This window comes from Coturnix japonica, chromosome 1 (genome assembly GCF_001577835.2).
Source record: "Coturnix japonica isolate 7356 chromosome 1, Coturnix japonica 2.1, whole genome shotgun sequence".
NCBI classification, from domain to species: Eukaryota; Metazoa; Chordata; class Aves; order Galliformes; family Phasianidae; genus Coturnix; species Coturnix japonica.
Genome location: NC_029516.1, coordinates 98,797,397 through 98,856,749, shown reverse-complemented (window position 1 = coordinate 98,856,749; position 59,353 = coordinate 98,797,397). Strand labels below are relative to the sequence as shown.

At 46.2% G+C, this 59,353-nt stretch overlaps 3 protein-coding genes across 6 annotated transcripts; all 3 read left to right on the top strand.

Moving 5' to 3' along the window:
- The first annotated feature begins 4,717 nt into the window (after positions 1 to 4,717).
- LOC107323918 (cystathionine beta-synthase-like protein) lies at positions 4,718 to 25,969 on the top strand. Of its 3 annotated transcripts, none has more exons than XM_015883464.2 (18): positions 4,718 to 4,845; positions 9,269 to 9,402; positions 10,032 to 10,216; positions 10,764 to 10,870; positions 11,447 to 11,581; positions 13,154 to 13,233; positions 13,986 to 14,120; positions 14,669 to 14,738; positions 15,897 to 15,988; positions 17,076 to 17,201; positions 17,641 to 17,725; positions 17,928 to 18,033; positions 18,889 to 18,963; positions 19,673 to 19,807; positions 20,144 to 20,252; positions 20,994 to 21,023; positions 22,716 to 22,800; positions 23,599 to 25,969. In XM_015883464.2, the coding sequence occupies exons 2-18, from the start codon at positions 9,361 to 9,363 to the stop codon at positions 23,706 to 23,708; spliced, it is 1,707 nt and encodes a 568-aa protein (XP_015738950.1). In that variant the 5' UTR covers positions 4,718 to 4,845; positions 9,269 to 9,360; the 3' UTR covers positions 23,709 to 25,969. The 3 variants fall into 3 exon arrangements, with proteins under 3 accessions (XP_015738950.1, XP_015738939.1, XP_015738961.1); XM_015883453.2 differs by having other exon boundaries at positions 10,005 to 10,216; XM_015883475.2 differs by lacking the exon at positions 20,994 to 21,023 and having other exon boundaries at positions 10,005 to 10,216.
- A 3,470-nt stretch (positions 25,970 to 29,439) lies between these two features.
- Positions 29,440 to 52,965, top strand: LOC107323903 (cystathionine beta-synthase-like). 2 transcript variants are annotated; one of them, XM_015883416.2, is made up of 17 exons: positions 29,440 to 30,922; positions 34,305 to 34,454; positions 34,908 to 35,062; positions 38,394 to 38,500; positions 39,289 to 39,423; positions 40,355 to 40,434; positions 41,853 to 41,984; positions 42,948 to 43,017; positions 44,241 to 44,332; positions 45,337 to 45,462; positions 45,757 to 45,841; positions 47,181 to 47,286; positions 47,668 to 47,739; positions 48,186 to 48,320; positions 48,805 to 48,913; positions 49,473 to 49,557; positions 51,632 to 52,965. In XM_015883416.2, exons 2-17 carry the CDS (start codon positions 34,443 to 34,445, stop codon positions 51,727 to 51,729), a joined length of 1,599 nt encoding a protein of 532 aa, XP_015738902.1. In that variant the 5' UTR covers positions 29,440 to 30,922; positions 34,305 to 34,442; the 3' UTR covers positions 51,730 to 52,965. The 2 variants fall into 2 exon arrangements, with proteins under 2 accessions (XP_015738902.1, XP_015738910.1); XM_015883424.1 differs by lacking the exons at positions 29,440 to 30,922; positions 34,305 to 34,454 and having other exon boundaries at positions 34,949 to 35,062; positions 38,394 to 38,540.
- Positions 52,966 to 53,768: 803 nt separating this feature from the next.
- LOC107323914 (fibulin-2-like) lies at positions 53,769 to 55,354 on the top strand. Its single transcript, XM_015883437.2, has 2 exons — positions 53,769 to 53,921; positions 54,353 to 55,354. Exon 2 carries the CDS (start codon positions 54,356 to 54,358, stop codon positions 54,833 to 54,835), a length of 480 nt encoding a protein of 159 aa, XP_015738923.1. The 5' UTR covers positions 53,769 to 53,921; positions 54,353 to 54,355; the 3' UTR covers positions 54,836 to 55,354.
- Positions 55,355 to 59,353: the final 3,999 nt, after the last annotated feature.

Genomic DNA, 59,353 nt, shown 5'->3' with positions numbered 1-59,353 from the left:
GCAATGGACACAACCAGCAGTTCCCACTGTCTTACTTACACAGTTGCAGCTTGTACTTGGCCTCAAGTTGCACCAGGGCAAGTTTAGGTTGGATATTAGGAAGAGCTTCTTTACAGAAAGGGTAGTTAAGTACTGGAATAGGCTCCCCAAGGAGGTGGTTGAATCGCCATCCCTGGTTGTGTTTAAGAGCCGTTTGGATGTGGTGCTCAGGGATATGATTTAGTGTAGGGTTTTTAGAGTTAGGGTACTGGTTAGGCTGCGGTTGGACTTGATGATCTTCAAGGTCTTTTCCAACCTGGGTAACTCTATGATTCTAAGTATGCTGCCTTTAACATAGCAGAACGTGAACTGCTTTTGTAACATATAGGGAAAGTATTCATCACTATGTTCCCCAAGCACTAACTTAAGGCTGCTCTGAAAGTCAGTCCTACTTCAGGAAGTATCACAGCTGGGAAAAAAAATGATATTGAGTTGGTGTGTGCTCACATCAGCTGGTAAGGAAGTAATACCTAATAGGTAAGATTGTCATAGAAGAGAATACTTAAAGCTGAGCTTGAGGTGTATACAACTGAGCATAACTTTACATAGGAATGTGTCAATTTCCATTTGAAAGAATCAGAATTGCAGCCAAAAGTCTGTCGAACAAATCAGCCTGTCTTCACATTGAAGAGATACATGATGCATTCTAAAACAATGCACAAGTATTTCTGAATTTATCCAGTCAACCAATTTTATTTATCATATTCACAAATGTCTCCTGGTTCTTTTTGCAGTTATCAAATTACTAATTACACGTATATAGAAAGTGGAGCTTGTCTCTTTAACTACGTGAGTGATCCATCCTCATCAGCAGTGTGCTCAGAAGTCAAACTATCATGCTTAATTTCCAATATAGCTAAACTCCAGCAAGAAGAAAGAATAGCAAAAGGACAGTGCTATCCACAGCTGCACCAGAGCTATTTTAAAAGGTCCCCATCTTGTGAAGATGAAAGTCATTTCAGCACATGCGAAGTGGGAGAGGGAAAGGTGATGGTTATCAGATGTGTACATTCCTTATTGTATTCCAGTGGTTGTTAGCTCAGTACTTTTCTCGTTCCTTGAGTTTTGGTGGTTGCTTTCTAACCAGATTGTTTTGACAGGACTAAAGGCGAATAGAAGTTACATGCATTCATACATCAGCAGAGCAGCACTGTAATAGCTGCTGATGACATGGTGGCATTCAAGTGAGGCTTTGGGCAGCGATTTCTCAGGCGAGCTGTGACCCTATGGAACAGTTTGTGTGAGTACAGTTTTCCCTTCAGTTGTCAGTTTCCAAAGCTGCTCTTTTGGTTGAGTCTGGAAGAATTAAAAATGAATAAATAAATAACATTCCTGCCCTGGTTTTACTGGGCTATGAGACAAACTGTGGATACAGGCTGTGCATAGCAAATGAGCCGATCTCCCTGCCCCTCTGTTTTTCACGGAAGGCCCTGTAGTCTGCCAGCTTTAGGCCTGCTGTGTTTGTGCTGCCACCTGGCTCAGTTTCAAGCGTTGCCACCTATGCAGATAAATTTTGGCTGTATTTCCAACCCGTTTGCACTTGATTCTTGAAGCCATCTGAGATTCCAAATAAGAGAAAGAAAGGACAAGTTGCTTCCATTGCAGTACATGTTCTGGGCCTGAGGCCTACGGGAAGAGCCAAAGGAGCAACTGCTCTCCTTTTCCTGCTATCTCATTTCCCCTTCAGAGCTAATACTTGTGTTTAAGAGAAAGCTGAGAAGGCTGCACAGCTCAGAACAGTCCTGTGACTTTTATTACTGTCTCTTTCTTCTTTCTCCTTAGTGAATGTGGAAGAGGCTTCATCTCTTCTTCCTTCTGTGCTGATGAAGGGGAAAAAAATTGCCCAGCAGCTTTAAGAGGAAGGCTTGATAAAAGAACAGTGAGGCAGTACGTGGAAAAGTGATTTGTGGACAAAGCGTAAGTATAAAGTGAGTAGACTGCACTACTGGTCTTAAAGTTGTTGTATGGCTGGGCTAGGAATGGGCAAGGGAAATTCCAAAATGGAAGACAGGCCAAAATCTGACCAAGGAATAGCCTCAATTAAGGCCTGGAGCAGTCTTTTCATAGCCTCATTAAGGCCTGGAGCAGTCTTTTCATTCTGGAGGGCTTTGACTCATGATTTTTGACTCTTTCACATGACCATGTTAACCACAACAGAGAGAAATGCCCTTCTTTGCTTAGCCTCCAAGGAAGGAATACTTTGGTCTTTAGCCAGCTACATGAGTTTCAAATACACACGTGGTAGCAACTTTAACACTGTATAGGAAAAAAACATCTTCAGCAGAAGGAACAGGTTTGTAGATGAGGGGAGAGTAATGGATGATGTCCTTCATGTGGGACTATAGGTTACTTAAGCAAGGTTTCAGGCAGCCTCTCGCTCCATCCAAACTGTGTTTTTGCAGTTTGAATGGGTAACTCACTGGAGAAGCAAAAACTGGCTGGGTCATTGGGCTTAGAGGGCAGTAATAATCCTTACTGCTGCAACTTTGACCCACTCCACTTCCTCCTGAAGGAACTTGGAAAAACTGTATATCCCCTTCCTTATTGCCCTGTAGCTAATTTAAGACAGTTCTGCCCATCTTCTGTTTTCTGTTCTTCAGTGTTTCCTCTCAAGTCACATACCTCTCTGCACATTCTTGTTGCAACGTCTTGTTTCTATGTTGGCCATGTTGTGCCTCTTTTGAAACGCAGCTCACCAGATCGGATATGGTACCTCATCTAAGAGCACCAGTGCCAAGTGCCATGTCTCCTGCAGCCTATATTCCTATTTGCGTAACCCTGTATGATGTTTGTTTTTTTCACAACAGTGGGGCACTGCTGACTTACAACAATTTTGCGTGACACTATAATCGTGCATTCCATTCCACGCAATTACTGTCCAGATAGTGGTTACACGAGTGGTCACATTGCTCCTGCCTGGCCGTAAAATTTTGCATTTGTCCTTATTGGCCTTATCCTACTCTGCCATCTCATTGCTACAGTCTGTTAAAGATCACTTCAAACTATGATTCTGCCCTCTAAATTGTTTGCAGCCTCTCCCACATGGTTAAAATAAAATCTGGTGTGGCTCCACTTGAGCTGCTTTTTCCTCCCTTTGTGTAAAAGCATTTTATGTGTTCATAGCTTCTGTGATAGCCATGAGTTCTCCCTTCCCAAACAGGCTCTGGGTACCACCAATGTACCATTAGTTCTCTGGATGACTTCATTAAGTTCTCACAACAAACTTCCTTTACCTGATGTTCCGAGTTCCCACTCAATACTGTTTGTCCTTTAGTCACTGACTGCAAATGTTCAAGGGGTCTCTCCTTTACCTTTCAGTCCTCAGTGAATCTGTTCAACACTAACACAAGAAACAGCAATTTCTGCTTGCCGTTCCTAAACAAGATGTTTATTTCTATATTAATGTAGAAATACCTGTTATGCAGATCAAGCAATAGCGTCAGTTGTATACTAGGCCTTCCTCCAATTCCTCTTGTTCCTTAGGAGAAAAATAATGCAAAGTAATGGCAGATGATCGTCAATCTCAGGAAATGGCTTAAGTGCTCCATGGCACCGGTAGTGAATTGCTGATGTATAGAAGTTACTCACAAGGGCAGGTTAAGGATTAATCTAAGCGTCCCACAGATTGGGCTCAGTTATGGTGGTCTAATTAGGGTGCAGTCACAAAAAGCTTTGTATATTCACTTCTTGCCACCATGACTTGCTACTAACATCAGCAGCAGAGTGTGGGTCTGTGTGACTACAGATAAGTTTCAAGTCTTTTTCTTTAGACAAAGCTCCCTCTTCTTGTAAGTGTATCCAGTTTACCTGAGAGATGAAATGCTGAGCGCAGAGCTGTGGTGCAATTACAGATACCTCTAATTAGCCTGGCACATTATGTTCAGATAGTTTGCAGCACGCCTAGCGCTGTCACTTGCTCTATACGAGTCGTCTTTGAGGTGCTGTCTGTTTCACAGTTTGTAAGATGCATCGAGTCCATCTGTGCTGCCAGCTTCATATCTCAGCACCCATCTGCCTGAGTTTGCAGTGGCTGCTGCAAGGCTGACGCTTCAGAAGCAGAACAGCTGACTCTGTGCCTCTTCCCTCAGTCTGAAAGGCATCAAAGATAAAAAAGGTATGGCTTCACCACCCCCCCTCCCCCATTTGGGCTCTGTAGATACGCTGTCAGTTTGCAAACATTTGCATGCATTTTCTTGAAGTTATGACAGCGTTCCAGACACAAATATTCACGGGCTTATGTTCCATAGATCTCAGCCCACATTTTGTCTTCATTTCCTCACTAGAGAGCCCTCTGTGCCCCCAGGACCAGCCTCAGATTGGCCCCATCCAGTCATCACCTCCCTTCTGCCATTTTTACCACCCTGCTCCTTACTCCTTATTTTTATACAGCGTGCAATTACGATGTCATACGGCTATCTGTGGAGCAGCTATGCATACAGACGGAAGTGCAACTCCTTCCATTACCTAAAACACGTGAACACTGAAGGGTAAGCCACATTCAAAGCTACCTCAAATTGCCTTTGTACCCCAGGGCGGGTTGCGGCCCACCGCCATCGCTCCCCATGCGCAGGGGGGCGGACATTTTCCACCTCAGCTGCTCACCCCGCGCCATCTTGCGATTGGTTGCCATTATATCGCCGACGCCCCCGTGGAAACCAATTGTAGAGAGTATCGTCGCCTCCTCCTTCATCGAGGGGGCGGGTTAAGGGGAGAGGCGGAGCCGAGGCTCGCCGGGCTCTTCTTAATGCGGCGGACTGCCCCACGCTTCTCGCCTGCAGCGGCATCGCCGGAGCGCCCGCCCCGCCGGTGAGGTGGCGGATCTCGGTGGGGGATGGGGGAGGAGGGGTCGATGCCCGTCGTTGCATCAGCCCCGGGACGGCCCGCGTGGGTGGAGGGCGGGTGGGCTTTTGGTTTGGGTGTTAATCGGGATGGATGGACATGGGGGAGGCGGAGGAATGGGGATGCTCCCTGCAGGCTGGGCTTGGGGTGGAGGAGGAGGAAGGCTGCTCTCAGGATGGCTTCCACTATGGCATGCTGCTCCTTACTCTCGCTCTAGGGCTTCTCCCTGCTACCGTCGGAGTCTCTTACGGGTCGGTGTTGTGTTAGGGGCTGAAAATCTCGTTTTGTTTGCTTCTTGTTTCGTGCATTCCTTCTGCCATGCTGGGCGATATCTAACGCTCGCAGCAACCTTAATGATCCCGATGGTGATATGGCTGAGCCAGAGCTGCTTGGCTGTTAGGTGACCCTCACCCTGTCCTCGGGTGGCTGCTCTCCTGTTCAACTTCCTCACCCCAAAGCCTATGACCGTGGAGGTTTGGAAGCGTGCTGGCCTTGTTCCGGCTGAGCTGCTCAGCGTGTACGTATTTACCTTTCCAACAAGGCTGTTTGCTGAGCCCAGACGCCAGCCCTGCCTTCTGACAAACTCCTCCTGGTCAGAGGAGGGAAAGCCTGGGCTGCGGAGATGGGCAAACCTGGGCCATCAGGTCTTCTGTGAGATCTCAGAGCATTGCTGTTCTGTGGCTGGGGTACATCTGCAGTGGGGTGGCTGCTAATAGAGTAAAGCAGAGATGCTCTGTAAGGCCTATTGTTTTGGCACACCCTCCTTTTTGGCAACTTCTTGTTACCATGTGGCATCCCCTGGGCACAGCCAAACGTGCTTCCCGCAAGCCAGGGTAGTCCTAAAAGCCGTGGTGGTAGCAAGGTCACTGGGGCCCTGCTGCAGGCCTGCCAACTCAGGTACATAATTAATCTGCTGCTGGCAGCCAGCTGCTGGGAGGGCCTGGGCCAGCCCTGGTTGTTGGCAGCTGCCTGCTGCCCACCTAGGGCTGCTCACACTGTTCCTCTGAGGAACTGAACGCTTCATGTTTTCCCTGGCTGGTTGTATGCACGACAGTTACCAGAGTGATGTGAGGTGCTTTGCAGTTGAAGCTGTGATGTCCTTAGGGAGGCAGGGGTGTGGTGTATTGGCTGCTACTGAACAAGTAGCAAAGTACCATAAGAAAAACTCAGCTGTCTGATAATCTCCTGAATCACAGAATTGTTAAGCTTAGAAAGACCACTAAGATCACCTAGTCCAACTGCCAGCTCTTTCCCACCGCATCCTCTAACAACGTCTCTCAGCGCCCCATCCTTGAACACCTCCAGGGATGGTGACTTTACCACCTCCCTGGGCAGCCTGTGCCACTGCATCACCAAAATATAGCTGTGGTGCTTTCAAACAGCTTCCAAAGGCAGTGTATATACTGCTACTTATGGTAACCTTTAGAGATCCTCCAGCTCTCTAAGACCCTGTGGCACCACAGAGCAAGCAGAACAACTGCTTTTAGCTGGTTTACTCATTCGCAGACCTGCTTAGCATCAAAGCTTACCATTTTCAGGCTGCAACGTGGTAGAATCCTTTATCTCATCTTTGGTTGAGCAGTCAGCCCTTAGGGCATCTCCCTGTGATGCATCTTGTACACCTGCCTTTAGACAGCTTAATTTTGGCTTCAGACAAGACTGGAGTTAATTAGGTTCTCGCACACATGATACTCTGTACATGTCTGTATTAGTGCTGACATGGTATGCTGTAAACAGCCTTAGAAACTGTAGCTCCTATCATCTGTGGAGTGAGTTCAACCTAGGTTGTCCAGGGATTAATTTCACCCACTGGCCTTCAATGCTATTCCTTGCAAATTCTTTGCGTAGGAATTGAGGAGTACTTCAGCTCTTGGGTTCCCTGTGGAGATTGATGCTGAGGTGTGGCTTTGTCCACGAGGCTCTCTGGATCTCTTACATCTGTCTGTGCCCCAGTCCGCTCCATGCTTTAGGTTTAAGTGACTGTGTGTAATTTGGCTTTCTAATTTTTCCGCCTTGCGTGTTCTGCAAGATATAAGGGCAGAAGTTAGTCAGGTTTTTCTAGCCAGGCTCTGCCCACATCCCCAGCAGTTTCTGGGAGCGTTTACTTTTATGGCAAACCTCTGTTCAAGCTCTCAGAAGTTCCCTACTGAGGATGGGCAACCCTTTCTGCAGCCCACCACCCTCTGGGTATGCCAAGCAGTGTTCATTCACTGTTCTCTCCCCTGTCTGTCCGTCTGAGAAGGCAGTCAGGATAGTGAAGAAGTTGCTGTCTTTTGTTTTGGTAATTTCTGCTCGTTCCTTTTTCCCCCAAGGATGACCCCACTAGGAAGGTTCACGAGCTTCCTGTGTCCTGATGTATACATCTTTGTGTGAATCTGGTTGTCCTATGCGGACACTTGACCCATTTTGTTAGAGTTGCCTTAGATTGGGCTGGAAGTGGCAGGAGGATGTTTGGGGTAGTGTCTAAGGAAGCTCGTTGATAGGACTGCAGGAGTTTGGAGGTCTTCCTGTTGGTTCTGAGCACAGCCAGCCACTGGGCTCTTGTCTTGTTCTGGATGAAGAGCAACAAGTCATTGCTGCTGCTCATAAGTCTTCACCAGGTACTGTGGTAAAAATTCACTTTGAATTCCTGAGTTTGCGGTGGGATTTTGTCCTTGTTCAGCATCTAAGACATGAAATTGGCCATAGCTGTGACTGGTTCTCTACTACCATGATTAGAATTTGACTTTATAAATGTATACGCACATTCCTATATACTTTGAAGTGCATGAATGTGAGGTTATTTAAAATCATGCCTAATAAAGCATTTCAAAGGGAACTGCTGAATGGGGGCTTGTGTAGTTCATCTAATCCAGCTCCACTGCAATGAACAGGGAAGAACAAAATCTGCTTCCTTTATAAGCTGTTGCTGTTACCTTCCCATGTGTTGAAGTGGTGTGATCCTTTCACAGCAAGGTACCTTTATTAGATGGGCTTTATAACTGTTGCCAGCATCTATGCCCAATATGGTATCCACCATCTTGAGCTCCTACATGTGGTTTGGGGAGAGTTTGATATTTCCTCAATACTTCTGCTTTACTAAATAAAGTGCTGTTGTTTTGAACCGTGAGCCTGGCACCTCCTAGAAATAGAACTGAGACTCGCTGTGGAGCTAGAAATAAACACTTTTAGCAACAAAGACTGATAGTGTTAAATTGTGTATGTTTACGGTATACGAGCTCTCTTGGACTGGCGTTTCTCAATGTAGTCTAATAGAGGCTGCATCCTATCTTGGCACTCAAGCATATATCAACCCAGATAAAGTAAAATGGTGTTATTTTGGTAGCATGGGAGTTCTTACATCCAGATGTTGAATTATGTTAAGCTTTTGTCTTGAAAGCTGGCACTTCCAGAGGCTTCTTTCCTAAATGGAGGCGATTTAAGTGCCATGAGCGTTTTCTTCTAACCAGCACGTGAGAAAGGAATGGGTATGTATAAAGCAGTAGTGGTTAGTGGTGCACGTTAACTTGCAGGATCAAATGCTAAAGTTCACTGATCCTGTGATGTTTTCCAGTCTGCCAGCAGACCATCAACACTGCCTGTCTGAGCTATGTCTGTTTTGCAAGCATTTGGCAGAAGTATGGGGATGAGAACCTTTCCAGGTCTGGTACAATTCAGTAACACAAAGAGCCATGAATCCTGCTGCAAAGAAAGTGATGAGTAAAACCACGTTTTGTACTGTTTCAGCCAGACTTTTGCCTTCAATGATAGTAAGGGAGATGGCTGGGGTAGGGGAAATCAGTTTCTTTCCACTAATTTCTTTCTACATATTTCTTGACCACCCAGCAGCTTACTGTGCTGCCTCATAGCTGAAGTGTTTGTGTGCTACATCCCTGTATCTGCACATTCAGCGTTAATTTGGTGTTAGGAGGAACTTCTGAGTTTGGTTTCCTTCTCAAGGGTGAAGGGAAATCTACAAACATTCCTGTTCAGAGCCTCTTTCTATATTGTGTACAGGATCTTTGGGTGTTTGCCCTGTACAGCTCTTTCACCCCTGGTGTCCCCACAAGAGTATATCCTGCAGACTGAAGTATTTTCTATTCCTCTTTCTGTCTGCCGAGCTTACAGAAGTGCAGACAATCCCAAAGATCTATAGCTTTCATGAAGGTGGGATGTGGGGGCAGGGCAGGGGGTAGAATAGGAAATGCAGGAAGAACAGGGGTCAGATGGCCGTCAGTTGCTTTTGCTCAGTACCTCTGCTGTGTGGCTCTCTTTATCCTGCCCATAGAACTCAGCTTTGCTTTGTTTGGCAGCTTTCCCCTCCTTCCACCGTAGAAGTGGGATGAGTATTTTTTTCCTAAGAGAGACTGTTTCCTGATAGTGTTTTGGTGTTGTTTTATTTAATTTGCAGGATCTGCATCTTTGAAGAAGATTCCAGTTGCGTGACCCACTGTATTCTTTCTCCCAAAGAAAGTCCAGTCTACTGTGCCTTTGCCTAAGAAAATGGAGAAGCTGATGTCAGAGAAGCCTGTTCCAGTATCTAAGGTACACATTGGTCTTTGGGAATGACTGCTTATCTTTCTCACGAGAATTCAGGGACACTGTCTGCTTTCTGAGGGTTTTCTAGTTTTGGGGGGGTTGGAATTCTCTTGAGGCAGATACTATTGAGACCAGTGGCCTTTGTGCAAGAGTTTTCAAGATTACAAGTAGCTGTGGAGCCTCTTGGCACCGCTTTGCAATTAGCCATGGAGTAGTCTTCCTCTCTTTCTCTTGGACAGGAGAGTCATTATTTCTGGGGGGTAGCTTTTTGTATAGGAAATGTGTCTCCCACAAGATCACTCTGCTCTTTTGGAAACCAGCACCATGATAATTTCTGTTTGGGTAGGCTGCCCTCAGAAAAACTGCATACTGAAAGACTGGAGAAGAAAGATCAGTTGATAAAGAGGCAGAACCAAGAATAAAAAAACTCTTTATGAGTAACGCAATTTTTAGCTATTGTTGTTGTAGGCAGTTGCAGGGCAATTACTTGAGTGAGGGGCTGCCTGTGCTGCTGAACTTGAACAAGTTTGACAGTCTCAAGAGATACTCTAGCCTCATTACATCAGGACATATGCATCACAGTAGATTCTAATCTTTTTCTCTTCAAGGATGAAATGCATTCCCTTCCTTCCCAGGCCAAGCCAGATACGAACTCATGCCCTCATGCTTCTGGCAAATACTTCCTCCCTAGTGGGACAGACCTTGAGGACTGTAAGACTAATGAGAAGGAAAGGAAGTGGATTCGTCCAGATACACCCAGCAAATGCACATGGAAGCTTGGGAAACCCATCTCTGCTTCCCCCCATCGTCATATGTCTCTGTAAGTCTTACTTTTCTTTGCTTGCTAGCTTTCAGCACAGGACTTATCCTGGTCACCTAAGTGCTATATGGATTTAACAAAAGGTGGCTGATTTAAACTGGTGCTTCTTAAGTTCAGTGCATAAACAAAACTAAGAACCCACATTAAGCATGCAAAGGGCCTTACACCAAAGAAGTTAAGTGATGTGAAACTGCATGCACTGGAACTAGATTACATGAAGTAACCTGGCAAGCAATTCTCTGACTAGATGAACAATTGCACTATAATAGCTTGTAAAACAGCTGACTGTGAGCAGTCTTCCTGACTTGTGCCAGGAAGAAGTTCAGAGCACATAGTTCTTGCTTCAGTACTTGGCTTGATGTATGATTAATCCTAGAGTTCTGGATCAGGCACTTATCTTACAAATGTATATCTAATAGATAGTTTGGTTTAAGAGAATGTTGGAGTCTGATAGGAAGGGGAGAAAGCTGGGTGTAATAAAACATCAGAAACACTTTGTGTTGCTACTCCATGAGCTGCCTTCTGACTTTGTTTGTCTGTGTGTCAGGCCAGAGCCTCCAAACATTCTGCCCAACATCCTGAATAAAGTTGGCAACACACCGTTGGTGCGGATCAACAAGATTGGAAAGCACTTTGGGCTGAAGTGTGAACTCTGTGAGTACTTCTGTGGACAGGAGAAAGGAATGAGAAACACTGCTTTGGAAACACAGGCAGTTCTGCTTCGTAGTGTTGTGGAACTCAGGCGTAAGAGGAATGCAGGGACTGTAGAAAATGGAATTAAAACTCCTTTAATTCAGCAGGTTTTCAGGTTCTTAAGTTATGATAATCTGATGTGCCTTCCAATTAGCATTATATACAAGGATTCTCCCTCTCTTTGGGTGAGGATGATTTGTATGTATTGTATGAAGCTTTTAACTGTTTCTAGTATCTGTGGTTTTCACTAGTGCACAAAGTGCACGATCTGCAAGTTGTCACTGAAGATCAAAGAAAACGATAAAAGGGTTGAAAGTGCCTCAACGAAACCTTTCTTTAAACTGGGGATATCTGGAGCCAAAACCCACTGGTGATGTGAATAGAACAGAGCTCTTCATGCAAAGGGAATCTGAAATCTCTGCTTCTGTATATGGAGTGGTGAATTGTGCCAGATATGTTAACAGCTACTCTTGCAGATGTGTTAGGCTCAGCAGCAAACTGCTGTTTAAGAACACTGCCTGGTTTCTTTGCTTCCAGTGGCAAAATGCGAGTACTTCAATGCTGGGGGCAGTGTGAAGGACCGCATCAGCCTGAGGATGGTAGAGGATGCTGAGAGAGCTGGGATCTTGAAGCCTGGAGACACAATCATAGAGCCAACCTCTGGAAACACAGGTAGGGGATGTAGAGGTCATAGCAAAAAGTGGGGAAGGTGTTCTTGTGGGTTTCCAGGAGGAGGCAGACCTGAGACGTGTGGGTGGAGGCTGCCTGTGCAGAGGGGAGCAGTGTTTCTTCCCTTTAATATTAAACAAACAAAATAAAAACCAGAAAAAACCCCCACAATTCTTCAATGTGCTATGCTGACCAGAACAGCAAGGAAGAAAGTTTGTTTGCAGGGGCTCTTAGCTTTATTATTATTATTAAAGAAAGTATTAGGCCAGATTCACTAGGGTCTCTAAGTTCTATTCAGGAGCTCAACTGAAACTGTTGGAAATCAAGCCCCAAAAGACCAGTGTAATGCTGATCTTCTGTTTGGAAAGTCCCATAGTCCTTGGACACACAGTCTCTCAGATGAGGTTGGCCTGGCCTGAGAATTGGCCTTTCCCTTAGTGGTGCAGTTGAGCTGGGAGACGAGCTGCGTCCCTACAGCACTGTTTGTTGACACAGCCCTTGCACTCCTAGATCTTCAACAGGTTTCCCTTGGACCAGCATTTCCTTGGAGGGCTGGTGGAAGGAGCAGTCCCACCAGTCCAGGGCCAGGGAAGAGCTTTAGTACTATTAAGTTCAGTGCTGTCTTGTTTTACTTAGTTCTAGTGCCTGTAACGCACTGGAAAAGGATTTGTTTCCACCTCCTTGAAAAATTAAATAGAATTTAAAGGTATTTGAATTACATGACATTTTTTTATATGGGTCTTTAACCTCTATACAATTCTGAACCAGGCAGAAACAGAGGCAGCTTTGGACAAGCAAGTTTCTCTGTAGAATATGTCATGGGCATATGTTGATACTGTGCCTGGTACCCAAAACAGAAGGGGAGGTGCCATGCAGCCCTACCTCAGATTGCTCATTGGCCAACCTCCACTGCTGTTTTGGGTACCAGGCGCAGTTTCTTCATCTTGCAGAGAAGTAATATGATAGCAGGTGTAAGTGTCTTGATTGGGAAGATATTCTGAGCTTAACTGCTCAAGCAGGCAGTTGAAGATCTGTTGAAAAGGCTGAAATCAGACCAGAAGTGCAGACTTATAAACTAGAAATGAGGTGTCTCTAATAATCTAGGCGTTTCACTGTTGTAACAAGTTGATGTAATACATTACAGCCACTATCACGCCAGGCATCTATATTTTGTTGTTTTAGAAAGGAATTAGTTTAGGAACATTGCAAACTGGGGATTTAATGCTGAGTGAGTAATGCAGAATAATAAGGGAGAGATGGCAAACAGACAAGAGGGAGGTGAAATGTAGACCACTGGCTTTCCCATGTGCATGCATTGATAAATATATATAAATATACATTTCCCCCACCCTTGGCTAAGCTTTCTTTGGTCTGTAGTCCTCAAAGAACCAGCGTCTGTAACTCCTCCTCTCTTCAGAAGTCAGAAACTTTGTCACTCCCCTCTAAAGACATTGTACTCAATGTACTCTCTCTTTGAGAATCTGATTAAAGCAAAGGCATGCCTAAGCTGGAGTTGTGGGTTTTGGTTTTTGTTGCTTCTCACTTAATGCTCTTCATGTCTCTGCGTGTTTCCAGGAATTGGGCTGGCCTTGGCTGCAGCAGTGAAGGGTTACCGCTGTATCATCGTGATGCCGGAGAAAATGAGTATGGAGAAGGTCAGATCTGCTTTTTGTTTCTTATTTTAAAGTAAGCTTGCTTGCACTCATGGAGTTCATCATGCAAATGGGTGCTGTGGCTTTAGCAGTGATGTAGGCTCTTGGGTTCCAAACTGCTGGCCAGATGGACTTACTGCTGAAGGGCACTTGCGAAGTGCTAGTAGAGATCCTGACTGGACAGCCATGGACAGAATTGTGTTTAAGTCCTGTGCCTGCAGCATTGTCAGTTGGGAAACTCTCATCACAGATATCAAGGGAACCTGAGATCTACACAGCAGATTGAAGTGACAACCTGTCCATAGGTTAGCTGTCCCCCAGTGAGCGAAGGAGCAAAGGGGAGGCAGTGGCTGAAGCTTCAAATGTTCTTTGGTTTTGCCCTAGGCTGAGCCTTGGGGAAGTCTGCTTTCAAGTTAACATGCTGAGAGATGCTGGCAAGGTTCTGAATTGTGTCACCACAACTCAGGAAGGAGAATGCCCACTTACCTTGGGAGTAGAAAGGAGAAAACTTCTAGCTCTAGAGCGAGCCTTTGTCAGGCTTCCACCTAGGGTGACACTGTGCCTGAGGACAAGAGAGTGGAGAAGAGATCTGGTTCTTCACGATGGAAGCAGCAAATCAGTATCAGGAAAACCACTTATCTCAATGGAGTAATAGTCCCTACAGACTCAAATGTCCAGAATGGCAGCAGGAATTTGACTTTGACCTCCCAGGTAAAGCTTCTGGTTTTTTTTCTGATAGTCTTTGTTTGCTACAGGTGGATGTCCTGAGAGCTCTGGGTGCTGAGATTGTGAGGACCCCAACTACTGCCAGATTTGATTCTCCTGAATCTCACGTGGGTGTAGCATGGAGACTGAAGAATGAAATCCCCAACGCACATATCTTAGACCAGGTAAGAACAAAGCATCAGAGCTGTAGGTGTGTCACAACAGGAGGTATTGCTGCGTTGGTCCTTATGTCCATGGCTGAAAGTTCCTACAATGTAGGGGGGGTCTGTGAGGGGAAAAATATCCCACTAAGTGGTCACTGTGCCGCAGGGTAATGAGCTGTTATATTCACTAGTGAGCTGTTATATTCACTAGAGGGCAGCAGTAAGCCTATGCTTACAGAAAGTGGAAAAGAAAAATGTGGCTTTCTCTACTGAATTGATGGTACCTTGTGGAAGAATTGGTACAAGGGTCATCTTTTTAAAAGAAACTGTCCCACAGCCAGGTCTGATTTTACTGGTAGCTTAGAAATACCCTTATGCCAGTTCATTTAGGGAGGATGCACCTCTCTGCAGTCATTCTGTGTAGGTCCAGATAATAGATAAAGAAACAGCCTGGAAAATGTATGTAGTAGTTGAGGAGCTTGAAGAACATTTGTAACGTTCTTGAAATGTCTAATGGTGTCGATATTTTTTTCTGGTCTACTGAATGGTCTTTTTGTCTGTCAATGCAGTACCGTAATGCCAGCAATCCCCTGACACACTATGACACCACAGCTGAAGAGATCCTGCAGCAGTGCGAAGGTAAGACTGCTCTGCTGCTGGTTTCTTCTTTAATGAGTCTTTCATATTCTTTGTTGTTACAGTCTTGGAGAATGGGACCCACGACGGTTAATTCTGTACATATGCCTTTGTGTCATTAGAGAACTGCTTTACTCCAGTTCTCTTACTAATAAACTGTTTTCCATTAAAGATGGATGCTTTGTTTTTAAGGTTCTCCAGGTGGAGAAAGTAGTGATACTGAAATCATGTATGAGGGGAAAAAAAATAATCCAGAACTATACCTAGAGTAGCAAGAAAGAACAGGATTGGGTTTTTCTTTCAGCTCACATCACAGAATTAGGTATTTTTACATTCTCAGACTGAACGCTCCATTGTACTGAAAGCTCCTTAAAACAGAAGACCTTGAGAGTACAAAGTGTTCTACATAGCAGCTGTCACCAGTAAGACCAGTTTTCTCTTGGAGTAATTTACATTTAGCTGTGGGCAGCCCAGCTGAAGTACCAGAAATGACTGAGGTGTGGCAGCAGAGAGCTTTAGCTGGGCTAACTCACTCTGGTGAGGAACCCAAGAGCTATTGGAGGCAGCACTCAGTGTGATTCTGCAGGAGGAGGCCATATAGGAGTCTACTGTCCTGCCCTGTAAAACAGTGCAGTTAAACTTCTTTGATGGGACCTTGATCGTTGGAATAAGAAATTCAGTTATTACGTTTCTTCTCATGAGAGTGAGGACTGTGTGAAGGGTTCTTTTACATCTCCCTGCCCCCCAGAAAAACAGTGAACATCTATCCTTTGCTCTTGCCTCTCATTCAGTAAATTGGCTTATATAATGAGCTACTCATTCTCTGTTCAGTAATGAATTCTTCTCTATCAACAAATACAGTAATAGGAAAAGTATAGGTGTTATCAACACAGTGGACCACCTCTTAGCTCTGCTTGAAACCTGACAAATTGTTGCCTTGCTGGGCCACTGAAGGACACTTCAAAGCTATTTGTAAAGTAAATGGGGATGAAGTGAGATGATCTCATAATACAGTTCTTGGGAAACTAAAAGCCTTATCTTGCCCCTTTTCTGCTGCTTTCTGTGGTTTTGCTATATCAAGTCCACACTTGACTGTGCATTTTTAATCCATCATCCTCAGGAAATGTCATGACTGCCTTTTTCTTTCTCACTTTCAATCAGGGAAAATAGACATGCTGGTGGCTACAGCTGGTACAGGAGGTACCATCACTGGCATCTCCAGAAAGCTGAAGGAGAAGTGTCCAGGTTGCAAAGTAAGTGGCAAGCCTACAGCATGTCTCTAGCCTCAAACTTCTCTGCTTCTTGGTGTATCCCATTCCTTGTAAGCCTGCCCTGGGTCTCTGAGAGAAGCTCTTGGAGTTCTTCAGTTGGAAGTAGTGATGAGCAGCAAAGAAATGTTTTCAGATGCTGTCTAAAATCATTATGCTCTGGTCTTGCTATTGACTGGAGTTCAGGTTTGGCTCAGCAGGTGAAAACTGTCCCTCAGGTTCTTCCATGGGATGTTTGACAAATGTCCTTTGCTGGGGTTCACAGCATCCTCGTGCTTTTTCCCTGACCATGGCTTGGATTCTGGTACTTTCTAAAGTGCCTGAGTTTTTTGCCAAGTGAGTCTTTCTCTGCACAGACCAATGTGTATATGTGTACTGGTGTGCAGTTTTGGATTTCCTCACAGGAGCTGATATCCTGTTTCAGTCATTCTTTTTTTCCCACCCTCTCTGGAAAATGTTAATAAACAACAAAATAAAGCTTGTATTTCATGACAAATATAGACACATTGATTGTAATGATGCCTGACATCATTACATGTGAATGAAGACAGTTTTGTCTTGGAAACCCTTTCCTATGGGTAAACAAAACAAAACCCTTGTAGAACAAGTAGTGCCCTTCACTTAATATCCACAGCCTGAGGTTTCCCAGTGGTAAGAATCACAGATTCATTAATGTTGGAAGACACCTCTGATATCATCTATTCCAACCATTGACCCACCCCCACCATGCCCACTGCCCATGTTCCTCAGTGCCACATCCACACGGCTCTTGAACACCTCCAGGGACGGTGACTTCACCACCTCCCTGGGCAACCTGTGCCACTGCATCACCATTCTTTCTGAGAATAAATTTTTCCTAATATCCAACCTAAAGCATTAAAGCATTCTGCTTGGAGGGGAGGTGAGAGTTGCCAGGCAGAGGTGAGCAGCAGACTAGTCTGCTGTTAGCTGGCTGTGTGTGGAGACAGAGTGGCACCAACAGCTGTAATGAAGCTGAGTGCTTGTGTTTAAATAGCTGTGTTCTTGAACACAGTGTGTCCTGGTAACCAAAAAGTAAAAACTGCTTCTCCAGATCATAGGTGTTGATCCTGAAGGCTCCATCCTTGCTCAACCGGACGAACTGAACAAGACCGATAAGACAATGTATGAAGTAGAAGGAATTGGATATGATTTTGTCCCCACAGTGTTGGATAGATCTGTAAGTCATGCTTCTTGGTTTCCTGACCTTTGCCATCTGTTGGTTGTGAGGTGAAGGTGGAGGAAAAGCTTGGGAAAGCATTAGATAGGATAAAATCTAACAATCTCCCTCTGAAGTGGTATGACTGTATGTAGTTCTAAGCAGAAGCTGTGTCCCTGGGAAGCCCTCCAAGGGGGATGAAACAAGTTGATGCTCTCTGGCTGTCTTATAACAGATTTCAATAAGGAGTCTGTGGTGCTAATGTGGTCATCTTCCCTTGGCAAAAGAATTCTACTTGGTGTTTGTAGGATGGAATCCTAAGCATGTGGAGCTCAGTAGGACAGCCTTTGGCTCAAAGAGTATGGGGTTGAATTTACAGTGTCAATTCTGAAGCCCCACCCCTTCCAAATCCCTTCTCATTTAAAGAGACCCTTGTTTCTGTCTTCCTGCCGCCTCCCAGATGGTGGACCAGTGGTACAAAAGCAACGATGAGGAGTCATTTGCTTTAGCACGCATGCTGATCCGAGAGGAAGGACTGCTGTGTGGTAAGAGATGACACGAATCCTTTGGGTTTCTCTGAGAAATATGTGGGAGGCTAAAGCCTCGTGTGCTTCACGGAGATCTCCTTATGCTTCAGAAGCTGTCTTCCTCACCTTGGGCTCCTCTGCTGACTCTCCTTCTCTCTTTTGTTCTTCTCATTGCACAGTCTCATTCTGACAGTTTTGCCTCTGATATGCATTTTGCCAGGTGGCAGCTCAGGCAGCGCAATGTCTGTAGCTGTGAAGGCAGCCAAAGAGCTGAAGGAGGGTCAGCGCTGTGTTGTTATCTTCCCTGACTCTATCAGGAACTACATGTAAGAACCTGCTTGTTGTCTCTGTGGGAAAAGGATGAGGCAGACCCTCAGACCTCCTTACAGCAGGGACAAGTTGAATGCATATCACTTCAGTAACTTGGTTCTACAAGAAAGGAATGTGCTCGGGGCACAACTTCTGTGGTAACCAAAAAAGGTCTGACATGGAGCCTTACAAAAGCAGAGCTCCTCCTGGTGTCTCATTCGAGTATATAACCATAACTGGTTAGTTAAGGTCTTTATGGGAAAGATTTGCTCTCAGTCTAATTTATTTGAGGCTACTGGTGTTATTCCATTCCCAGAAGGATCTCCTAAAGGCTGCTGGCTACTCTTTCAGCCTGTGTCCATAGCAGTACACAGCACTACTATGGCAGTAGCTAGTGCTGGGGAGAGTTGACAGGTGGCAATGTGAGAGATTTGAGCTTCTCTGAGAAGAAATTCCACACCCGCTACATTGAAATGTATTCCAAAACGTGCTCTCTTTATTTCTGTTACATGACTGCTATTGCATCCAACACAACATCACTGTATTGTGCAGTCATCTATTGTGGCAGCCTGACTGCGGGCTACAGAAAGACCTGAACTGAGTACATGCTGACATTCTTCTGTCCCAGGCAGTCTCTTTATCATATTGCATGGGACTGATGTAGCTGAAGCTTCATTTCCAATGGGATTCACTTTTCTATGATCTTTTCATCAGTATGTGCCTGGCTGGTAAGCTTGGGTGGCAAATGTAGTCTATTTTCAATTATGATTTAATTGTTAGTGATAGTGAGCTGTAAACAGTCACTGTGTTATTAGTATTCCTGTTAGATATTCAGCCTGCTTATGAGCCTTTTATTGCCCGATAATTTCCAGGTCCAAGTTCTTGAGTGACAAATGGATGATTCAGAAAGGGTTCATGAGAGAAGAAGACCTTGTCAAAAAACCTTGGTAAGAATGTCAGATCCATTCGGATTCACGTGAATCTCTTTAGCTACTCTCTTTACGGCAGTTGCTAATTTAAAGCTCACTGCAGTCTGTAATACTTCCTTTGTGTTTTAGTTAATCTTTCATGCTGTAGTGTTGGTGAGTAAGTCTGGCTGTTGCATACTGTGGATATTTATTTATTAAGTCTGCCTGAATTGTTTATTGTCTTTCTCACAACAGAAGAAAACTTTATATTTAATAACTTTTGAATGGAAAGGGTTGCGTTTGAAATGAATATTATCCAGAGAACCCTGCCAACAACAGAGATCTTGACGACAAAGCATTACAATTCTGCGTAACCGAGGGAGGATCTTCCATAGTTTGCTCTCTGTAATACCTGTAAATGTAACCCTTTGAGCAGGAGCCTGGGATTTTCTTTGTGAGATATAAATACCAGGCTCCCACGTTGGTTATTTTTCACTAATCATCTGTAATCCAGAGAATTAGATGAAACAAAACTGTTTCAGTCTTAAAAACTTTCTCATACCTGAATGAATTTCTGATGCTGATGAGAGAACTGTAAATCCTTGAAGCCTTTACTGCCTCTGGCAGAGTCAAGGCCTTTCCTTGTAGGTTTCTGTCATTCTTATAGTGGCAAATGCCACAGTAGGCGAACAGCTGGTTCTCTTCTCTCCCTGAGGCTTGAATTGCTTTGGTTTTTATTTTGTCCCAGGTGGTGGAATGTCAGTGTTCAGGAGTTAAGCCTCTCAGCTCCCCTGACTGTGCTTCCAACTGTTACCTGTGCAAAGACCGTTGAAATTCTCCGGGAGAAGGGGTTCGACCAGGTACCAGTTGTTGATGAATCTGGGTATGTTCATATATATCACTATTCATCCATGTATATATATCATTTCTCTCACCAGGTCCCAAGGCGTGTCTTTAGATGTTGAATAGAAGTTAAAATATGTTCTTCCATTATAGTTACATTGTTCTTATGACTTGCCTTAAGTATTGCCACACCAGTGGTGGTATGTTGTCATGCTGGGACTGTCCCACCTTTCACGTCATACGTTTCTAATGGTTTATTATGGTATGAGACTCTGTGCATCTCTGCAGGTTGGCTTCCTTGTTTTAGTGGCAGCTGTTAAACTTATCAAAACCAAATTTTGTGTTTAAAACAAATCTTATTTCTCTTCTTTTCCAGGGTGATTTTGGGCATGGTTACTCTAGGTAACATGCTTTCTTCACTGCTTGCTGGAAAAGTTCAGCCCTCAGATGAAGTCAGCAAAGTAATCTACAAGCAGTTCAAGCAGGTAAGTAACAATTCCCCATTCTCTAATATCAAGTACAACTGCAAATGTCTTAATGCTACAGTGGCAACAGATTGGGTAAACCTTACCCAGGACCATATAGAACAGCTGGTTTTGAGCACAGACATGGACCCATGTTAAATTCTGTCCTAGTTCACTCAGTAGCTCCAAGATTTGTGTTGTGTTCTTATATTGGACTTCTCTATTAATTCAGCAGACTTCCTTCTCCCGTGCTTGTCCTTTATTCCTTCACCAAAACCCAGCACTTGTCTGGGCAATTGACTCTCCAGCAGAAAAGACAGAAAGATATTGAAACAGCTCTTATTTAATAATTTCTGTATCAGCTGAAAAGGGAACTGCTTGCCTTCCTTATCAGGTGCCTTCCTAGAACAGGGATGGATGGATAGATAGTGAAAGCTGTTGTTGTCAAGATACATGAATTTCACTGGTTTCTCTTGCCCATGCAATATTGTGTGGCAAGAGACCACAACTTCCCAGATTTGATTGCTCTTCTAGAATGTATGAGTATTGTTGCTGTTGCTTTGCTTTGCTTACAGGAGTAATGTGTTCATAAAACAGAATGCTTAACTTAGCTATTAACAAGCTTTCAGTTTCAGCAGTCTCATAGAATTCAGGAAGCATTTGTCATGCTGCTGTTCAGTCTACGAACTACAGAATCCATGAAGCTTAGATGAAGCGCTAGTTCTTTATAGACCAAATGTCAATGTATTTTTTCCTTCCTAGGCAGATAATCAAGGATCAGGTGGAAATGTGGTGCGTAACAAAGCTATTCGGTCAATGTTCTCCCTCGCTGGGACAGCTTAAGAGTTTCTGGGGCTGCTGTTGTGCACTTGCTTGTGTACCTACAGTGGTGTTAGTTATAGTGGCCAATTCTCTGCACTTCTGAGGTTGTGGCTTTTTTCCACGGACAGCTTGAACTCTCTCATGCTTCTTCAGTATCGAGCAGCTTAACCATTTCTTTTCAGCTTTGATGTTTCTTGGTGGAGGATGGAAGGGGAGCAACACTAGAGCAGTGGTATTGCTAACATACTAACTAAAAGCATCATCCTTCATTTATTTTCCATTTGAATTGATGGTCAGATGGAGAAATGTGGTTAAATGCCCATAACCTCAGAAGTATTGTGAATTTTGCTTTCCTTACTGCTTTGATCAAGCTTATTTGGCTTGTTCACTGGTGAAACTGGGAGAACAGATCATCTGTGTCACTGAAATGATATCCTGCAGCCAGGCTCTGTACCATAGCATGCATCATTAAGATGTCCCCTAAGCCTGTGAATGCCAAGGCAAAACTGTCATTTAGCAACATGGGAAACTCTGACACTTTCCTTTCACTGTACCTAGTGGTTGTTAGCTAGTTTCCTGGTGTGACTTTGGTCAGCATCCTAAACCATTTAATCACTGGCATCCTAAGTGGATGAGAGCCTCCTTTACGTTGAACCTAAATTCTAAAGCCAGGCTTTGAACCCAAGTTTGCACAGAACTGCTTGTCAATGATGGTGGCTGCTGGTCCATTAAAGACAGGCAGAGGGAGTCTCTTTCGGTATGGAAACCAGGGTTCTATTGTCCAGTTGAGCCCGACTGTTCATGCTGGTGATGTGTATTCTCCAGTCACAAGCAGAGCTCGCTGTAGAATAAGAGCTTTTTTAGTCTGTGGTACAAGGCTTACCTTTACTACAAATTAATTTAACCCCTGAAGTATGTCAGACAGTGATTGTTGCTGGCAGTTGTGGAGTCACCTGGGTGATAGACTTGCTGCTGCTGAGTACTTTAAAACATTGAGGAAGAATAGTTTTGTGCATTCTTTCAAAGGTTTCTAGCAGGTGATTAGCTGGGTGTTTCAGAAGGACCTGTGTTTTTTCAGCAGGGCCAATGTGGAGTGCTTTCCTGTTTAGACTTCTCAAAGTTGAACTGCTACACTCAAAATGAATTCTTGATTCTCAGTTTCTTGATTTGCACCTGAGCACAGTGCAGCTGAGCAATGTTCACCCTTGGTTTGGGATTGTTTGGGCTCTTCCCTGATCCATTCTCAGATTGTATTCACTTCCACAATGATTATAATCTGATTCATTTGCTCGTTCCCAGTCTCACTCAAGTAAAATCACCAAGTATAATCATCTTGAGTTTTATGGATCTCCTCTCCTTACACATGGAACACTTTATCCTCTCCCTTTTCAGCTCTTCAGTGTATTCATTACGTTTTCAGAATCAGAATGAAGATTTCACATAGTGGTTTGTGTTTTGTTTCATTTTCTTGGGAATTAGAGGTAAAAAGAAAGAAGAAAACTTTCTGATCTTTTAACTCAGCCTTGATTTGTTTGTGTTTTACAGTTCTTTAGATGTGAGCACTGCTGTACTGTCTTTAACACTAGATGGAGCATATGGTGATTATACACCACTGAAAACATAAGGGGCTGTTTAACTTAAGTTCTGTAACTCTCTCTTCAGATTAACCTGAAAGACAACTTGGGGAAGCTCTCTCATATCCTGGAAACAGACCACTTTGCCCTAGTGGTTCACGAACAGATTCAGTGTGAGTATGATATACTGCACCTTGAAAGATGCCCTCTTTGTAAGAGTGGCACCAAGAAGCAAATACAAGCAGTTCTATCACAATGAATGTCACAGGTTGACAACGATGTATTTTCCATCTAAAGTAAAATCTTAAATTTAATGAAGCATAGTAAGAGCTTGATGTCAACACTGACACCAGTGTCAGTGTTAAGCCAACTTAATATGTCCCGTGACTTATTCTCCTTCGCCAGACACTTCTTTACTCCAAACTGTCCCCTTTTTCATCCTTCTCAAAACTCTTTATGCTGCTTTCTTTATGAACTGGAAATGACTGAAAAAATCTTTGAGTGTAGGTTATAGCATTATTATACATAAATGAGAAACTAGACTGAAAACAATAACGCAACTCACCAGATCTGTATGGCTGGGCAGCTATGTCAGTTGTGACCATAAATGAAGAACAGTCATTACATTTGGATTTATTCCTGTTCACCTCCCTGAAGATGTGCTCTTGACTCTGTGCTGACTAACGTAACCTTGAATCTCACTGGAAGCCTGCAGCAAAGCAAGGACTGAATAAATGACAAGTCCAAGACAATCCAGCTGTCTTAACAAACAGTATAAGTACGCCAAGCAACTCAGCACAGCCAAAGCAACAAGGAACTCTAGACCACAGATAAAGACAGAGGATGTTTCAGATCATTTGTTTCCCAGATCAAAGGTTTATGGTCATCGATATCCTGGCTGGGATGAATGGTGGGGGTGGTTTGTCTTTGTGCTTCCTAATGGCTGAAATCCCCTTTTTATTTCTGTGTAGATCACACCGATGGCTCCTCCAGCAAGCGGCAAATGGTGTTTGGCATTGTGACAGCCATTGACCTGCTCAACTTTGTGACTGCGCGAGAACGGGAAAGAAAGATGAACTAAAGTCAAGGAGCAGTCAGGAACCTTTCCAGTAATATTTTGCAATCTCCAACAAAGAATCAGGTTTATTTCTAAGGTCTGTTCTTAAGGTGTTTGTTATGAAATTCTGAAAATAAGCTGTTAGTGATCCTGGTGTCAGCTCTACAGCAAGTGCTTTCTACTTATTGCACACTCTCTGGGAGTTCGTTTCTTAATCGGGTTACGTGATATTTCTTAAGACAATTTATTTTTTTACCTATATGTGTGTGTGTAAAAAATATTGCCTAAATTAACTGGTGTGTTCCTTACCTGTTGCGTCCGAAGGCTGGCTTTTCAAAAATGATTTCAGATGCATTAAATATGTGGAAAAGAGAGTTATAAGGCAGAAGTCTAAGAGCTCTGGAAAGTATTTTTTGATGTGGAGGGTTGTTAAGATAGTATAGCACAGAAACAAAAACATGGAATTTGTAGTTGCCTGTCAGGTGATGTTGACTTGGAGGAGGCAGGATACACAAAAGTAGGCAAGAGCTCAAAGCCGAAGTAACACCAGAGATACTGTCAACCCACCAGCAGTGTGACAGGTTGGTTTGTCTGCTGGCAGCTTCTTTTTTGTGGCTAATAAGAACTTCATTGTAATGAAGCCTCAGGTTGATACATTAATTCATAAATGATGTACCAATGGAAGCTAGGTTAATTCCACACTTAGTTTGTTTCCTTAGTCATCAACTGTTCTTTTGGAATAAGGTTAGTAATGAAGTAATATAACTCACAGTCTCCCTTGAGAACTCACTTTGTCAAGAATGAATGACGGAGACTTGTAGACTAAACGAAAAAGCTGGGAATTGGGAGTCACCAAGCTGCAGTCAGGAGAGGAGAGAAGGGAAGCAGAAGTCACCAAAGCGATCTGCAATCTGTGACTTGGATGGAAGCAGGTGGCCTTGCAATTTTAATTAACAGGTTGATGCTCTATTCCTAGTGGGTTATTCTACAGGCAGAAAACAGTCTAAATCTACTATTTGAGACTTTGTTAGTGGCTGGATTCAGCTTTTAAAGTTGTTTCTTTATTATTTCTTTATTATATATATATTTCTTTATTATCTTATTATAGATGAACCCTCCAGGAATGGTTCATCTTTAATATCCATTGTAGAATACAGCTGAATGACACCAGAAGTTGCTTACCTTAAAATATGGTTTAACCATTACAACCTGATATTTAGTCTATCTATACCTCTGTGTGATTTAAGACAGCTTTTGCTAAGACTCTGGAATAAACTGCCATATAATCTAAAACTTTGCTAATTCGGTTTTAGGGGACAGTAGGTTTCTTTAATTTCTTTTCCAGTTATTTCAAACATTGTTATCAGATGTATTTTCTCATATGTTGTTAATTTCCTGGGAGCAACAAGAAGAGCTTGTTTCTTTGGTTGTATTTTCACTGCATCCTTGCAGGATGATGCGCAGAAGGCAGCTGCCACACTTCTCAGAAGAGCAGTACAAGAGAGAAGTAGGATTGTTATGTTCAGGTTGAGGAAGCCAGAGACTAATGGGCAGCTTTACCTTTGACACAGTGGGAAGTATGAGGATTTTGGCTTTTCATTATAGTTTACTGTTCATAAATTAATCTCCACCATGTCCTGAAAACCAGGTAGTGTTTGTACAACAGAAGGGTTGAGCAGAGCTGGCGAGGAAGAAGGTCTGCGAGTTGAAAGCAATCCAAGCGAGTAACCCAAATTAATGTAGCTGCACTGCTCTGCACATGCAGTTTGTTAGGAGCTGTTTCCTGCTCTGAACTGACACAAGGAAATGCTCACTGACTGCTCTTATTCAGAGTAGCAACCCTGTGTGGTCAGTGGGAAATAACTGGAGGTTCTGAATGACTGGAAAACTTTCCAGAGCTCTCTTCTGCTGTAGGGATGGAGACAGGGAGTCCTGCAGAATGGAAGTTCCTGTGATGCAAACGTTCATCAGCGTGATGCTTTTCTGCATACCAGAAAGTGCTCTTACTACCTTGATCCTAGTGAGAAGCTAAAGGGCTATGTTACTGCTTTACTCATCTATCTTTGTTTCAAATATTGTGAGGACCAGGAAAGACATCGCTGTTTGTTCAGTCTTTAATACAAAGTTTGAGTCTAAAGCTTGAACAGAACTGTCTTCATTTCTTTTCTGAAGTGGGTGCCTGCATCTCCTGTTTACTTGTGCTGGTTAAGCACATGCTGACTGTCAGCCTGGAAACTATTTTGCACATGGTTATTTATATAAACAATTGATGCTGTGTTTCTGTATCCCTGTAGGAGAATATCCGTCCTTTTGCTTTTCTTTACTCTGCAAGAATACTTTTATTTTCTCACGTGGAGACTTTTATCCAATAGAAGCTGTACATTTTGCAAGGAGTTATCAACCAATGATGTAAGGATGGTTTTGAAGTTGTAATGACCAATATTACTTCTGCTTTTTCCATAAGCTATGGCTGTGAAGAGTGAGCAAAGCCTCAAAATGGTGGTAAGGTAACACTTTGCTATAGAAAGGGAAAGGGGAACTTCACAAAAACCAAGACAAAGGGTAACTGTACATTTAAAAGTGCAGGGAAAGGGGGAATTNAGCTTAACCTATATCTGTAACACACTTTTCTCTTTACTGTGTGCAAGTTTGGAGGAGCTATCCCCCTTGCACCCGGCGCTGCGCAACGCTGGAATAAACATACATGCTTTATAACCCATCTCTGGATTATAGAGTTTGATTCCGCAAGTCAGCTGACTCCAGATCTCTGTGTAGCTGAGTTTCCTTTAAGTGCCCAGACTGGTCCCCTGTCCACTAAGTTTGTTGCTAAATGGTTTCTGAAAACTTCTGTTGCGTGTTTCACACATTGTGCTCACCGTTAGCAGTTGTCTGGTACTGCCCCCATTGTCCAACAGCCTTTCTAACTGTGTAGCATCAGCACACTACAATGACAAAGGGAAGACTTTCTATGTTTTAAGGAGCTGGGAAAAATTCATTGCACAGACATTTGCAATATGATGTAAAGAATTCAATAAAAGTTATTTGATTGCAGGATGGCTTTGTCTGTTTTGTTTATTAGTGGCAGCTCAAGCTGGAAGTATGTTAGACTGTAGGCTGTAAGAAATTTCTCAGGGCTGGCTCTGTTATAGAATAGGGAAGGAAATAGGCAGAGCTGGGTCCGAAATGTGACTGAAGTTGCTACCGCAAAAGCAGCCAGCATGGTCAATTAAAAAGGTGTTTGTGAATGAATACAAAAAGTAGAGGTCAACCTGCCACGCTGTGAGGAGGCAAGGAGAAGGAAATTAAAGCTAATTTCGCAAGGTAAGAGATTTATGTATGTAAGTGCCAAGCAGGGGAACTGTACTGTGGATAAGGAGCTGCTGGCAGGAACAAGAGGGATTGGCTGTTTCAGAGCTATGTGTACGTGCTGCTGCTCAGCTCTGTCCCCTTTTGGCCAGATGCTCAAGGTAAGCAAGAGTGAAGGCATTTTATGTCTGTCAGGCAAGGATGTAAACCTCTCATTCCATCCCATCTCCAGCTTACTATCTATCCATAGGGGGAGCAACCCAGCAGGTGAATGGCACATTAAATGTTCCATATACATCCCTTTCATATTGATTAGTCAAGATGCCGTCCTTGTCCACAGCAATTGTGGTTCATTGCCCTAACCTTCATCTTTTTGTAGTCTACTGCCTTACCTTCACCTTCTGGCAGTCTACTGAGAAGTAAAAGTGGTTCTGATAGGCAAAAGGCCAGCACTGCTCCCCCCTGTGTGGTGTGGTTCCAGCAGAAAGGCCAAAGGCTAACAGGACACGGAGAGCAGCTGGCAGCTTGTGGGATCAAGTTCCACACCGGGAGTAGGCGAAAGGCGTTCTTGCCATGCTGCTGCTCTGGCTGCAATCCCACGTGGGGAGCTGAGCTCTAACAGTGTTCAGATGTTTTAGCCAGTGCAGCTAGAGAGAAACTGCCAAAGCTGCAGTGTGATGCTTCCCACATCCACACTATGCCCAGAGGTTGCTCTGTCGGTAGCAGCCCCTGGCTTTGGTTGTTGCAGGCAGTGGCCACGTGCACCCCAACTCTGAACTTTTCTTGATGGCTGAGGCCCTGCCAGGACTGTGCTGTCCCCCAGCATTGGGGCTGCCCCTCCTCACGGGTCACAGACATAGGGAAAATTACTGGGTACAATATTCTGTTCAGGCTCTGGAGATAACCGGAGGACTTCAGTCCAGAAAGCTGTCTTATGAAAGCAATAAATTCCCTTTGGGAAGGAAAGAAAGAAAACACACGTGATGCTAATGGAGGTGCCACTACCTTTTGCCAGTGCAAAGTAAAACCAAATCCATCTGAGCTTTGCTCATGGAATATTCCTTGAGGTTGCTGTGTTTACCAGAAGTGTGCTGTTGGAGGGGGAGGTGGCTGTAAAAGGGCCTTGGGAGGATTTCCAGCCTTTAGCCTTCCCCAGAGAAACAAAGTGATAACGAACAGAGCCAGGCTGCCTACCTCTGGGGCAGCATTTCTGTGAGTGTGGCAAGTGGGCTTCCCTTTGGCTGAATAGGAGCTGCTCTGGACCTCTGGGGTCGGTTAGGGGCTGAAGCCATGGGCATGAGAAGGCTTTGGGCTCTGGTCCTGTCCCCTGACACTGCCATCCCCATCTGCTTGCCCCAGGTCATGCCCTCAGAGGCTGGGGAGGGAGCATGAAGGTGGTGAGTATGGTGACACAGCTTAGGCCCAGCCATAAGGAAGGAGGAAGGATGAGGTCAGGATAAGAGTGCAGACGACTTGAGGGTGCAGGTGGCTGAATCCCACTTTTTGAACAACCTGAATCAGAATTCTTATTGCTGGAAAGAACCCTTAAAGGCCATCTAGCCCAGCTCCCCTGCAATAAAAAGGGACATTCACAGCTAGATCAGGTTGCTCACAGCCTGAACCTGGGATTCAGCCATCTTTGTGCCGGACCTGAATGCCTGCCCAGAGGCTGTGGGCCGGCTGCTGGGCCCAAGGCCAGCTCAAACGTGCTTGTGCCCTCAGGGCTGGCCCTTGCTTCCCTCAGAGCCAGCAGGGAATGTGGGAGAACACATGGCTAAGCCCAGCTGCTGCTTTACTCCATGCTGAGCAGGATGGGTTGCTCACTGCTATTGCTGGAGGGCAGTGATGGACCTGAGCAACAGCGTGGCCATGAGAAGAAGAGCCTGTTCTTCCCTCTGTGAGGGAAATTCACTTGTGGCCTGTGCACTCCTGTGTTATTCTTTAGAAAACAGTATGTAGAAATTCATGCACAAGTGCTGTACACACTGCAGGGTGCACTGTTCTTTCAGTAGCTAACAATATGTCACAGCTTCTTCTAACAGATGAATGTTCTTTCACACACAGGCCCACTCGCAGGCTTTGGAAAGCAGCCTCCTCTGTTGGTGGCAACCAGCTGGATCTGTATAACCAATTGCCCTGTGCCTCTCTGTGCAGACCACATCAGAAGTCCATGCATGGTATAACATGTGACAGATACTTCACGGTCTATGATTCTATATTAGGTGATAAGCATGACCAGCAGGGCAAGGGAGGTGATGCTGCCCCTCTGCTTTGTGCTGGTGAGACCTCACCTGGAGTACTGCCTCCAGATGTCAGTACAGGAAAGACATAGGCCTGTTGGAGCACGTCCAGAGGAGGGCCACAAAAATGATTCAAGGGATGGAACACTTCCCTACGAGGACAGGCTGAGAGAGCTGAGACTGTTCAGTCTGGAGCAGAGAACACTCCGAATGCTCGCTATGTCTCGCTCCCTTTTTATGGCTGGCTGGTTCTCACCAGTCACTGTTTCCTGACCTAGGGACAACGCAGTTCATCAGCAGGATCCTGTGACGCCAAAGCTGCAATGTATCCACTCTGATAAAATACAGGGTGGTGCAAGTCTGCTGTAGCACAGCTTCAGTTTTGTGTTTCACCCTTGTTTCTTTTTTTAGCTCAATAGATTTTTATTGCATTCATCCTCTGTCCGGTTCCCTGCAGTAAAATGACAGGGATAGCAGTGCCGACCCCATCCAGCTTCCCATGAGTGACTTCTTCCTCCATTCTCAGCTGGGCACAGACAAAGCACAAAACCTATGTCAAGAAGCTCAAGTTGGGTGACTTTTAAAAAACAAACTTGATCCAAAAAAGACCTATACAGATATCTGCTTCATTTTAGGCTGAAAAGATCTCCTTTCAGTTCAGTAACTGACGAACCTTATATTTTTACAGGGCTTCAAGCACATGCTGCTTCAGAGGGCGGCCAGGGAGAGGTGCCTGGGTTATTCTGTAACTGCAGTGCCCAGCAAACACATCCCTTACCGGGGTTAGGCCTATTTGCAGCTTCTTTATGAGAGATCTACATGATCTACGTCATATCAGATAGCCCACGAGATTCTTCTACAACGGATTACCTCTGGCAATGTTTTCCAGAGATTTCCTTTACTGCAAAAAGACCAAAGGTAATGCCATTCCTGTGCTAATAACTAAAAGACCAGTCTGGGTCTTGGAAAAGGCTCCATGATAAGCATTCCTATAGGGTTACTCGTTACTCTGGCTCGACTGTAGCAGTGTAGCTTCCTCCACCACTGTGTTGTGGGGAGCAGGGCACAGTGGTGAGAAGCAGAAAGGAAAGGGGGGACCTAACAGCCACAAGGGAGGGATTCTCTCTCTTCTAGGAGATCCGCACCCAGATAATCTCTCACAATGGCCCCAACCAGAGTTTGGGAATCACTGTAGAGCTGAACACATTTACTGCTCTCAGGTGACTTACTAGTAAAGCTGTTGGTCAGGAACAGAGAGGTGTAGGGCTGGAGGCTGCATAAAGACTAACCCGGGTTCCAGGGTTAGTGGCATGTCTTTTCTGTCATTGCTAATGCCTGATTCAGCAAGGTACACGCTGACTAGACCTGAATTGAAGCAGCAGTCTTAGACATGAAAAGAGAATCAGAAACCACATTCAGAACTGACCACAACATTGCTGGGGGCTAAGCTGCAATCGCTTCTGAAGATAAGTATGAATTAAAACACAATAAATCATTTATCTTTTTTATGCCCCAATCATTTATGATTAGAGAGTAATCAGATGCTGGGCATAATTAGGCGTGGGGTGGGACCCAATCAGCACCATCTCCACAGAGCGCTCTGCTGCCGCTCATTGGTGTTCACTATCACAGGGCACATATAAGCTCGGAGCTGGAGCACACTGAAAGCACTCGGACAGTACGCTGGAGGTGGTGAGTATGGTTTATCTCTTACTGAGTATGCTTCTTTTATAATGGTGAAATGCATGGGAGCCATGCGTACTAGCCAGGTCGCTGTTACCACAAAAAAGACTTGATGGGAGCATTCTGGTAGCCTCTGCTTCTGAGCCCGATCAGAGTTTAACTCTGACCCAGGGAGTGTCTGCGCTTTCAGCAAGCTCTGAGTAAGTCCGCAAAGCAGGGAGGCTCTGTCTTTACGCCACATGGCCAGCTGGGTAATGGAGCAGGCTGTCTGCAGAGCCTGTGCAGTCTCCATCCTTGGAGGTCTACAAGACCCAAGAGGACCCAGTGCTGAACCTGTGTGAGCAGGAGGCCGAGCTGGGAACCTCCCGAGGTCCCTTCCAAGAAAAGCAAGACATTTTCAGTTTCCTTTGAGCAGAGAAAGTTCACATAGATTCTGCTGCCGTGTTCCCACTCTCCCTCAAACCACTTTGAAGTATCTCAGCCTTCTTCTTGTTGAAGTTATCAACGCAGTCTGATAACTTAATAAACACAATCTTTTATCTGCAAAGTACTCTATAAATATTAGCCTACGATCTTTGACACATTATTTCAGTAAGTGGCAGCCGCTGAATGTTACCGTGCCCTGCCTCTTGGATTGTTTCCAACTCCAATGGATATTTCCATTATCTCTTGCACATTCTATCCTGGCTTCTTTAATTGGATGTATTGCACTCTGAAGAGACTTGGGGGCTGTTACGAGACACCTACAACAGGACATGTTTGACAGCGGATCAAACAATAGCTGAAGCTTCAGATAGGAGTTAGGGATGTAGGTAAGATTTCTGGCAAACAAGAGAGGACGTTGCTCTGCTTTGTGATGGAAGGTGACTTGAAACCACTTTGAAAGCAGTGCGGGGAGATGTTTGCATTGGATATTGCTCTTCTCAGCACTGCTCAGCTTGCAGACCTTCCACAGAGGTCCCAACCCCCTCCCTGTCCACGCTTCTCAACCAAGCAAGCACGTTGGCAGGATCAAACTGCTGAACTTATCAGCAGAACAGTGGCTCCTTGGTGTTGTGTCAGGCCTTAGAGAGATAGAGGGAAGGTCAAGCTTCAGGTTGTCTGCAGTCTTGCATAGATGCTATTGAGCTTCCTATGCTTCAAGCTTCAGTTTCAATTTCAGAACTACAGTGGTTTTGGATGCATCTGAATTTCAGTATACTAATCCAGACTCTGGGCACAACTGGGCAGAGATTTTGGAATGATTGTAGCTTGGCAGGATATCTGTTCTACAGCACTGCATGAGGAATTAACCAGCTTTGGGGAAGATAAGTGATGAATCCTCCATCAGTAAGGAATGTAGATGTTGTCATAGTCAAGGGGCAGGTTTTGGTACTCTGCTCTCTGGACATCTAGGAAATACATCCAACTCTAGGTGACAGAATAAGTGGAAATACCATTCCTTGTGTTTTCTTCTGGGATGTTAAGGGACCTGAACATAACGAGCCAAACGTGATCTTAGTTTAAATGTAATGTGGTTCTGTACTTGGCATCTCAGCACAACGTGTAGTCTCTGAGGCTCAGTTGTAGGGCAGGCTTGGCTGCTTTTGGCAGAGATACCCTGAGGCTTGTGGCACTTCTTGACAGTGGTAAGGAGCTCAGAGGCTACAGGTCTAAGGGGGCATCTGAGGAGGTCACCTGCTTTGGCCTGGGGCACTTACATCCAGATGGGTGATATTATGAATGACATTGTCTCCTCACATGATTAGGTGAAGCATAAAGTCTCTGGGACCACCCACTTAAACTGAATGTGCAAACCTGATGCACACCTGGACGGAGGGAGGCAGTGGCAGCAGGTCCTCTCTGGTGATCCTTACAGCTCAATGTCAGCCCATGGCTGTGCTCAGCTGCCTCAAGGGCAAAGAGGCACAAGTGGAAGCCAGGCCAGACTGGCGGGTAGCTAAGGAATTGCACTGGAGCCTGGTCAAGGAGAGCCCAGCTCCAGGAAGGGTCTGCACTGGGGCATTTAGGCACGCAAGAAACCTGTGTGGACCAGCCTCTGCATAGGTCAGGTCCAGGCTGGAGCTGGAGCTTGGCTTTCTGTGGTGCAAGACTGGTCACTGTAAGCACCCCTATGTAACAGAGCTCAATGGCCTGATGGAGGGTTGGCTGGTGTGTCTCTAGGGAAGGATTTAAGGGTGACCTAGAGACAATGCCTGAAGCACTGCCATGAGCTCTTCTCATGAAGACATCACCCATGGCCAGAAGGCAGCATTTCTCTTCCAAGTGACCCCTCAAATCTCCTGTCCTTGACTCTCTGAGAGGTGGGCCCAGCTGATGGGCCTGCTGGAATGGAGACAGGTCTATGCTAAATCTGGTTAGCCACTGCACAGTCTCTTGCAGGCCGGCACTCACCAAGGCCAGGAGATCAGCATCCACAAAGAGGGTGAAAGAAGAAACCCTCATACTGTTTTGTAGTGGCTAAAAGCTCCAGCCTTTCCTATGTTTCTGCCCTACAACAGAATGGTGAAGATGGACATAAAAGAAAAAAAAAAAAAAAGCTAGTAAAATCTTCCTTCCAATGTTTTAGTTGGTAAACAGTGATAAGCAGATTATCTGTGCTTTACCCACAAATGACTTTTGCTCTGTCTCAGTTAATGCATTGGGTAAATAAGGATTTGCTTGGGGAGACATTCTCAAGGCTGACCCAAATCCTAGCTTGCAAGAAAATGGATTTTTTTTTCCCTTTAATCTCTCCTAAGAAGCAACAGGTTTGGTGGTGGTTTGGTATAGTGCAGAGAAACAAAGTTTGCATGGAGAGTTTTCATCAGACCATCTGCATGGTCCAGGTCATTTTGGCCTGATTGCCCTGCATGCTCATGGCTTCGTGCTGCCTTTTTGGGCTGCAGTAGGAGCCACCAGGCTGCCTTAGGAAGAGGAGTGGCTGCTCAGCAACTGGCTGCAGGGTGCCAGGTCTTCCAGAGGCCTTCTGAGGAAAATAAAGTTAAAATTGCTCAGGGGGAGCTCTGTGTACCGAAGTTTTCGTCACGTGTCTACATCCAATGCGTTGCATTTAGCTTAACTGGCAGTTGTTGGCACTGTGTCTTCTGCCCGAACCACCAGGAGGTAACAGACCTACCTGGGGTCTTGGATTACATCTGACCATCCCACGTGGACTCTCAGGCATCCCAAAGAGCAAAGTTTTGAAGGCCCAGCAGCACAACTTAGGTACAGAGCTGGGCCCTTATTGCAGCCAGGCTCCACATTTCATTTTTTATCATCAAAGTCACCATGCCTGGTGCTCTTTTTCAAGCTGGGGTGGCAGGGCCAGGCAACAACATGCATTTATTAACCTTCATGTTCAGAGAAGTTCTAGCTTCTGGCTGAAATCTGTTATATTTTTGTGTTTCAGGGACATCCACACAGAGCGAAGCGCAGCCCCATACACCTGGCAGGTGGAGAAGCCACTGAGAAAGCACAGCACTGACTTCAAACAGTCCCGCTGCTTCAAAGAAGTGACTGCAAGTGGGTGAAACGAGTGAGCAGGAGGATGGCAGAAATGGTAATCAAGGCTGCCCTTAGGCTCACGTGTTGGGCCATAAGTTATTTAGATAATCATGACTCATCTGTAAGTGTTCTGGCTGCCTGCTTGACTGTTACGAGTCAGCAGGGCTTTGTAAGCACTACAAAGCCTGGGTGCGAGTCTCCAAACACAATCCTACTGAGCTTCAAAGTCCGTTTATTCAGCGAGGGCTGAATCAGGACCAATTCATTCCATGCATAAGTCAGAAAAGAAATTTGCAATTACCAAAATGTTTATTTTCTTGGTATGGATGGTTTTCTTGACTTCCCAAAAACTGGGTTTTTGGAGAGCCAGTAAGAATGCCCCAGGTGGGCTCCCATCCTGCTTCCACATCCAGATGTGAAAATAATTTCTCACCTTTGCCAATTATTACACAGGTGTCTGCCACGCTTTTCCTCCCAGGTGACTGTGCACTCTATTTCCACTATACAGGATACATCCAAGACATGCCTGCTCATGAATGGCAGCTGCATGGGAAGTCAGGACAGCAAAGGCGACAGCGCATGGGTTCTTCCCAACTTGCCCAGTAAGTGCACGTGGACAGCTGCTACGCCTGCCAACAAGTCTCCACACTCCTGTGTACCCTTGTAAGTAATTCTTTTGTGCTTGCTATTTCGGAGTACAGGAAGAGGTACCGATAGCTACAATCCTTCATAAAAATTGATTACTATGGCTTGGGCTCTTAAACAAGAAGGAAGTGGCACATTCAGAGGTTGCCCACTCTTTGTAAGTGACCCAAGAGCTCAGTGCAAGGCGAGGTGACTGCTCTGAACCTGTTTGCGTCCACTGAGCAGCAGATTTCCTCCCAGGGTGAGGCAAGCCTGCCAAAGTGACTAGAGAAGTGTTTTAATGGCCCTGCAAACTAAACTCAGACAGGCTATTACAGATAAGGCTGTCCTATAAATGTCAGGGAAACTGAAGATACATCGCTGCTGTGTCTGTGCGCTAATTCAGGTCCAGCATGTGAGGAACCAGAGCCTGTGAGAGGTACAACACTGCCAGCCTGGATGGAGCCCACCTGGGGCCCACACAGTATCACTGATTCAGGGAATGAAACACAGTCCACTGCATAAGACTGATGAAAATACAAACATATCACACAGCACTGGAACATATCACAACACTTTACTTTGCAGAAGCATGTGGAATGAGCTGATTGTTTTCCCTTTTCTGCATGAACTGTAGATGGTGGCCGATAGGGAAAAAGGACTTTCTGAGATGACACCTAGCTGAGTTTGGGGGCAGAAAGGGACAGTATCAGGGAAAGAAGGTAAAGTGTTATTTTAGTTGAGGATATTAATTATAGTCTCCCTGAGGTATACAGAGATAGATAGACTAGTTCTGATGGTCTTTAATACAGTTCTGATCTGCTATAAGCTGGACTGCTTATCCTCTGGACCTCTTATTGAATAACATGTCACGAGTAAAAGCAGAAATCCTAGAGAAAAAGCATCCTTGTTCACTGCTATTCTAAGTCTGTAATAACTGCTACAAAACAAGAACATCCCCACCACATCCTTTAGGAGCACCAAAGACATTTCTACAGGCCTTGATATCCACAGACCTGCTTCCTTTGGGCACATGAACAGGGCTCACATAGCTGACAAAGGAAGCTGACTGTGCTAGCATTATTTTTGTAGAAAAACATGGTAGTGATTAGAAAAGTCATTTGACAGGAACTGATAAACATTCGGTGCCTTGCTCCAGTGTGAGAGAAGCCTTTCTTTTGGGGGAGTGCTCACTGTGGTTGCCTTGCTGGGGTGCTTGTAGCATGGAAGCATCTCATTTACCACAGTCACTGGACACAGTAGATAAACAGCCTTGCGTTCTACTCTCAAACTGTCTTCTCGCAGTCTAGATGTGTAGTGTAGCTCTCAGGTCACTCCCTTGGAAGGCAGGCTCTAGCTAAAGGCCACCTGAGGGAGCTGGAGTCCCCTCATGCTGTGTCTCAGCTTTACAGAACGAGACAAGCATTTCAGAGGCCCTATGGCAGATGGAAAATGTCTCAGCTGTGGGGAAAACTCATTTGTTGAGTTACTGCCTCGCATTCACCAGCACACAGTAGATGTTAACACTTTCCATGGAGTGAGAGTTAGTAGCATGTGTGTAATACGCCACAATTCCTGAACTTGAGATGTAAGAAGTGGGGCTCCTTTTGGCAGTAAATGCCTCCAATAAAACATTACTCCGTACTCTTCCAAGAAGTGTATTTGTCCTGCTTGCAAAACTTGTAGGGAGGTGTGTGACTTTAAGTAAACCAGCGTGTCATCCTTGTACCATATGGACTTTCTGTCAGCAGACAGCCATCCTGCCTGCATGGCTGCAATAACACACAAGGATAACTTGGGTTCAAGGTTCAAAGGATGATAGTAAGCAAGAACTGTGCTGAACAATGAGGGGGTAGGGGTTTGTCACCCCACTCAGAGAGACATGCTGACTATCAGCCAGGAGCAATACGTTTGTGGCCCCAATAAACACAGCCCTCATCAATCTTTTTCTTCCTTCTTTTAAAAAGTTCAAGGACAGCAGTTCCCTGTTAGCGTGGCAAGATGCATTCAGCTATGTGTTGGACAAACAAATCTTCTTCATCTTAGTTGCAATCACTGTGACGTGTTTCTTGGCTTCTGCTAAGAGGCTGACAGAGCCTTGCAAAACCACAAGGCTGAATTAAACTGAATTAAACTGACCCAAAAGCTCGGTTTAATTATTTGTGAAAAAAACTCCAGAGTCCTCTCCTTCATGGCAGAATTGACTCAGCCCACAGGAGTGTGAGAAAGCTCTGAGTTGCATAATAAGGCTGCTCTGAAAAAAACAAGGTGCACTGCTAATTCATTGCAGGTGAAGCTGGCATGTATCAATTTGGTTGTAGTTTCTATGGGAGCACAGCTGTGTGAGAGCCCACAGATGCAGGGCTCTGTAGGCCTGAGGAGAAGCATCCTGACTGATATTTCATTTCTTTACTCTGGGCACGTACTGGCAAACACAGATGGTAACTCTTGCCCTTGGTTGAAAATGTTGCTGGTTTCGTGCATAAAATTCAGACAGAATTCATCATGAGTTGGATTCATTTAGGTTGGATGTTAGGGGGAAGTTCTTTACTAGGAGAGTGGTTAGGCCCTGGAACAGGCTGCCCAGGAAGGTTGTGGATGCCCCATCCTTGGAGGTGTTCAAGGCCAGGTTGGATGGAACCCTGGGCAACCTGATCTAGTAAATGTGGAAGTTTGGTGGCCCTGCCAGGCAGGGGGGTTGGAACTACATGATCCTTGAGGTCCCTTCCAACCCAGGTCATTCTGTGATTCTGTGAGTATCACTTCAGGGGCACAAGACTCCAAAGCAAGTGGTGGTCATTCATACCCTGAATTATGGCAATCAATTGATGCTGGTGTGCACATCCTGCTGAGAGCGGCCTCTGTTGTCAGTCTGAGACTGAAGAGCCTTGGAGTAGCTGGACCTTTCTGATGGCTTGGAGCTATCCTAGCAAGTACAGGAGCAAGGCAAGAAAAAGGTTGCTCAGAGATGGCTGAAAATCTAAAAAGCAGAGGTTGAATTGGGCAGGATGGAGCAAAGAGGAAGAGGTCCGTATTGTGCATGGCTTTCTGTGGACTCTGTATAATCTTGAGGCTTGTTTGCTCTTCTAACTTCACGTAGTTATAGATCTGTCCTTATAGAACAAGTCATTTCAGAAAATAAACTACATTATTTTTTTGCGTAAAGGAATAATTAACTTGAGGTAAAAGTGGTGAAAGACAACAATTAACTCTTCTTGTCATGACTTGATGATGGTTTCATCTTCTCTTGGTTCTGGGTTGTCTCTTAATGGCCTTCCTGGAACCTTATTCAGGTTTTATCTTGGTTCATATTGTGTAATGGTTGCTCTGATTTGAATTTTATTTTTTTTTCTCCCCTCTGTTAATACAGATCAGAAGAAACAAAGATTTTACCCAACATCTTGAAGAAAATTGGCAGCACCCCCATGGTCCGAGTCAACAAGATTGGGAAGTCCTATGGGCTCAAGTGTGAGCTCTGTGAGTTTCCCCTTTGCACCAGGTTTTTCCGGGCCACGAGGTGAGGTTGAGGGGCAGCATTAGAGGGGGCTTCAGAAGACACTCTATGGAGAGCAAGAACAGATGGGAGGGCCGCATGTGGCTCGTGTTAGGTACTCCTGCTTATTAGTTTACAGGGCAGTCATTGTTTTCCTGCACCACCCCTGCAGGCTGAGCAGGAGCTTCTCCTCCGGGAATTTCACTTTCTGTTTCCCTTGGGGACTTTCTCAAAGTGCAGCTGGAAGCAGAGCAGTGGGGCCTTCCTCCTTGTTTGGGAGGATCTGGTGCAGACTGCACCAGGCAAGCTGCAGTGAGGCAAAGCCTCGTTTGCTGGGATGCTGTCTCCCTCCCATGGTGCAGCAAAGGAATCGCTGAATCATTAAGGTTGGAAAAGACCACTAAGGCCATCTAGTCCAGCTGTCAGCCCATCATCACCATGCCCTCTGACTGTGTCCATAAGTGCCACATCCATATGTTTCTTGGATACAAGAAAGGGAACAGGACGCCCAGCAGCTGTATGTTCCTGAGCTGCAGGTCAACACAGGACCTGCAAATAAACAAATATAACAACAAAATAACAACCCAGCAAATAAACAAAGGCTTGCAGTCTGCAGCATTAAGGAAGCAGTTAAGGTCAGATGCAATTACCTTGTAATCTCTGTGTTATTGAGGATATCTGTGATAGCGGCGAGGGCTTTGGGAGCTGGGGGCTGTGGTGCAGAGTGATTATCCTGCTCTGTCCCTGAGGGAGCATCACCTTTGATTTTCAGTGGCAAAATGCGAATACTTCAACGCAGGAGGCAGCGTGAAGGACCGTATCAGCCTGAGGATGGTGGAAGATGCAGAGAGAGCAGGGATTATAAAACCAGGAGACACGCTGATCGAGCCCACTTCGGGGAACACAGGTAGCATGGTTAGCTTGTGGCACTTGCTCTGTCCTTACCTCAGTTCCCCTCCCTCCGTCTCTCCTGGCAGACTCACTTCTGAAATCCCTGAGCGCCTCTGGATCTCTGTGCAGGCATGGGGGCAATGCAGATAAGCCTGAGGAGCTGGAGAACCTGAGGCAACCCCATGCTTGAATATTCAGAGGTTCCCAAAGAGGGTTTCCCTCATGGGCTGGAAAACAAATCTTTTTTTTTCACTCCTTGTCACCATCATGCCACTCAGGCACCAGATTATGGTGGGAGACAGTAGAAGAGTCTCCCCATCCTGCCCATCCTGCACTGGACCTTCTGAGAATGTTTCCACATCCCCATGCACAGCTCCCACTGCTGTTCATGGGGCAGTACCGTATCCCTGCAGCTGCTGCTGTGCCCTCCCATTGGGGACACACTGCTCCTGCTGCCCCATCTGGCTGGAGAGCAGCTGGCTCCATCCATCACCACTGTGACACTGGCATACAGATCCCTTTGGCCTGCTGGCCATAGGGTGAGATATGCAGCTTCACCTCCCCCCTCGCCCCCCCCTCCCCCCAGAGCATGACTGAGAGTATTTGAGGGTGAGGTACTCCTGAAAACAAATTCCCTCTCTCCTGTGCTTTGGAAGGAGAAAGAGACTAGGCTTTGTATCAGGAGGAAAGTATTCTCCAGCCTTACCAAGCAGTTTGTGCCACACCAGCGTTATCACAGATCATCTCCCATATTACAACATCCTCATGGTGCTCTGAGTGCATCCTAGAGGTCTCACAGAAGATGCTCTCATGTGCAGCTTGGCAGTGAAAACGTCTGGGTTGTGTTCACCAGTGGGAGAGAGGCATGTTGGAAGAAGAGAATGTGTGCCAGTTGGCTTTGCCAAATGCTGTTGTTGAATGATCCACTTTTCCTCTCCACCATCTAGGAATCGGGCTGGCTCTGGTCGCTGCAGTGAAAGGCTACCGCTGCATCATTGTCTTGCCAGAGAAAATGAGCATGGAGAAGGTCAGAGCTCTGTACGGTATTACCCACAGTCTGGAAACATCTCTGTCTCTCTCTGCCTCTCCCTGTCAAAAGATAGACTGTCCTCTTCTTTAAAGGGCATTGAGCTTCACTGTGGATACTGGCATATATCTGTAGCTGTTCAGAAGATTTCTTCTTGACAAAAAAAGCATGGAGATGCTGCAGTGATCTAACTAATTATGTAGTGTTGGTAATGCAGCTTGGGTCATGTGTTAGCTGAACACAGTGTTTGTAGAGATGTGGAGCTATCCATGCTCTGTGAGGGTGAGGGCTGGAGGGAGGAAAGGAGAGGCTTGTTGGGTGCTGGGGCTGCTGACCCTGATTCATTTCTCTGTCTTTCTTGTATTGGGGGCTCCAGACCTGGACACGGTACTCCAGACGGGGCCTCACAAGGGCAGAGTAGAGAGGGACAATCACTTCCCTGTCCTTGCTGGCCACACCTTTTATGATGGAGCCCAAGGTACCATTTGCTTTCCAGGCTGCAAGAGCACACTGCTGGCTCATGTTAAGTTTTTCATCCACCAGGAGCACCCAGGTCCTTCTCTGCAGGGCTGCTCTCAAGGGCAGCTCCTTCCAGTCTGTATGTGTGCCTGGGATTCCTCCGGCCCAAGTGCAAAACCTTGTACTTTGCTGTGTTGAACCTCATTAGGTTCACCTGGGCCCACCTTTCAAGTCTGTTGAGGTCCCTCTGAATGGCATCCCTTCCTTCCCCTGTGAACTCATGCTAATGAAGCCAGATTCATTACCTGTTTAATTACCTATTACTACATTCAGGACCCTGGCTTGTCTCTGAACTCAACCCTTCTCCAAAGCACCACCCTTGTTTTAACATATATCTCACATAAGCTCAGTCTGGATCAGATGCCACATCCAGCTGCCACGAGCTTCACCTCCAGGAGCAGTGGCACGTGCCCACTTTTTTCCTTTGACCCCATCTTCTGCCAACAGCTGCAACTCCCAGGACTGATGGTAGTTGCTCTTTCCCCCAAGGGGACTTGAGGCAAAGACAGCTTTGAGCTCCAATTTGCATGCAGGGTCTCAGCTCACAGCACATACCAAAGCTGCTTCCCAGGCACTGTTCTCTGCCTTGATTCCCCTTCCCGTGTGCCACAGAGTGGCACAGTGTTACCTACCTCCTCTGTGTCCCCAGACTGTCCCCAAGTAGGACAAGGCACGAAGCCAAGCTCGATCCCATGTGTCAGCTGCAGGCAGAAGGCTCTTGGTGCCAGAAGAATGTCAAAGATAGCATAACCAAGAGCTGGACATTGTATCTCCAAATGTTAAATGTCTCCTGCATGCAAAGCTTCTCTGATATCTGACGCTGCCATGAATGCATGGGCTCAGATTACCAGCACTGCATGGGACTGGTTGCCTTAAATCTCCTTTCTTCCCTCCCAAAGGTTGATATTCTGAAGGCACTGGGTGTTGAAATTGTGAGGACCCCATGCACCCGTTTCGATGCTCCGGAGTCTAACATTCGTGTCGCCTGGAAGCTGAAAAATGAAATCCCAAACTCTCACATACTGGATCAGGTAAACACAGTCCTTTCATGGACTCACTTCCCAAACACAGCTCATAGAGTGTGCTCCAAGTCAGCCTGCATCTGGGGCTTTGTTCAAACTGGCAGCGAAGGCAGATTTCATCACTGTGGAATTACCATTTTATGGCGCATGAAACATAATCACTGTTCTGTAAAGCAGAGAGTAGCAGAAACAAAATCGGGGGCACCTCCAAACCTGAAACGTTTCTGCCAGCACTGGGAGGTGGGAGAGGCTGGGTTTTCTTGCCCACTTGAAAGGCTCCTCATGTTGCTTCAGGTTTACCTTTGACCTGAAAATCACTTTTCACACCAACCTAGCGGCTTCATTCCTGCTTCAGAAATAAGCACTGTGCTGCAAAGGGCAAATCCTGATGATTCATAGCAGTGGTTCCCGTAGCACTGGGTCTTATACAGGGGGTGCGTTTCCTTCTGGTCAGACCCCACCGCAGGAAAGAATCCTAATCCTGAAGAAAGAATTGAATAGGATATTTGAGAGGGAAGTTTGTTTCTTTTATAATTTTCTGAACACTTTAGGAGTATTGTAGGGCTGTGTTTTCAGCTTCTTCTAGGCAACAGGAAAGGTTAATAACAGCCATCTGCAATGCTGACGGACTCCTGCCTCCAACAGCAAAGCCATCAACAAAACCACAAAACCTGGCAGTGCAGAGTGTGGGACTGTCATGCTGTCCTCACACCAGAGGCATCGCATACCAGACAGTGAGTGTTCACAGGCTGCCAGTATTCAGGCTTCCAGTGTGGACAAGTTCGAAGTGTTCTAAGAAACCTGTCCCAAGGTGACAAACAGGAGGAATACCTGTGAGCTGGCAGCCATTGCCACAGAGGGGAGAGGGGCAGCTGGATGTTTTGGACAAGGCTCATCAGGAGCTATTGCTAGTTCGGTATTTGACCTATGCTTTACCCCATAACTCATGCTGTTCTCTGTTGAAATAAACAGTACCGAAATCCAAGCAACCCTCTGGCTCATTACGACACCACCGCTGAGGAAATCCTGGAGCAGTGTGAAGGTACCATTTGTACCATTATTTCTACATGCTGAAGATGTGTGGAGGGCTACAACCCTTTGGGAGAGGCCTATTTTACGTAGTTTATTGAGTGAAAGGTATAGATGTAGCCAAGAGGGCCTTTGTAAGGGAAGATATCCTTGATAACACTGACACGTAGAGTGTAGCACCTTCACATGACCCACTCCAGATCCACCTAAGCCTGCAGGTCTTCCCTGTTACAGCCTCTGATTTCAAAAGCCTGAGGGAGGAGACATGACAGTGAACAGAACCTGGCTCTCCTGAAGCAGGAGGAGCCATCTCTTGGCTGATATAACACCTACGTGACCTGAGAGCACAGGATGGCTCAGGAGGCCTCACCATGGGGGACACATCCATCAGGGCATGGAGAGTTGTATCAGATCCTGAAATCTCATTTGCAAATCAAATCAGACTGTAACTTAACAAACTAATGAGATTTGATGAGACAGCCAGGGGAGGATGAAGGACTATCTATCTCAGTCCATGCCTGTACAGATAGAAATTTATTGCCAGCACTGGGAGCAATGCAAAAGGTGAACAAGAATCAGGGGTTTTGTCTGGAGAGCAGTTATCAGAATAGCACAGTGGTTGGGTAGCAACAGAAACAAGAATCTCGGCCTTCCTTCCACTACATTTAGATTTGCTCCTGCTGGGAGCCAGTAGTGAACTGCGAGTCCTTTTGCCCCAGCATGGTTGCATCACAGGGCTCTGAAGGCCAGGCATGGATTCTGCTCCTACAAGTCCTAAACCACTATAATTTCTCCAAAATCAGTGACACTACAGCTGACTGACACTGGTACCACCAACCTCCATGCGTCCTAACACTATCTGACAGGCTGTCCCTCCTGTTGATGTGTACTATTATTCATATGCATGCTTTGCTCCAATGTGGTGCAGTCTGAAAGGGCTGGAGGTGCTGAGATCTTCCCTCCTGCTCAGACCAGTAGGTGCCAAGTGTGAAGAAACCATGGAAACCAGTGGGAGATCTGGAGGTCATCTTCAACCCCCTGTGCTGAGGAAGGACCAGCTGTGCTCAGACCCAGCTAGCTCCTCCAAGCTCCTCACCATGCCTGTTAGCATGAGCCCTGCCCTTCCTTGCCACATACGGGGTTGTAGTAGTTGATGGAGATGGGGCTTGGACAAAAGAAAGACAGTGCTGTGGCCAGGCTGAGTCCCTGTGAGCCTCTCTCTTCTCTGATTTGCAGGCAAAGTCCACATGGTGGTGATTGGGTCTGGCACAGGGGGCACCATCACTGGCATTGCGAGGAAGTTGAAGGAGAAGTGCCCCGAGTGCAAAGTAAGCTGGGAGACAGGGTTCCCATTGGCTCCCCTGGTTTTTCCTGCCTATGCTTTTGATCAAAACTAATGCTATGGTTCACGTGTGGCAGGGCTGAACTAACACCTGTTGTCTCTGTCTGTTCACCTTTTCATGCTGAGCTTGGCTTTTGTTGGAAACAATTTGTTGTTACGCTCAGCTTGAGCTAGATTCATTCAAATGCCTTGGAAGTCAAAGGGTCCACAGCCCCATTACTAATCCTGGCCTTTGCAGGACATGGTCAGGTGTCTCCTGAAGAAGATTCTGGCCCAGCTGACAGCATTACTGATGCTGCTGCTGCTCCTGGGTAACTGGCTGCTGGAAAGTACCACCCTGGCTGTGCCAGTGCTTCTCACCTGCCTTTGAAAATACCATGCCAAATGGTTGGCAATTACTTCTCTCCTATTGTAGAAAGCACATGAGCAAACTCTGATGGTGGTACAGGCCAAGCCACTGGTGGACCTGGGCATGAGATAAGCTCTTAGGCTGCTTGGAACTGTTTGTGGAGCAGTGCTGTGATTCCTTCCGAAGCTGAGCACTGAAGGAAGTAGCCTCAGAACAGATGGAAGGCTGTAAGCAATTAGAGAGATGCCACTGTCAGCCAGCAAAACTGGATCCAGATAGGATGTCAGTCTGTAGCCACAGGCTTCCAGAGTTCGAGCTAACTGGCAGGCACTGCAGTGGTGTAGATGAAAGAGTTCTCACTTTGTCTCCTAAGGGCTGAACATTGGAAGTATCGGCCTCACCCAAAATGGTGATGACAAACACCTGGAGAGTGATAACATTTTAAGCCATCGCTGTCACTTCTGTAGCAACTGAACCTTCTCTATTTAAAAAAGAAAAAGAAAAAAGTAGGAAACTGTGGTTTTCTTTATCCTGGAAAACCTCCACACTGCCAGAGGATAGTAATATTAATGAATACACTGGGAGGAAAAATGTCACTGATAAAGGTGTATTTTATTCTTTGATATTTCCTTCCCTTGCAGATAATTGGTGTAGACCCTGAAGGCTCCATCGTAGCTCTGCCCAGTGAATTGAACAGGACAAACAATATAACCATAGAGGTGGAGGGCATCGGGCATGACTTTATCCCTACTGTCCTGGACAGATCAGTAAGTAGCTGTGTGATAAGAGGCCTCTGCCATATCTTTGTCTTTGCATCCAACCTACTTCCACCATTTTCTCTCCCTCATCCTGACTCTGGACCTGTCAGACAGTCCTCCATTCTCCAAGGAAAGGGGTCTGGCTAGAAAGGGTGTTCTGATAAATGCATTTGTTTTCATCAAGTGTGGAAAACAGCTCAAAGCTGCCAGGTGCTGTAGGCAGCAGCACCATGGCGGGTGTCAGAGGGTTGGGGCAGCCTGAAAAATCTCCTCCAGGAGCTGACCATCTTGTTTTCTCTTCAGGTGGTTGATCAGTGGTATAAATGCAACGACAGAGACTCGTTCCTCATGTCTCGCAGGCTGATTAGAGAGGAAGGGTTGTTGTGTGGTAAGCATCGATGACAACAGCTGCTTCTCTTAACAAACTTTTTCAACCTCATCTTTTAATCGCTTTGGGTCCAAAGCAGCTCAGGGGTAGATGCTCTGTGTGTTTTGTGTCTGCTAGGTTAATGAGGCTGAGTGGCTATTATGTAGATCTCTGTAGATATCAGAGGCGTTACAGTGGTCTGGGGTCTGGCTTATCGTCAACAATAATTATAGAAGCAGTAACTCTCCGCTTGCTGTAACGCCTTTGCACATGGATCTTCTGGCCTAATTTTGCTTGGTGTAGTGTTACATGGGCTGAAGGGAAGGATTACCAGGATTCAGGATAGGACAGGTGGACTAAAACTGTCTCTCTTGCTAGCAACTGTGCGAGGCTATAATCTTTGTCTTTGAACTATTGCCATACTAGAGGTGCCAGGTTTGGACCAGGAAAGTTTGAAAGTAAAGTAAGCGTAAGGTGTTCTTACTGAGTATTTCTCCTTGTGCCAACAAACTGGAAGTGATCCTTAGGGCTTCCCAAAGTGAATAGATGTCCTCAGGCAAACCCTGCCCGTACTCTATGAGCCTCTACATAGCATCAGCATTTTTCAGCCTTGCCTGTCCCTGAGCAGATAGCTATAGCTTTGTGCTCAGGACCAGAAGATATAGAGGTCTGTAGGTACAGCTGGTAAAAGTCCTGGGTACTCACATCCCAGGAACTTTGAGAGAGATCAGGCTATTTATGTCGATTTAACTTAGCAAACGTAGTCACTATGTCTCAGTGGAAACCAATTGCTGAACTCATCTATAAATTCTGAATAGCTTCATGTTCCCAGAACTGCATTTTTCAGAGACTTTCACCATTAGTTTGAAAAATGTGACCCAGTGCTAATTAACCTGCAGTAAACTACGTGCTGCCTTGAGTGTGGTGTGTAATGGGCACGCAGATAGTGGAATGACTTTGACTTCCAGTCCTCGAACTACCCATGGAGAAATTGCCTCTGTAAAGCAGTGACCTGCTTCCCCTACGTGCAGCAAACCACATGCACACACACACATACACTGTTCAGGTCTTTCCATCACGTCGGCCTGGTATTCCAAGCATGAGTGTAATGTTTATGTAGTTGGGTTGTTTTTTTTTCTCCCAATCTTTGCAATGCATTTAAAACAAATCTTTGCTTGACAAATGCTTTCGCCAGAAGGTCTTGATTTGGCAGAGTGTTCTCCTCACCCAAATAAAGGGTGCGATATGGGCATCCTAGGAGCATGTCCTGTCAGTCCCTACTCAGTCTCTTCCTACCCTCAAAGCCTGTGAGGCTATCCCCCTTCCCAACGCTTGTCTCTCTCTTCTTGGTACCCATCAGGTGGCAGCTCAGGCAGTGCCATGTCTGTTGCTGTACAGGCTGCCAAGGACCTGAAGGACGGTCAGCGCTGCGTCGTCATCTTGCCCGACTCTGTCAGGAACTACATGTGAGTTTCCCACTCCCCTTCAAACAGCTCAGAGGGAAGAAAATGCCATGAAGAAACAGCACACTACAGCAATAAACAGCACAGGCTGGCTGTTGGGCCGCTTGGGTTTTGTTTCCTCTTGTCACTGCCTTACTGCACGGAGCAGAAATCAGTCAACCTAAAGTTTTTGAACTTGCGTGCTTCAAGTTAGGAACTCAAATATCTGGCATGCTTTGAGGAGCCACCAAACACCTGCAGCTCCCAGTGACCTTAAAAAGGGCTAAAAGCAGCCAGCTGCAAAAATCATGGGAACCCTGAGGCAGTGCTGCGGTCTAATGCATGGAGCAAAGCACGACTGCTTGTGGAAGGCTTACAGACCCATTCTTTGTTGGTGATTTCTAGGTCCAAGTTCCTGAATGATAAATGGATGATAAAAAACGGATTCCTAAATGATGTCCAGGAGCACAAGCCTTGGTAAGGCAACTTCCACCAGTATGAACTGTGTTAGGAAATCAAGCTTCTGAGTCTGGGAATGATTATCTTCAAAGGAAAGTTTTATCTTCTAGTATTTAAATTAAAAAATGCAATTAACTCCAGATCCCTCTCAGAAGGCTGTAAAGTCAGCTCCTCTATTCTCAGTGACGAGATATCCCTCTTCTCCAATTAGTTAATTAAGGAGCCGTTTCTGTTCTGAAGATGCTGTTCTATCCTATGTGATAGTCGTTGTCCAGTCCACTGAAGAGAATGATGGAGAGGGAGCTGGTCAGCCTCTGCTTACAAGCTTAAAGCATGAGCTTTGCAGGCAGGCAGAATATCTCTGCACAGTTGGTCTTATCTCTACCGTCCTTGCCTCCCTGAGCACGTCCCACAGCCGCGCAGCATTGAGTAACATCTTGGTGCTGCCATTTGTCTTTCAACAGGTGGTGGAACATCAAGGTGCAGAAACTGAATCTCTCAGCCCCTCTCATTCTTCTCCCAGAAGTCAGCTGTCAAAAGGCAATTGAAATCCTCCGGGAGAAGGGATACGACCAGGCTCCCGTTGTTGCTGAATCAGGGTAACTATTTTTACTTGCTACAGAGATGGCCATTCCAACAGGAAAAACAGCCACCATGAAGCTAAAAAGAAAGTCCCATCTACTTATCCAATGACAGAACGCTTGTGCTGAATTCTGAGAAGCACATTTTTAAAATACCATCCGCCTCCTTGTGAAGAATAAGCAGATGGGTCAAAATCTGGAGACGTTCTACCCCATAAATTCTACAGCCATTGCATGAGCTCAGTGTTTCCTAGAACAGAATAACTAGGAAGTTTAGCGCCTCTATTTTTGCTAACAATAACAGCAGACACGATTCATCAAGGGGACTCTCTGTGATAGGTCATTCTAGGGGGTTGCCACCATAGGACCCCTGCCTACAAAAGATCCTTACTCAAGTGAGGAGAAGGCTGGTGCCTCTCACTCACAGCAGCAGGAATCTGACTTCATAAGATGTGTGCTTGACCTTAGGCCTGGCTTTCTGGAAAGCTCTGTTCCTTTGCAGACTTATTCTGGGGATGGTAACCCTCAGCAACACCCTGACCTCAGTGCTGGCTGGAAGCGCACAGTTCTCAGACCCCGTTACAAAAGTAATCTACGACCAGTTCTCCAAGGTACTGCTAAGGTTGTGGCTGCTGTCTTCTGCTGTCTGGGGGTGGGGGGGAGATGCTCCACCACCCTGAGGTGGTGAGAGCATCTGGGAGAGGAGGGCAGAGAAGGGAAGGTGGAGAGAAATCGGGACGGTGACCATCCTGGAGATGAGAATAGGGAAGGCAACTGCAAAAACATTGCCAGCCCTGTGGAGTTCAGATGCAGGAGCATCAGGAGCAAAGCACTTGAATATCCTCACCCAGTCTTACATTTGGCCAGAACCCACTGAGAGCAAAGCCCAGACATTCACAGGTCTGAGGCAGTGCACCCCAGGTATATGGTTGGTGGTGGAGGTAACTCACACTGGCCCACAGAAGCTTTCAGGGAGACAGCACTGTATTTCAGCTGTGCCAAAGCCAGCCTTGCAGGTTTCCCACAGACAAAAAGACAAGTACTGGTGAGTAAGGAATGCCTAATCTGGGTCCGCTCTGCTCACTTGGCTACAATCAGAGGTGGGAGGCAGGTTCCTCACCTCTGTTCTGTAAATGTGAATTGTAAAATGTCTCTTTCTGTCCTGTTTAGATCAGCCTGGAGGACAGCCTTGGGAAGCTTTCCTGCATCCTAGAGAATGACCACTTTGCTATTGTTGTGCACGAGCAAATGCAGTGTAGGTATCTGTAAAAAGGGGAAGCACCATCCTGGCTTTGCACAAATGTCTGAGAGGGGAGAGGGAAATCCCCAAACCAAACTTGAGAGGGATCAGTGCAGCTGTTTTGCATGTGTAGCATCTGCACCTTTGCAGGAAGGAGCTGTACCTCACAGATCTGCCAAGTGCTGAAATAGTCCAATCATTCATCCATTTCCTTTCCTGATGCTGCAGGGATGAGGGAAGCAAGGGGAAACCTTAGCCAGTGGAACCTGGGACCAGCATGTGACTGGCTGTGTCCCACAGGAGCCCTTGGGATCTGTGTTGTTCCCACAGTGAAAAAATGACACCGAAGCACACATCAGCTCCTCATCTCATAGTTTCTCATGGAAACCCAGCTTTGAGAACAGGAAGGTGTTTGTTTGGTCTCCCATGACAAGCAAGGCAGACTGTAGGTAGCATCTGGGGTGTGCTGCTTTTGCTGTGCAGCTGTAGCCTCAGGTTTTTAGTGCCCAATTAGTCTCTTGGCCTTGAATTCAGATCACTGCTTTGCTAGCTGTGAGCAACAGAGGAAACAAGGGAAGTGAGGGATTGCTGCAGAATTAGTAGCCTGAAGACAGGGGCAAAGGAGAGTTTGGGCAGGTTAGAAAAGTCTTAGATGGAATTCAGGCATGTAAGTGCAAGGGAAAAAAATACTCAGTCTGCATCCCACTGCTTAAAGACCTTTTCCGTATGCACAGAGGCTGTGCCATCTTCTCTGAACACCTCTGTTCCCACTTCCAGCCCAGGGGATGCAGCCAAGTCCTCCTGTGTGCCCTGAGGGGCCTGAGCCAAAAAGTCACTTTACAGGGCACTCATGGCTGGGTGTTGGACTGTATTTTGGACTGTGAGAACCAAACCTTCAGGCACCCTGTTATAAGCCCTTCCTGGTCTGGGGGTGGGTATAGGGTTGCTCTGCCAGTGAAGAAAAACCATTTGATGAGTCCAATAAAGCATCCATAGCAGCAGCTATTGCCCTGACAGCAGCAGGTGTGGCGGTAGGTGCAGTTCTGCAAATCTGGCCTAACACATCTTTCTGGTACAATTACATTGTAAGACTTGCAAAGGTATGAATTTGACCTTATCTTGAGGGAGGTTCTTTGTTTAAAATATAGCAACACATACACACACAAAAAAAAAACCAAACCAAAACCATAAGGCCCATGTTTAGCGTGACACTAGAGCTGAAGGCTGCAATTAAACTGACTTTATGGGATTACACACTGAACACGCGAGGCATTCCTGTGGTGAGCGGTGTGCGCTATTGTGCTCTACTGACTGCCATCAGCAGGCTGCTGCTGACCTGGGAGCCCCAGACCTGCTGTATGCCAGCTGCACAACCCATCTGCTTGCATCCCCGTGGCCTGCTGCAGATCCTCCTGCAGCTCCAAAGCCACCTGCAAGCCCGGCCAAGCAAAAGGCTCTTTTTCAAGTCTGCTTTTGGTGCACAATTCCAATTCTTTCACCAAAAAAACACGTTTAGGCTAACTTTCCTTTCTCAGCAGTTGTTGCTGCTTTAATGCCCTCACGGTTAGTCCCTGGTATCTCATTGCCACATCTTCACAGTTTGTTCTTCTTCCTCTTGTTTGGACGCTGGCGGCTAATTTTATTTCCCTTTAGGGAAACATTTATCAGATAGTTGAAGTAATTGCTGCGGTGTTATTTTAATAATGGTGGTGTAGGACATTATTAGAGCAGAATAGGAAGCATCTCTAAAGAATCTCATTGCTGCTCCAAAGAGTCTTATTAGTTCGGCCTAAAAAGTTTTGTAGTGATAGAAGGAGAACCAGAATGGCGGCTGGCTACAAACAATGGGGAAGTCATGGGTCCTCCATGGGTTAAACCTCCCTGATGTGACCCAGTAACCTGACTTGAGGCTGCCCTGGTCATTTCAGTTGAGATATGGCAGAGACAGCTGCAGTCCCAGTTAATGGTTTTCTCTTAAAAAATAAACAGTAGCCTCAGTCTGAATAGCTTTAGCTTTTAAAATTCTCTTCTTTTCTTCCTCTTTTCCTTAAATTCTCCTCCACTAACCTGGTGTTTTCTGTGCTTCCAGTCAGTGGGAATGGCAGTTCCTTCATGAAACAGATGGTGTTTGGCGTGGTCACTGCGATGGACCTCCTCACCTTTGTCAGCAGAAATGACAAGAAGTAAGGAAGGAGCCCGGCCGTGCTGAGCCCCGTGTCTCCAGCAGGGTCAGCTGCTCCTCCTGAGCATGAAACACGTGGCTGAGGATATTTTGTGGTCTAATCCAGCTGATGGTTTCTCAAAATGACTATGTGAAAATTGTAATGTAATAACCATGTGTCTGCTAGATGCCAGCCAGAGCATCGCTAAAGAGAAGCGAAACAAAGAAATTACATTTGATGGCCGTATGTGGTTACATGGAGCTACCTAGGGCTGGACAGGTAACAAGGGGTTAGGTTGGGATGAAGGTTGCTGCTGTTGTTGCCCAGATGATTCCCGATGCAGGCTTTAGTGCCTTCAGGAGAAGAAGGAGGTCTCACTGAGATTGGAGCCCATCTCCAACAAGAGCAGCTCAGCTCCTCTCGGCTCCTCTTGAAGGCTGGGGACAAGCCATGTCACACTGCGCCCTCCTGACCCTCATCGCATCTCACAGAGGCTGCAGTTCCCTGGGGACCCTGCTCCTTACCCTGACTCCTTTTGGGATACGGAGACTGGGGCAAGCAGGAGGGAGAGAGCCAGGAGGAGCAGGGTGTGTGGGGTTCCTGTGGGGCTGCAGGGCTGGTGGGAGCAGTGCGGGCCGCACGTCCCCTGGGCTGGGACAGCCAGCCGCACCCCTCTGAGGAGCGGAGACTCATTCTCACGACATGATAACAGGGCCGTGAGACAGGGCTATGTCCCAATTTCCTGTCTTATTCAGCTCATGAATATTCAGCCTGAGAGCTCATTTTCAAGGGAGCAAAGGGGAAAGGGGTCCTGTTGCTGTCATAATATTGTGTTCCAGGAACTGATAACGAAGGTCAAAAGAGGCATTTGTCATGGCTCTGAAAATGTAAATGAAATCAAATGTGAAACCCGTGCTGTGGGAACAAGCTGAGTTGCTGCTGCTGAAACCTGCTTTGGGAGAGCTGCTCTCAAAACAAGCATTGAGCTTTGCAGTTCATCCCTGCATCTTGGGAGCTCCTCCGAGGGGACAACAACCGATTCTGGCTTGCTGCTAAGTGGCTGGTCCGTACTTGCAATTGAATCTAGTTTGTATGAGGTTTTTATTAAATTAAGGAATGCTGACGTATTTATATTTAGGAATAGTGTCTCTGCCACCTTTTGCTCCCTTCAGTTACACAAACATTATCGCATCTTCTGTGAGTTTTCGCCTGAGCAATGACTGTATTTGTCCAAAGAAAGAGTAAAAACTAATCAGATGGACCTTATTGTGCTGTATTTATTTAGCAGCTCTGTTGCATCCAAAGGACATTTGATGAAACGTGCCTCAATCAGAGGCAAAGGGAGACACACAGGAGCCCATCAGGCAGCACTGTGCTATGTGGGTGATGGAGCCCAGAGGAGTTGAGGTGCCTGCCGAGCTCTGTGGTAGGAATGAGAGCTCCAGGCTGTTGCTGCTTGTTATGTGAACACAGAGATAGCCCAGATTTCTGCCTCCCTGAAACCTCTTGTAATACACGCGATCCCTGCAGCTAAGCCCAAACAACAGCAGTGCCACCAGCTGCTGTGCCCCTGTGTGCAGGCTGACAGCTGAGCAGGGGCTACACAAGAGGCAGCTGCAATACAGCACAGAGTAATGCAAAGCTGAGTGCTAACTTTGCTTTTACAATGGCTCCTGTATGCTGCCAGAACCAGGCTAGCGCAAGCTCTGGTTACTTTGGGATTTCTCCACCTGGGCTGGAGCCAGAGCTGCTGCTCCACTAGGGCTCCTCTTTCCACTCTGCAGAAAACAAATGTGCTAACGGACAGGGCCATCAACCAGAACACCCTTATGCAGGGCTGCTCTTTTATCTCTGCCCCCCAGTCTGTACATAGATCTGGGGTTGTCCCATCCCAGATGCAGAATATGGGACTTGTTACTATTAAACTCCATGCAATAAATTTCATACACCCCTGCTCTTCACTCCATTACTCTGCTAGGTGGGAGCACCTCTCCAACAAGCTCATTTGCTCATCCTACTAAGATGTCAGCAAGATAAACATCTCTCCAGCCCTGCCCAGCACCTTCTGTGCTGCAGAGGCTTCCCCGCCTCCCTCATCCCGTCTCACACCACAGTCACATAAATAGAGGGCCAGTGTGCCGTCAGCCACAAGGGCATTTCTTGGGGTCCTGCAGCACCTCAGCACTCCAGCAGCCACCTTGTCCGGCCATACTGCAGGTATCAGGGAGTGGGGCAGGGGGCAGGGGGGCCTTCCAGACCAGCAGGGGTTTGGGGACAGTGGCACTGGGGTGAGTGGGAGGCTGTTACCTATGCAGCTGGGAAATGGGGAACGTGGTGTTTTGGGTTGGCTGGTGTGGGTTCTGTTGAGCAAATGGGGTCCAGTAGAATCAAAAGACATAGGATCACAGAATATCTCGGAGTTGTTAGGGGCCCGCAAGGATCACTGAGCCCACCTCCTGGCTCCACACAGGGCCACTAACAAAGGACGAGCAGTTGCATATTTGCAGGAGAAAGCTGTGTAAAACAGGGCACAGGAGCAAGGATGTCACTGCAGTCAGAGGAGGCACTTGGGGCAACCAGAGTCATAGGATGAGAATTATCAAGGGCTTGATGTGCCCATTTCCACACCCATCCCCTTTTCTCCCCAGAGCATGGATTCCACCAGCACAGTCCGCCTGTGTCTGTTCTGCCTGCTGCTTTGTGCTGCAGCCCCAAAACCCACCTGTGACCCCAGTGCCTGCCCGGCCTGCCCCGAGCCAGGACCTGAGGGCTGCTGCCCATCGTGTGCACCAGCCTGTGCCTGCCCACCCTACCTGCAGGATGACTGTGAGATGCAAGGCTTCAGTGATGGACGTGTCCCCACCGGCAGCTCCTTCTACATCGACTTCGCCCGCAAGCTGTGCACTTGCCAGCCCAGTGGGGACATCACCTGCAGCTCGCGCTGTGACCCCGTGCCTGCTTCCTGCCAGGCTGTGGGCAGCCCAGTGGCTGATGGCTGTCCCAGCTGTGTCTGCTACGATGAGGAGGAGGTGGCGGTGCTCGCTGGCTCCGAGGTGTCCCGAGGTGGCCAGCTCTGCACCTGCCCTCCCCAGGGCGGCCAACTGCAGTGCAGTGATGGGGGTAAGGCATGAGCTGCTCCAAGGGCAGTGGGACTGGAGGCTTGCAGGAGCGGGAGGCCTTCTGCTCCTCCAGGCCTATTCACTGGAATGCATTCGAGGCCTTCAAACTGTCCCATCATGTGGGGAGATCCTGTGCTGTTGCATCTAAGCATCTTCTTGCTGGCAAGATTTATTGCCTGGTGGTGGGCAGAGAGGTTGTGTTGGTTGCTGATGGCATTGCAATGAACCAGACCGCAGTTATTTATTTATTTGTGAGATGATTGTGCTTTTGTGCGCGTCTATGTTTATATAATGTGTGGATAAGTGTGACTTGAGTAAGTCAACAGATTGGAGACAAGCTCTCCCCTTCCCACTGCTGGAGACTGTAGAATGTGTGCTCTGAATCCTCTGAAGTGTGCGTTTGTATAGATTTACATCGTTATATATGTATATGCAGGGATACTGTAATCAAGCACAGCTCCATCAGGCTGATGCGTTAACAAATGTTGGCTGTGTTCCTTCATGGGGTTGAATAAAATCAGTGTTACCAATGAACGTGTGAAAGCTTTCCTGGTAAATGTACATTAGTCACTTGTGCCTCAGGTAGGCCTGAAGCACGCAGTGTGCCTCTTGTTGTCCTCTCTACTGCTGGGCACTCAAGCAGAGGGTTGAAGAAAAGTTCATAGAATCATTAAGGTTGGAAAAGACTCATAAGATCACCTTGTCCAACCATCAGCCCACCCCCACCATCCCACTGCCCATGTCCCTCAGTGCCACATCCACACGGCTCTTGAACTCTCCTAAGGATGGTGACTCCACCACCTCACCGGGCAGCTTGTTCAATGCCTCACCACTATGTCTGAGAAGAATCTTCTCCTAATATCCAACCTGAATGTTGGAGGAGGAAACAACCCCATTTACTTTTAAGAATAACTATTTTCCCTGCTGCTCAGCTGTGGAGATGGGGGGAACAAGGGAGCAGAGAGGGAGGGGATGCCTTTATCCCCAGCTCTCTCTGGGTGCCATTCCCTGGGTGGTGGTTGGCAGCTGCAGCAGCAGACAGGCACTGCAAGGTTCCCACTGCTCATACTGCTCAAGACCACAGCAAAACCAAGGGCTGGGTGAGATGAGACAGCTGTCAGCAATTTTTGTGCTGCTTGCCTTGCTGCTCAAAGTTGAGAAATGTGTCACGACGAACAAAGTTAGAAAATAACAGCTCTCGCTTCCCAGTGGTTTTCTGAGGTAGGTGTTGTGAGAGAAGGTAGAAGGTAATGCTCAGAAGTGCTGAAACACTCTTAGCATGAATCATGCAGTGGTCTGTACGTGCCTCTTCCCCTGACAATTTTACTACAGCTAGGCCATGGGAAGGGTGACAGAAATGATTCTGTTCAAGGCGTAAGATCAGACCCTGCCAGCAACTAACACTGAAGGGTAAAAACAGAAAGGCATGTAGGCTCCTACAAAGAGATGAGAAAAGCTCTCTGGAAACATCTGGCCTCTGTGCAGCATGCGCCAGGGCACAGCACAGCAGAGTTGCCTGGTGCTCAAAGGAAGCCCCCTGTGCTCCAGTTTGTGCCTGTGACCTCCTGTTGTGGATCTGGGCACCCCTCAAAGAAGCCTGGCGCTGTTCCCTTTGCACACTCTCTTCATGTATTTATAGGCCCTGATGAGACCCCCTGACTAAGCTTCATCATCACCAGTCCGAGCAGCTGCAGTTCTCTCAGCCTCTCTTCACAGGAAGGGTGCTCCAGTTCCTCTATCACCTTAGTAGCTTTTGCTGGACTCTCTGATATGTCTGTGTCTCTCCTATGTTGGGCTCCTGCAACAGGAGAGATATGGGCACAGTGAAGAGATTCCCCTTGCTTCAAGCCCTCCTCCAGAGCAGTGCAGAGCAAATTGTTTAGAGCCATGAGCACTATGCACTCTCTGGGGAGGGTGCTGGCCTGCTGAGCTTTTCTTATCCTTCACCTGGCACCTTATCTGCCCCTCCTGTGTAACCGATAACCTTTCCAAAGGAGAGGCCAATGACAGGCTGAGTAATGCTGTTTGTGTGTGAATGCTCCCTGTGCAAACACTGGGGTCAGCGAGGGAACAAAGAGCCACCATCTTCAGACAGCTGTGGCAAAATGAGCCCCAAAGATTGCAGCCCTTGAAAAGAATCGATTTTGCTTATAATGAAATCAAGTCTGTGGGCTTTGTTTGTGTTATCAGCATCCTTTGACTTCATAAAAGCTCATTACTGCCACTATTTGTGGAACCAGTGGGGCTTTCCTTCACCACATGATGGTGATTCACATAGCAATGCATTTTGGGCCTACACCTTTTTAGCATGCCTGCACGTTGCCTGCCACATAAGATACCAGGGAAGTATTCATGCCTGAAAGACCATGAGGAGATGTTCCCAGAACCCTCTCTTTTCCAGGCTGAACAAGCCTTGCTCCCTCAGCCTGTCTTTGTAGTAGAGGTGCTCCATCCCTTTGAGCATTTTCATGGCACAACCTGATGCCAAGAAGCTGAAGTACTTGCCCAAGTCCTTCCTTCACCTTATCAGGCACCCTGGGCTGCACCAGCAGAGGGGTGGCCAGCAGGGAAAGGGAGAGGATTGTCTCCCTCTGCTCTGCCCTCGTGAGGCCCCAACTTTCCTGGATCACATCATTACCAGTGATGAGATGTGGTGTCACCACTATGAGCCAGAGTCAAAATGGCAGTCCATGGAGTGGTGACATGTGAATTCCCCATTGAAGACAAAGCAATGCGCAGTCTTTTGGGATCGGAAAGGGGTGGATTTCAGAGAAATAAATAGGGGGCATTGCTTTCAGAATGACCTACATGCATGTATATACATATATATATATACATATATATACATACATACATATATATATAAATCACAGACAAAAATACACTGAGACACCAATAACAGAAATACTCTCTTGCTTTTCTTTCTGGCATTAATTTGGATCTTACCCATGGGAACGCACGTACTCCTCTGTGTCCTCTGTGAAAGATCAGCACCTGCACAGTACTGGAGGATGCTGCTTGTGGAATCACACCTGTAATTAGGTCCCCACTGAAAGAGTGATCCAAATCTTAATGATGAAACAAGCTTATAAAGTCAGAACTGTATTAACAAAGGTGACTTGATGGACATTAAAATGTTGCACAGTCTCTGCATGTGGTAGCTCCCAATGAGAGACTGAAGGGGAGTGGGAGGCACAGGAAAAACAGCAAGTAAGCAAATCACTGATTTCTTCAATACAATCCATATAATTTTTACTACTACTGCAAATCTAATCTTAAAAAATAATAAAGTTGGATTTTAATGAAAATTGTCTCTGGATTAAATTTTATTATGACATTTACACTGATCGTGTGCACTGGGTTTAATGATAAATTAGCAAAAAATATGCTGGGAATGCTGGCCATGAATAGGGCTGCAGGCCAAATCTTCTGCCCTGTGGTGCTGCTGCTAATGTGAGAGCTGAGAGAGCAACAGAAAAGATAAATATCCAGAAGAGTTTTTCCCCAGTTACTTCCATAAGCTTCAGACCACATCTTAGTTGCACTGGGAAGACAAACCAAGCCTGATGTACGAAGATCACACTGACATTGTAGAAGGGCATGGGAATGGTGGTTTGTTAAAACCCTGGTTTTAAAATGCAGGTATACATAGATATATGTTTAAATACACTTGATGCTGTGTACCTTGAGCACTCTGAAGTTGCTGTTTTTCTGCAGAAGGGTGTTTAGAAACAACCCGACGCTGGATGATAAGGATTAGCACCTTATAAACAGCTGCCCCACAACAGCACACAGGCTAATCACTTACTTGTGATTAAGTTTCCAATCCCTTCAACACCTTCTCAAAGAAGAGGATTCATCTTCCAGGGGCCTTTGAGACCAACCAGACTAGGAACGTGATATTTGGGCCAGAATTTAGGTGAAAGAATCTGCTTCAGAGTTTGTATGGTTTTGTTTTGGTCTCTATAAGGAAACAGTCAGTCCCCAGGAGGAGCTGAGTTGAAACTCTTTCCAACTCTGACACCAATACATACAGGCATTCTTTTAATACCAAAGAACAGTTCTGATATCTTTAAGGTCTTTCCCAACCCAAGCAATTCTATGATTCTATGATAATACATCTGTGTCAAGAGCATGTACTGTTCAGTTAATCACACATTAACACTTTAAAAACAAAATATGGTCCAAAACAGCTTGGGAACACGTTCTAGAGTGAGTAGATAGCTGTAAAAAGACCACTTACTTGGAAAACAGTCAGTTATGCTTAGAAGTGCATGTTCTTTTGAGTAGAAGGACACCTGTCATAGAGGCAATCATAAGGTTGATGATCACCTGAGCCATTTCGACATGGCCTGTGAGAAGCCCAGGAACCTCTGAAGGTGCCCACAACTGCAGTGACCTCCATCCAGCTGCCACATGAAGGGATGTGTCAGCAAGCAGGGCACAGCTGAGTCTGTGTTCCATACTAACGAGTTGCTATTGCATCATATGTAGGCTGCTCACCTCCTGATTCCTGACCTAGCGGAAGAC

What these genes read in the sequence shown, in the direction of transcription:
- LOC107323918 (XM_015883453.2), top strand. Translation starts at nt 9,361, where the DNA reads ATGGAGAAGCTGATGTCAGAGAAGCCTGTTCCAGTATCTAAG. An exon ending in CCCCATCGTCATATGTCTCT is followed by an intron (nt 10,217 to 10,763) that starts GTAAGTCTTACT and finishes TCTGTGTGTCAG; the next exon opens with GCCAGAGCCTCCAAACATTC. An exon ending in CCACAGTGTTGGATAGATCT is followed by an intron (nt 17,202 to 17,640) that starts GTAAGTCATGCT and finishes GCCGCCTCCCAG; the next exon opens with ATGGTGGACCAGTGGTACAA.
- LOC107323903 (XM_015883416.2), top strand. An exon ending in AATCCTGGAGCAGTGTGAAG is followed by an intron (nt 43,018 to 44,240) that starts GTACCATTTGTA and finishes TCTGATTTGCAG; the next exon opens with GCAAAGTCCACATGGTGGTG. An exon ending in AGAGGAAGGGTTGTTGTGTG is followed by an intron (nt 45,842 to 47,180) that starts GTAAGCATCGAT and finishes GGTACCCATCAG; the next exon opens with GTGGCAGCTCAGGCAGTGCC.
- LOC107323914 (XM_015883437.2), top strand. Translation starts at nt 54,356, where the DNA reads ATGGATTCCACCAGCACAGTCCGCCTGTGTCTGTTCTGCCTGCTGCTT.